Source organism: Equus asinus, chromosome 16 (assembly GCF_041296235.1).
Source record: "Equus asinus isolate D_3611 breed Donkey chromosome 16, EquAss-T2T_v2, whole genome shotgun sequence".
Taxonomy (NCBI): domain Eukaryota; kingdom Metazoa; phylum Chordata; class Mammalia; order Perissodactyla; family Equidae; genus Equus; species Equus asinus.
Genome location: NC_091805.1, coordinates 49,069,077 through 49,140,737, shown reverse-complemented (window position 1 = coordinate 49,140,737; position 71,661 = coordinate 49,069,077). Strand labels below are relative to the sequence as shown.

At 47.3% G+C, this 71,661-nt stretch overlaps 1 protein-coding gene across 2 annotated transcripts; it reads right to left on the bottom strand.

Moving 5' to 3' along the window:
* Positions 1 to 32,802: 32,802 nt before the first annotated feature.
* Positions 32,803 to 52,323, bottom strand: TENT5C (terminal nucleotidyltransferase 5C). 2 transcript variants are annotated; one of them, XM_014848273.3, is made up of 2 exons: positions 50,419 to 52,323; positions 32,803 to 34,162 (listed from the first exon to the last, which is right to left on the bottom strand). In XM_014848273.3, exon 2 carries the CDS (start codon positions 34,134 to 34,136, stop codon positions 32,961 to 32,963), a length of 1,176 nt encoding a protein of 391 aa, XP_014703759.1. In that variant the 5' UTR covers positions 34,137 to 34,162; positions 50,419 to 52,323; the 3' UTR covers positions 32,803 to 32,960. The 2 variants fall into 2 exon arrangements, with proteins under 2 accessions (XP_014703759.1, XP_070343235.1); XM_070487134.1 differs by lacking the exon at positions 50,419 to 52,323 and adding an exon at positions 46,106 to 47,386.
* Positions 52,324 to 71,661: the final 19,338 nt, after the last annotated feature.

Genomic DNA, 71,661 nt, shown 5'->3' with positions numbered 1-71,661 from the left:
CACGGAGTGACAAATACAATCCGACAACTCCTGTGCTTGGAGCCGAATCAACAGCACAGACACACGCAAGACTACACAAGTTCTTGGAAGCATATTAGCGAATAAAAATAAAATTAGTGTTTGAATCAAATATCAGTTTAACTTATTCACATAGTTGTTATTTCATATATTTTCCTTAAAAAGCTGAATTGAGTCTTTTGGTCCCAAGGGGCAAGGAATTACTAGGTAAGATTTTTCAATCTTTTTAAAGAAAAAAGGCAGTAAATCATTTTATATTTTAAATAAAGATTACATTACAAATGTCACGTTTTAAGCATTTCCCTTAAAAATAATATTCTATCTACCAGTCTGTGATCTAGAGTTTTTAGAATGATGTGAGAGACTCAGCTCAGGGGTAAAACTTAAAAAAAACAAATGAAACTTTTGCATGGTTTTGTCCACATCTGTGTCAATTCACCAAATCGCACAAAACATCAGTTACACCCCGTCCTTCTCCCAGGACCAGGGCTGGGCCACTGGGATCATGGAACAGGATCAACAAACAGCCAGGTCCATCTGCCTGTGGGAAAATCAGACGCTCCTGCTGTCTAAAAGAATCATATCCCCCCAAAGGGTCAATTCAGCGGTGCACATATACTCTACAAATGACCTTTAAAAGCCTGTCACTTGAGGTTTCTCTCGCTGTGTTCCTTTTTTCTGACCTGCCCCTGCCTCGCCCCTGTGCTCCCTTGGATTATTCTCAGTCATACTTAGGTCTCAGCTTAAATGTCACTTCTTCCAGGAAGTCTTCCCTGGCCTCCAACTGAGTTGTGTCTCTGTTTACACTCTTAGCTATCACCTATCACACCGGGAGCCCCGGGTTACTGAGCTATATATTCTGGGAGGGCAGGGACTTGTCTGTCTGTCTCGCCAAGGCTAGCATAGTGCCTTCCCATGGCAGATGTTCCAAAAACATTCTATGAGTGAATGAATGAAGTAATGAGTGAGCAAGCCAACAGTTCTTGAGGACCAGGCACTCTCCTTGCTTTTCAGGCATGCGGTTCTCAATGGCCAGATACATGGGGGCTCTTCTCAAACTCATGCCTTCCCACGCAGACACATTTCTCTCCTGTACAGAGCAAAAGCAGATGAAAATGTGCTCAAACGGGCAGTCCAGCATCTTTCTAGAACAGGGATGGACAAACTATAGCCCATGAAATAAAGTTTTACTGACCAGGCTCATCCATTCGCATGCTGTCTGTGGCTCCCTCCACACCACATCAGCAGGGATGAGCTGTGGCACAGCCTTGGTCTGGCCTGCAGAGCCTTCATTCGTCACCATCTGGCCCTCTGCAGAAAGTGTGCGGAGACTCACTTTAGAACCTCGGAGCAGATGAGGATCAGATGAGGACTCAGGGACAAACCAAAGTAGAGAAAGGGGCAGCACAGGGTGGGGGTGACACAAGACCACCGGGAGGAAGGCGCTGCGGGCAGTGGGTTGGGAAGGTCAGAAGAGGTGGTCTGAGCCCGGTCGGAGCCTCTGAAACCCCCATGAGTGCTGGGAATCGTGTGGGCTTTGGTGTAAGACGGACCCGGGCTGTGTCTGCCGTCATGGTTTACTGCTGCATGGGCTTAGGCCGGTTACGTCACTGCCCTGAGCTTCAGCTTCTTTGTCTTTCAAAGAGAGACTGCCTAGAGGACAAGGTTGTGAGAATTCGATGAAATAAGACGGGTAAAGGGGCTCTCAGAGCTCCTGCAGTGCAGAGCTTCCAAGCTGAGTTCTCCCGGATCCAGGTTCCAATCATGTCTCTGCCTCTTACTAACTCTGGGGCCCTGGGAAACATTCGGCCCCCTGTAAGTCTGTTTCCTCATCCCTTACATGAGGAAGGCAATGGTTCCCAGCAAGGCACTGCTGTAAGGATTAAATGACACAAGCAGATAAGCGCCCAACACAGAACTTGGCACCCAGGAGGTTCTCTTGCTGTTACTGCTAAATTGTTGAGCACAGGCCCCAGTGTGTGGTGGGTGCTCCATAACTGTGATTTCCTCTCATCCTTCCTCCTGCATGTGGTCAGGACTGGGAATGCACATGTTCGCCCTGCTAACAACTTGCTGTGTGACTTTGGGCAGCTCAAGGGGCCTCTCTCGATTGCTAAAACTTGGCTCATAAAACGAAGGGGTTGGTCTAGATGGAGGGTTTCCACACTCTACCAGTGATAAAAATCTCTCGGGAACCTCATAAAACATCCAGGCTCCTCAGCCCCTCCCTTAGAGATCCTGGCTCTGGAGGCCTGCAGTGGGGCCCAGGTTGGATTCTGTCATTTAAACAAGTGCCTCAGGTGATTCTTGACATCAGGTGGGTTGGGAAACATTGGCTCGATGAGCTCTAAGCTCCTTTAGACTGTGAAAGTCCTGCATGCTCCAGTCTCACGACCCATGTAAGTGTGTGTGTGAGTGTGTGTGTGTGTGTGTGTGTGAAAGGGAGAGAGAGAGAGAAGGCGTGTCTTGGGGCTGATGAAACTGTCAACTGGGCATTACATTTCAAAAGGTCTGTAGGTCGTCAGCTTTCGAGAATTAGTCACCGCATGATCATTTTGATGCCCAGGCAGCCAGCATGCAGATGTGACCTGCTCGTCTTTGCCTCCTGACTCAGGTTTGCTTTGCCCTGGGGACCTTGCCCTACTGACAAGAGCACTGGACCAGGACCTGCAGCTAGAGTGTCCCCATCAGCTGTCCTTGAAGGCCGCGCTTCTCGAGTTCTAGAAAACTCACCGTTCTCCCAACTCCTCTCAGCACAGGCTCCAGAAGGCCATGTGCGAGGGAGGTGAGCACCAGCAGCCTGATATTGGAGCCTCCAGAGGCAGGGGCCAAGCACCAGAGGCAAGGGGCAGAGCTGGTGCAGGTGGCAAAGAATGCGTGGCTTTAGAATCAGAAGCCCGCTCCGGAGGCCCAGTGTGAATCCCACATCTGCCAATTACAATTGCTCACTTGGGGCAAGTCGCTTTACATGTCCCAGTCTCAGTTTCCTCATCTATAATTACCTCCTGCCCAGGGTGGTTGTGAGGGTTCAATGAGATCACGGGTGAGCCTGTTTTGTACATGATGAAACTGCCCCGTGTCACATGCCATTGCCATCTACACACAGCAGTATTTTCCGGTTCTCTTGAAAGCTACACCTGCATATCACCAAGTTTCTAGTGACTAGACCTAGTTTTTCTTAGGCCCCTAGACTGTGAAGATGCAAAATAGTTGCACACCTGGCGAGTCATCTAAGTTGTTCTCCCTTCCCTCAGGGCCCCAGTGAATGGCCCTGGGGTCTGTTGAGACAAGAAAGACCCAGAGGCTGGGGGTAAAGAATGCCCTCAAGACTTAGGAGGTGAGAGCCAGAGCCCTCCTGGGCTCAGGGAGATGGGGACGGAGTCTCCGGGGCATTGACTGTGTATGCTGGTGTGTATTTGTGTTTGTCTTTCTAATTGCAAATATACGTTTGGTATATGTATGTATGGCATGTGTATACACTGCGTCTGTTCACGTGGTCATGTAGAGTATTTATTTTCCAGAAGTAGACTTACTATTGGTCTAACAGTAGCATTAGACTTACTATTCATTGAATTGAAGCTCAAGCACCAAAATTGCAAGGCCATGGTTTCCACTCTGACTGTCCGCCCAGCTCCTGGCCATCAGGTCACAAGTGGGCGCTCTGGGCCCCATGGGTGTGTGGGCCTCTCTGTGGATGCTCCACCCTTTCGCCCCGGCCCCCAGCCTCCTTCTCCTCCCGCTCCTTCCCCAAGTCCTCCCACACGCACTGTCCAGTGAATCCTTAGAATTAACGGGTCAAAGATCGCCAGAGCTGAAAGAGATCTTAGAAACACAGAGTCCTCCTTCCATATTACGGATGAGGAAACTCTGAATTCCAGAGAGGTCAAGTGACCAGTCCAAGGTCCCATAGCCAGTTGTTGATATTCATTTCCCACTTGTTCATGGACGAGCACGTGCCTGGCACTGTGCCGGGTGCTGAGAGGATAACGAGTGAACCTAACGTAGGTCAGAGGAGGCTTCTTTAGGAAGGGACATTTCAGTCCTCGCTTACCTGAAGGGTGGATGAGGAGGACAGAGCTGGGCGATGTGAGTCTGGGAAGAGTGAGCCACATGGGAGAAGCTCCATACAGATGGGCCCTGAGGTTTGAAGGAGCTTCACACGTTCAAGGATGTGAGAGGCGGGCGGTGAGGATGGGGAGAGAAGTGGAAGCCGACTCAGGTGGAGATTTTGAATCTTATTCTACGTGCAGAGGGGACATTTGAGCCAGGAGTGAAATATCTTTAAAAGATAAATTCTGAAGAACAGGCTGGTGGGAGCGGAAGCCGAGAGTGAAGTTCTGAGCTGCTTCTCACCGTGCTCTTACTGGCACCGCTCGTTTAGATCTCATGATGACCTTCTGAGGTGGCTACTATTACCCGTGTTCCTCTGGGGCTGCAGTACCAGTGAGCAAACAAGGCTCAGAGAGGTTGGGGCTTGCCTAGAGGCCACTCAGCTGTGCACTGAGCCCATGCTCTCACCTGCCCTCGAGACTGGCATTTCTTTAAAGAAATCGCCTGCAGTTGGTGGTCATCACCTCCCGCTTACTCCTCGGCCCCCTGTAATAGGGCTTTGTCCCCCTTTGCTTCCTGCACCTGCCTCTGCAGTCACAGTGATGTGTTATGTCCATTCTCCACTCCTTGCCAAGCTTTGACGCTGCCAGCCACCCCCTTGGCTCCTGGGACATCATGCTCTCCTCGTTCCCCACCTGCCTCTCTGGCTGCTCCTTCTCAGCCTTTCTTGGCGTTTCCTCCTTTGCTAGCTCTCTGTGGGCAGATGCTCCTCAAGGAATCTGTCCTAGGCCATCTCTTGCTGGTTTGGCTGCTTTGAACACATGGAGGAGGCTCCAGTTACTGCCTCCTCACTCTGATTCCCAATTGTTCCTCCCCAGCCCTCATCCTGGTCTTGAGCTCTGAAACTATACTGGCAACTATCAGCATCATCTTCTCAAAATCAGCATGACCAAAGTCCCCAAACCTTCTAACCAGGAGTCTTCTGTTTGTTAACGACATCACTATCTACTCAATTTCTCACTATAGAAATTCATTTTCCCCCTCTGACACCATTACTCCAACATCCAGGTAGTCATAATTCCTCCAATAATAACTTTCAAGTCCTGTTCCAGTCTTTCTTTCCCATCCCTATGGCCACTACCCTAATTTGTATCCTCATCAACCTCCTTGGCAAGGAGTACAGGGCCCCACAGGAGTGAAAGGAGGTGAAGGGGCCTATGCTCATTAAGGGGCCCTCAGAACTGCAAGCTTCAGCCTAGCTCACAGGCATCGGGCCTCTTTCTGGAGCTAGGATGTGATCCCAGCACAGGGGTGAATAAGAGAAAGCCAGGCCTTCCTGAGCTGCACGAGCTACAGTGTGTCTCTCACCCAACATGGCACTTTCCTCCCCAAAGGGAGACCTCACTGCCTACTCATCCCCCACTACATATACACACAGCTTACTGTTGCCTTGTGTGGCGAACAGATTCTGAGACGGTTCCCAGTGACCCCTGCCTCCTGGTATTCATGCCTTTATTTAATCCTCTCTCTTGAGCGTGGGTAGGACCTGTGACTTCTTTCTATCTGACAGAACACTACAAAGGTGATGGGATGTCATTTCCATGATTAGATTACATAAACTTGTAACTTCAGTCTTGCTAGAAGACTCTTCCTATTGCTTTCTTGGTTTGCGTGCTTCCATGAAGCAAGTGGCGATTGTGGAGGGCTCCATGTTCAGGGAGCTGAGGGTGGTCTCTGGTTGACAGACAGTGAGGAGCTGAGGCCCTCAGTCTAACAACCTGCAAGGAACTGAATTCTACCAGCAACCACCACGGACGTGAGCTTGGAAGTGGGTTCTTCCCCAGTTGAACCTTAGGCGAGACTCCAGTCCTGGCAACTCCTTGACCGCGGCCTTGTGAGAGACTCTGAGGCAGAGGACCCAGCTAAGCTGCACTCTGATTCCTGACTCTCAGAAATTCTGAGATAATAATCTGTGTTGTTTTAAGATGCTAAGTTTGTGCTAATTTATTACATGGCCAAAGGAAAGGAATGCATTTACTGTCTCTTTTCCTGTTTGAACAAATGCAGGTGAGCTCTTTCTGCTGTGAACAGGGGTGTGCAACAGGCGTACTAAACCAGCTGGACCAACCCATCTTACTAACCTCTCTTCCCATCTTCCCCCATATGAATTTTTCTATCATTCCCTGAACCTATATTTTCCCTGCCTAGATTATCTGCCCCCTTCCTTGACCTGCGAACTCCCTTTTATCCATCCTAGACTAGTTGAAATGACAGTTCCTCCAGGAAACCCTCTGAGATTGACCCCTGCTGTGGGATTCCATGGCTCACTATATACCCCTCCACCCCGCACCAACTGCGATGTCTGGTGGCTGCCTGCGCTCAGGTCTTGCCCACTAATCAGTGCCCCACATCTCATCTTATTTATCGTTTTATACTCAGGGTCTGTTACATCATAGGGATGCAATAAATGTGTGCTGAATTCAGGAATGGCTCAGCCTAGCCCAGCTCTTCCACCAGGAACATCACAGCCAACAAGTAGGGAGCTCTGTAACCATCTGGAGTAGAAGACAAGGCCTTGCTGTCACCATCATGGCCCACTTTGAGTGTTATCATATGATATTTATGTAAGTGGGAGAGCTACCCTCACAGGAGAGCACAACTGGGTGAATGCAAGGCCCTTTCATTGTGCTCAGAGCCTGGATGGTTTTGGATATGCAAGCTAACCTACAGTAGAACAAAGGCTGGGGGCAGGGATCAGCGGAGAGACCAGTGAGAGGGTAGGAGCTGGGGACCACAGAGGTGACACAGACCATGAGAAACCCCCAGTGCGGGGAAGGCCAAGGACAGAATGTCTAGTGTTCACACTGAAGTTCTTGGCATTGCTGTTAGAGTTGCTGGATTTAGAAAAAAATATTGGGGACATACAATGAAAAAAATTATTGTTTATCAGAAATTCACATTTAACTGGATGTCCTGGATATTAGCTGGATATATATCTGCTGTGATGTAAATTCCTCCTCCTATAAATTTGCAGTCGAGTCTACAATTAATACTGTGCCTGGTATGATTTAAGTGTTTTATGGAATTATGTAAGAGGCTAGATTTGAGCTCTGAGACCATCGAGGCACAGAAGGGGACCAGCACAGAGGTGGAGAGTAACTCACAAACTGAACAAATTTAGAGGAATCAGGAGTTTACATTCAAAGGTGACCACAGAGGGTAAACTTGTGAAACCTTAGGAAGGACTTGGAACTTTCCAAAGGTAGACAGTGAGAACCTGGAGCAAACTTATCTAGCAATCTTTATGCCTCAAAGGAGGGAGCGGCCAGATGACACCTGGATTATATTTAGAACACCTTCAGAGCTCAGAACAGAGTCAGAGGAGCTGTATTCTCTTCCCATCCACCCCTCACCTCTGCTAGGAGAATTTTGGATGCAGGATCCACAACAAAGCAGCACAGTTCTTAACCTGGGGGTCAGGAGGGTGCAGAGGTGTGGTGGGGGGAGAGGTACATTGATCCACTAAATCTCAGACTGTCTTCTTCAACACACACAGTGTGTTTTCACAAGGCTGGGTTTTCACCAGGTTCCTCAGAACCCCTGATGTGAAGAGTGTGTGTAGAGGAGGGTACTCACTCTCCCCTCCCAGCAGTAAGATGGGTCCTGGTGGAGAAGCTCGACCCCGAGAGCCCTGGCTGTGCTGCCCAGTAGGGTACAGCTGGACCTGGCTGGCTGCCCATTTGAGCATGGATTGTCAGCCCACCATGCAGCTGCCTCTGCGCCCCAGCACAGCTGGCTTTGAGGCCTCAGAGTTCCTCTGGGACTGAATCCCATTGGGAACCATCCTGTTTGGCGTCCTTACTAACACCTCCGTTGCTTATGGTTAGTATGTCCAGTCATGGCACTGGGCTTCCAGAGACGTACCAAGTACACCCACTGAGAGGCTTATCACCCCCAGCCCTGGGGCCTTGAGTGCACTGAGGAGAGACAAGCTGCAGCCCAAACTCTGCAACATGGAGGGTGAGGACCCACCCAGAGGGCCTAGCCTTGAGGTCAAGCCTCATCTCCAGGCGCCCCCTCACTCCACCTATTCCACACTAATCCACTCTACCCACAGTGGCCATCTCACTCTTCTCTAAGCGCACCAGCAGAATCTGTACCTTGTGCCTTTGTACATTATGAAAGTTTTAAGACAAGACCACAAATTCTTTAATACTTCTCCCTTCAAGAGATAGGGCCTGATTCCCCTCGCTTTGAATGTAGGTTAGACTTTGGGGCTCCCTTCTAACAAAGAGAAGAAAATGCAGAAATGACAACCTGCGACTTTAGAGACTAGGTCATAAAAGGTACTGCAGCTTCCTGCTTGTTCCCTCTCTCTATTACCACTCACTCTGTGCAAAGCCAGCTGATATGTCACAAAGACACTCCAGAAGCCTATGGAGAGGCCCACGTGGTGAGGAACTGAGCCCTCCAGCCCACAGCCACGGAGGAGTGAAGGCTTCTGCCAACTGCCCAGTGAGCGTGCGTGGAAGCAGTCTCCAACCTCGATCAAACTGCAGATGACTGCAGACCCCCCGCATCTCGACAGCAATCTCAGAAGAGACCCTGGGCCAGATCTGCCCAGCTAAGCTGCTTCTGAATTCCTGGCCCCCAGAAAGTGTGAGATAATACATGTTTTAAGCTCTAAGTTTAGGGGTCCTGTGTCATGCAGCCGTAGATAACTAATATACACATGCTCTTTCCTGGACTTCAATACTCCCTCTTCTCTACCTCATCGCTCAAAACACCATGCAAATGCCATCCCTCCGCACGGCCCTCTGCAGTGCTCAAGGCCTGATTAACAGCTCTTTCTCCTGAGCTTCTTAGGCAGTTTGTATAAACTTCTGTTTCAGCCCTTAGTGTATTGAATTATAACTTTGCTTACTGTCTCTCTTTCTTTCTCTCGTGGAATCAGAGCTCCTTAAGGGATTATATATTAATCATCCTTATATCACTAATGCCTAGCACAATGGTGACATTTGGTCAATACATGTTTAATTACTTAATTTAATCAATTAATGCAGAGAGGCTATGTAGTGTGATACCCACCTCCTCTTTTTTTTTCAATTTATGAAAAAATTTATCTAACTGAGAAATAGAGTTGATTTGTGATACTACCTGGTAACTGATGGTGTTGTTAACATCTTTATATGACTTTCGTATTTTCACATTTCACTCATTAGCTTAGTGAACAGGGGTTGGTGGATTGTCTCTTTATTCTGGGGGCTGGAAGGAGATATAATTGTGACAGGGGTTTATTTAGACCTGAGCTGTCCAATATATTAGTCACTAACCACATATGGCAATTTAAACTTAAATTAAATTAAAATTTAATTCCTCAGTCACACTAGCCACATTTTAAGTGCTCAAGAGCCACACATGGCTAGTGGCTACTATACTGGGTGGTGCAGATATAGAAATTTCCATTGTTGCTGAAAGTGCTGTTGGGCAGAGCTGATTTAGAAGACTCTCAAGATATGTTATCTACAGTGGAAGCGAGGAGGGTCTAAGCTGAAGCAAGGACAGAGATGGAGGGAAGGGATCTCTCTGAGACACCAAATGGGATGCAGAGTGATGAGAGGGGGATGCCTTTAAGATGCCTTCTAGGTTTCTCCCTGGGGCAAATGGATGGATGGTAGAACCATTCACTAACATAGTATGTATAGGAGAAGGAGTCAAATTTGGGAAAAGGAGATAAAATCAGATTTAGACCCAGTGGGTGACAGGTAAGTCTGAGACAGGCCAGTGATGTCAGGAATGTTGCTGGATCTCTAAATGTGATCTGTGGGACTCTGTAGAGACGGAGCTCCAAGGAAGGGCAGTAGCCATGGGTAGGGGCTAGAACCACACAGTGGGGTGAGGGCACCCAAGGAGTGTAGGCAGCATGAGATGGTCAGTGGAAGATCAGGGCCTCGAGAGCACTGGCCTTTAGGGCAAGGTTTTCAAACTAAGTGGGTCAAGAAATAACAGGGGGCCAGCCTGGTGCACAACACCTAAGTTCGTACATTTCACTTTGGTGACCTGGGGTTTGCTGGCTGGGATCCCGGGTGCAGACCTACACACTGCTTGTCAAGCCATGCTGTGACAGGCATCCCACATAGAAAGTAGAGGAAGATGGGCACAGATGTTAGCTCAGGGCCAGTCTTCCTCGGTAAAAAAAAAAAGAGGAAGATTGGCAACAGATGTTAGCTCAGGGCTAATCTTCCTCAAAAATAAAAAAAAGAAAGAACAGAACAGAACAGAATAGGTCTCCACCAGCATTCAAAAATAGTTTTGAAAATATTAATGTGCTGTGCATATAATTTGGGTAAAGATTTTTTTCCTGAAACTTTTGTTATGAATATATTCACATGCATATATGTACACCAGGTTGCAAAGTAAAACATATTCTGGGTTGTGGTCCAATTAGTTTGAATGTCACCAATTTATAAAGTAAGCACCACAGACTATAACATGGGACACGGGTAAGAGAGAAGAGAGAAATAACCCAGTGTCAGATGTCAGTGACTCGTCAGGTAACATTGAGAGCATGGATGGCCTTATCTAGGCAATTTCTGTGGACTGGTGGCAGCAGGAGCCAGACTGCATAAGTAAATGGGAGGTGAGGAAGTGGAGATGAGAAAAATGACAGTGGAGATTGAGGCGTATTTGTTTTGCTTGTTTTGCATTGAAGACTTGAAAGTTCAACATGTGCCCAGAAGAGATTATAAAGGAAAGTCATGCTCTAGAACCGCACCATCCAATAAGAGAACCACTGGCCACATGTGGCTATTTAAATTAAAATTAATTAAATTAAAACTGTAGCTCCTTAATCACAGTAGCTCCATGTCAAGTGCTAAGGGGCTACCACAGTGCACAGAGCTAATACAAAACATTTCCATCGCTGCAAAAAGGTCTGTTGGACAGTGCTGTTCCAGAAAAATGTTTGACTTCTTCATGTCTTCACTGGCTTCAATAAAACATCCTAGGTTAGACCAGTGCACAGCGCCCCCCAACCTCCTCCTACCTGCAACATCCTCCAAACCCAGCAGAAAAATTGCTGGGGATCATATTCCAATCTATACATGACGAAATCACATTTGGTCTCAGTGAGTGAGAGCTGACCCTGGGAGAAGCCAGTGGGGACATCAGGGAGGCTGCTGGAACTCAGGATGTGGTCTAGGGGCAGTCTGGGTATTTTATGTGTTCTGGATGTTTTCCCACCAAATCCGACAGACATCTCTGACAACTAGAAGCAGCTCCCGATTGCCCAGGACTGAAGACACAGAGAAAAGGAGCTGTGGGCTGGGGGATACTGACGGAAGATGTTGGAAGTGTGGAACGGGATGGTTAGAGCATTCATGCTAGGGTAGACGGAAAACAATGGGTAAATGGACCCATTACGACAAAATTCCGGTTCTACAAAATTCAAGTGACTGGTAGAGAACAAATAAATTATGGTTATGATTTCTACAAGTAATTTTCATGGTTTCTGTATAACAAAAAGGAATATGGTAGAAGACTGCGGTGTTATTATCCATCAGAGCTGTCCACTTAGGCTCTGTTGCCCCTGTTACGTCCTGATGACTTGCTGAAGGGAGAACGTCACTTCTGGAATTTTAAAAATAAAATTTCCTATTTTATGGAAAACGTCTTTTTGAAATCACCTTGCTCCCGGAGATACATTTATTTCTCTGTTCAATGAAAAGGTCATTATTCCTCATAGAAACTTGTTTACTTCTCTTATCTTCCATCCCCACTGTGATTTGTGACCCCTGTGTTATATATTTATCTTATCTCTTCTCCAACAAGATAGGAATTTGGAGCAGGCTCTGGAACAATTTCTGAACCAAAGTTACTGATGAGGCAACCAAGGCTCAGAAAAATTAAATGACTCACCCAAGGACACAGAAATGACATAGTCAAAATCCACCACAAACGAAACCTTTCCATTCAACAGCATAGTTGAACATCTTACAAACATCTTGTTGAATGAAAGAAGCAACTTCTGAGAGAATGAAATTATGAATTCGTTTCTAACACATTCAAAACCAGGCAAAACTAAACTACAGCCTTTAGAGGTACATACACAGATGATAAAACAACAAGGAAAAGGAAAAACAGACAGTAACACAAAGGTCAGGCCAGCAGCACCCTGGGAAGGAGGGAGAGTGGTGGAATGCCCAGCTCTGGAGGGATGTGCGAGGGACCAACAAGGTTTCATTGGGTAAACCGGGTGGTAGTTACACAATAAGGAAAAGTGAGGTACAAATCTTCCCATCTCATTGATTCAAAAGTTATTTTGTAAGAAGCTCATTCATTTGGATTCACCAGTCCAGAATCAGTGGGAATTTATAGATGGAGCATGTAATTTTTCTGAGTATTGAAACTTTAAGCTGTGGGATGGGAGGTGCTTCTACCCACAGGCGTGGGGGACCATGGGCTCTTAACGGGCGCTGCTTCTCCTGGGGCCTCTGGCATTGTGGTGCTTCAGTTTATCTTTCTCTTATTTTACAGGGATTCCAAAGTGTGGTCCTTGGGGCTCTGTGAAGGTAAGTCAAGGGCTTCCTGAGGGAGCAATAAGCAACTTACAGGACTCCAGGCCCCCCACACTGGCTACAGCACAGCTGCTCTGCTTCCAGCTGCTTTACATATTAGGCATCCAAAAGAAATTTCATTTTAAAGAATGGCTTTTGATACTAAAAGAAAAATGTAGAAAATCTATGGGGTATCAATTCTCCCTTAAGTAATGGACATAGTATTTAGAAATACTAAAATTACTTTTCTTTAAAAAAAAATTTTCTCTTCCAGACTATTCACTACGACAACTTCCTTCAGGCCTCCCTCTGGACCCTGGGCCCTGAGGTCCCGAGTTCTGCTCCTCAACGCCCCACCTCAGCCTTTCTAACTACGCCCTCCCCTACTTCTGCGCTGAGAAAAAGGCTGCTTCTTTGGGGCACATGGGCCAATTCCAGTGATGCTGGCTCACCCAAAGTTCTTCTTTAGGGGAGGTGTGGCTTCTAGGAGGTGGAGTCCTCCAGTCTGTACTGGGCAGGGTGCACAGCCGGGCCACAGGAGAAAGGAGTCAGGGACCATTACAGCCACTACAGTCTGGATTCCACGGGGCTAAGCCATGTGCTACCAGGTCTGATGTACCTATCCTAGACTTATCTGCTGCTGGGCCTCTAGGGGCCTCCGGCCAGGACCTATGGCCTCCTCTCCGATCTGCTGGCTTCTAGAGCTGCTGACATAGGAGTCCTTCACCATGCAGGCTGCCTGATCCCTGCTAGAGTGAACTGGGCACAGTGAGAACCAGTCATATGACTGCCTGGAGCCAAGCATCAGCCAGAATGGAAGGGGCTATGCTCAGAAGGGCTGCCCAGTAGGGTGGGAGCATGGGTTAGAAGTTTGCTGGACACAAGTACCAGCCCAGCCACTTGCCATTCAGAGAACAAGCTCCCTTCAGAGAAACTTGTCCATTGTGGCTCTGAGACTAAATTCAAAGTCATGGACAGGATGTGTTAGGTAACCAAAGGCAACTGTTCCTGTCGGCCTCACGCCAGAACTTCATTATTAAAAACAGCTAAGACAATTTACTGAGTTATGACTACATTCCAGACATTCTGCTAAGCACTTTATGTACATATCTGGGTCAATCCTACCTAAATTTTAAATATTTTTTCCCATTTTTTTGATGAGGAAACCAATACATGGAGAGGTTTGGTAGCCATCAGGATGACCCAGTCAGGATAGGTGAACCCAGGTCTGAATGGCCCCATTCAATCCACTGAACTCATGCTGCTTCATGAGCAAGGGAAGCCCACCAAGGCCACCATCTGTGCACCTCAATATCCCCCACTGCCTTGCCACGCTTCCCCCACAATCATGTTGTTTCTAGCTCCCCACTCTTCCCTATCCTCATCAATCTCACCCAACCTTCATTTTCTAGGGTGCACCTCCAGGGCGTGTTTCTCTGTCAGCTCCCATTTGAGAGCAAATGCTGCCACTGCAGGGTCCTCAATGAGTCTCCAAGGAGCCCAGCTTTGGGGGATCCCAGGTCAGTTCTCAAACCTCTAGGACCTCCCATATGTGTGTCTACATTCATGGCTACAGTCAATATTTGATGATCCTAGTGATAGCTCTGAGTTACCAAGAACAGGTAAAACTATGCTCAGTGACCTGTACACCTTGGACAAATACTTAATTCCCCTGTGTGTGTTTCCATAGCTCTGAAATGGCAATAACCCTGTACATACCTCACAGGGTTGTTGTGATGATTAAGTTAATTAATACATGTAAAGCACTTAAAACTGAGCCAAACTCATTGTGTTATTATTATTTGTATTGTCATTTTATTACTCTTTCTAAGGCAGGAGGGTATGCAATGAATTTCAGCAATAATTCTATCAAGAAAGCAAAATTTTTGAAGTGCTGGTATTCAAGGGCTAGTCTGTGACTAGGCGACAGACAAGCTGGCCAGCGACTCCCATTGCCTGAGCTACAGGATAACCCAGGCGACAGCACCAGAAGGCGGCTGTAGATAAGAGATAAAGGGCCAAGGAGTCATTCCATTAGCTTGATCTTTCTTAAATTGCCAAAGTAGATTCCCTAGTTAGCAATACCCCTCCTTCCAGGGTCTTAAAGAGATTGAATAACAGTGAGATGAAGCATTGAGATTATAATCTCTTTCTCCAATAAGGTCATTGCTCCTCACCTCCACCTCTTTGCTACACTTTCTAAAGACAGAGACTGGCCTTATGGCTTTCAGGTGAAATCATGTGCAGCCTCTGCTGCTGATTCACTGGCCCCCATCACTGCTGGTCCTATTCTCAGGAAGGGAGTCGGCAGATGACATGGGCCACCTGGGTGACTCCATCAAAGCTGAACCTATCTGCAGACTGAAGAGCTGTGCTTGGTAGATTTTGTTTTTAGCATGATCACAACTGCTATAGATTCTACTTATTCTGAACACAGCAGGAATAAAGATTTGTTTTTATTGATAATTGGTTCGATTCAAAAGCAATCTTTAGACTTCTACTTCCTGCCAAGATGAAATAAAATGTACCAGTCCTACCCTCTTGCCTGAAAAAGTTAAAACCAGACAAAATATATGAAAGACATTGGACTTCAGCAAATCTTACAAGCAGACAGAATAGAGTTATGCATAGAGGAACAAAGCTAAGAATGACATCAGAGTTTTCTTTGGAAACAATGCAAGCCAGAACAGTAGGTCAACATCCTTAAAGTACTGAAAGGAAAAAAAAGAAGAAACTGTCAACTTGGAATTCTATACCCAGTGAAAATACCTCTCAAAAATGAAGGCAAAATAAATAAAGACCTTTCATACATACAAATGCTGAAAGAATTCATAACCAGTAGATCTTCACTCTAAGAAACATTAAAAGGAACTTCTTCAGGCAGAAGAAAAACGATACCAGATGGAAATCTGGATGTACACAAAGGCATACAGAGTAATTGGAAATGATAATTACATGGTAATGATAATATAATCATATTGATCATAATGATCATAATCATAAATGATAATAAAGATTTTTTTCCTATTATTTAAATCTCTTTTAAATAAATCTTTGGGGACCCTCCCAAAAGGAGGTTAAGAGAACAAACACTAGGACAGTTAAACAAGGCAGACTAAATATGAGCATGCATCTCTTTCACTTCAATCTTAACAAAAATGACAGAAAAAGAATAAAAAGGCAAACACTCATAATCACAATGAGAATGGAAGAAGACATGACAGCTGATCCACACAGTTTTGAAAGTTAGGTGACTAGTAACTGACTTACCCGACTTGAGAAAGTTGAAGTCAGAGCTAGAGAAGGGAGACATGAACAAGAAGCAAGGCAACGCGAGCCTCAAATCCTCAGAAAGACCTGGGACTTGGAAGCACCAGATACCTTTGAAAGTTAGAATGTGGGATGTACAGAAAGCCAGAGGATCTGTAAAAAGTCTTCATAAAGAACTGTTGTACCCCGTAACTCCTCCCCAAGCCTGTGCTGTCTGGTAACAGCTCCTGCCTCACCCCGTGGAAGACAGGGGGTTACTCTCCTCAGAAGGTGAATTGGAAAGGCTCTGGATTTGGGGATATCAACAACAGCTAAGGGGGTGATTGAGACACTATTCTGAAAGTTGAGATTAAGTGAAAGTCCACATACTTACCATGAGTCTGGCTTATACCTCCAGACACAGGTATGGCTAAAAGATTCCTTTTGGGAAATTGACCAGCCCAAGAGCAAATACTTACAAATATCCACAATGGGTGTCTCTCAACAAAGCGTAGCTGAGTATCTGCCTAATCTCTACAGAGAAGGCTGGAAGATTATAAGTAAGCCTTGTGCACTGACAATATTTAAGTGACTCATTCCAAAATAAGAATAGACAGCCGAGAGTCATCTACTTTCTGAAGAGAGCCTCTACAGTGGAAGATTAGATAAAACACATAAACAGAGAAAAGGAACTTGGGGAAAAGAGTACAAGGAACATGAGAAAATGTCAGCAAAACTTATACATAATATTCTTAGAGTTATAGAAGATATGGTATCTGTGAAGTAGGAATAACAAGCTAAAAAAAGAGCTTTTAAAAGTTAAAAGCTTGATAGCAAAAATTAAAAATTCAACAGAAAGTTTAGAAAGTATGTTTAAGATATCACTCAGAAAATTAAAGAAAAAGAGATAGAGATGAGGAGGAAGGGCAGGGGGCGGGGGAGAGATTTTGAGATTGATGGATTTTGATTGAAAACCACAGAGAAATAACATTAGAGCATTAGCCCAGAAGTCCAACATCTGAATAATCAAAATCCAGAACAAGAAAAGGAGGAAAACATTTTTTTTTCTTAAAGCTTGGCACCTGAGCTAGCATCTGTTGCCAATCTTTGTTTATTTTTCTTCTTCTTATTCTTCTCCCCAAAGCCCCCCAGTAGATAGTTGTATATTCTAGCTGTGAGTGCCTCTGGTTGTGCTATGTGGGACGCCGCCTCAGCATGGCCTGATGAGCGGTGCCATGTCTGCACCCAGGATCCCAACTGGCGAAACGCCGGGCCACCGAAGTGGAGTGTGTGAAATTAACCACTGGGCCATGGGGCTGGCCCAGGAAAACATTTTTAAAGAAAGAATAAAGGAAAAATTTCCCATAACTGAAGAACGTGACTTTCAGATTATAACAACCCATGGAGTGCCTGGCACAGTGAATGTAAATGTACACAGTTGTGCGTGCACACACATGCTCAAAAAAACACACACACAGAGCAAGGCACTTTATCATGGAATTTCAGAACCCTAGAAGTAAAGAGAAGACTCTAAAGGGGCAGGGAGTGGGGACAGGTCACATACAAAGGATAAGGAGCTAGTGTGGCATCAGACTTCTCAACAGCAATACTGGAAGCTAAAGAACAATGAAAAATGCCTCAACATTTCAAAAGAAGCTGACTTCCAGCCTAGAAGTTTATGCCCAACTAAATTCAACCAAATGTGAGGGTAGAATAAAGCTACCTTAGGCATGATGCAGGTTGACTGGATTGTCACTCTATCTGCTTAGTTGACTCCAATTTGTGGAGTTGTGATGCTTGATGATGTGTCTCTGGAAGCTAATCTTCTAGGGGACAGTGGACAAGGGAAATACCAGCCCCCTGGGAGACAGACCCACGTGCAGGAGCATGAACAGTAATCAACCAAGTACTGCTCTCCCAGGGGGAGTTGGGAAGCACAGGGGGACATTGGTTGTCGTAATTACTAGGGGATGCTATTGCCATCTATTCCCCAAGGGTCAAGATGCTAAATGTCCTGCAGTTCATGGGACAGCCCCTCAAGAAAGAATTACCATCCCCGTAAGCTCAAAAGCACATCCTTGAGAAATGATGAGACACTTTCTTTGGCTTTCACGCTGAGGTTGCTTATGCTTGAAGTGGGGCTGAGAGGGTGTAGACCGCTCTAGGGGGTGAGTTGGGTGAGGTAGAGAAGATAGCTGAATTGGGGAGAATGGAGATGAGCGAGAATATTCCAGGAGATAAAATACGTGACTGATTAAAATAAACAAGCATGCCACAAACCCATGAGTCTAGAGACAAATTCTATAAAATTATTTTTGATGATTCTCCCATTGTAAAGAGCTCTGTAATCGTTCTGTGGCCAAGTTCAGGTCTACACCCTGTCATTATGTGTTGTCTGGAGCCTTCCTTTGGGTCTCCTTGTTTCCAGTCCCACCTCTGCCTCTCCATGAACCACACAGCGACCACCGTTACCCTTCTCAAATTCTGATCTGATGGTATCACTCATCTGCTCAAAAGCTTTCAATGGCTTCCCATTGCCTCCCCATTCCCTGGAGGGTACATAGCTAAATCGCTCCTTTGTGGGCTTTTCCCAGTCATTCCCTTCCAGTGAGACTCTAATATGGTACTCCTCCATTTCAGTACTCATCCACAGTGTGACACATGTGTGTTTTATACAGCATTTCCTGGGAGTCCATGAGTTCCTCACAGGCAGGGACTGCTTCTCATCTGTCTTTGACTCTCCAGTGCCTAGCACAGTGCCTGGCATATGGAAAGCACTCCTCATGCACTTACTGGATAGAGTTGACCCATTTCTCCCTCATGAGAAGGCTGAGCTCAGAGAAAGGCCCCAGGTGTACTCCTGTTACCAACATGATCAAGGGCCCTACATCATGTCAGGCTTCCTCTGGGCACCTGAGTCCTTCACAGCTTTTCTGAGTCATGAAAGTCACTGTGGCATTTGGCTCAGCTAGGAGCTGTGGCCTAAGGCCCTTAGCAGATGGGCTGGTACAAAGGCTGCACTTTACCGATGAAGAAGCTGAGGTCCAGTAAGAGCCAGTGCCTTGCCTGAAGCTACATGGCCACACATGCCAGAATAGGACATGGTCTCCTGGCCTCCAGGCCAGTGTCCCACCAGCTCTTGCCTGTGTGCAATGGGACCTGTGGGAAACTGGCAACTGTTTTACAGATAAAGTGAGTGCTTCACCACCCTATCTTCCCTTCTGACCACTGAGGAAGCTTTCGTGGAGGCCGTGGGCATGCGGGGAATGGGAGACAGACTTGGAAGATGATTTGAGGCCAATGGTGAAGGACCCTGAGACTTGTTCTACAGGCAATGAGGAGCTACTGAAGGATTACGAGAGCAGGCTGACTTGACTGAAGCAGGGCTTCATTCTAAAGAGAAGAGAGGTAGGAACTGCAGGCCACAAGGGACTTGTAAGGAAACAATTCTCCTGCCACCTCAAGTGCTCTGTCCTGGATTTATGAAAGCCACAGCTAGTAGAGTCCAGGAAAGAGGCATGGTGTATCTCACCTGAATGGTGAGGCTTTGCCGAAGCTCTCTCAGCAGATGTAAAAATCAGAAGGGAAGATCCTGGATAAAGAACAGCAGGGAAACTGCCCTTGGATTCTGTGATCTGAAACCAGGAGGGATCAAGAGGTTAAGGAGGTGGCCTTGCAGTAGTGGTGACAGTAATTGTGGGTCCCACCAGTGGAGACTGAGACAGGGAACAAGTCCCTGGGAGCTGGAGCACAGAGCTGGCCAGCCAGGGGTGGCGTGGACTAGAGCCTGAAGGACTGGGGTACCTAGAGGAGTGCCAGGAGCCAATACACTGTACGTCATCCTGTTTATAATTCTGTCCTTTCTATATTTATTTTCCTTTTGTTCGCCTTTAAAATTTAGTCAAATACCTTTTTAAAACATCCAGCTGTCTCAGCTGGCTCCGGCGAAGCAAGGGTGCTCGGTGGTGGTGCCCTGCGGGGGGCAGTCTGCAGAGGGAGGGCGGCTTCCCGGGACAGCGGAAGCAGTGGGACGACCAGCGTGAAGGCTGCAGAGGGCGGGGTCACCCACCCTTCCCACTGGCAGTCTCCTTCCAGAGTCAAACTGTCAAGACTGGGGATTTTATTACGGGAAGTGAAAATCTCTTACCACCACACTCTGAGCGGACTTAATTCTTGGACTCGGTTTTGTTCTACAAACCATAAATCCCCTTGATTTTATTACCATTCAGGACACAGTTCCTCCCCAGGCACGACGATTTTTCAAAATCTGAAGATGCAATGTTTTAACGAGAGTCAATTAAAACCATAAAAACAAAACTGTCTTTCTGCACCCTGATCTAATAGTCTAAGAAAATGACAGAGAGATTGGTCTCTCTTATTGAATCCATGTGAGCAACTGTTTAAAAATCCCAGCTAGTTCTAAGTGTAGACAGCTAGCCTATTAGTCTGATGTTTAGGTCGCCTTTTTTTCTTGTTGAGAACCGTGACATGTGATCCCATCTTCAAGTATTTTCTGTTCCCTGGGGTGTCATCTTCTGACACTGGACCTCTGTTTTCTACCTCCTAAGAGCCCTCTGGCTGTCCTTGCTCCTATGACACATCTCTTCCTTAACCCTTAACGGATGTGGCGTTAACCCTCCAAGCACATGAGAATTACCTAGGGAGGATTCCCTGGCCCCATGCCAGGCTTAGTGAATCAGAATCTTGGGTTCAGATCCTAGGATGCTTGGATTTTTAACAAGCACTCCAGGCAATTTTAACCAGACAACCTGAGGACCAAACAGAGGATCACTACTTTACTGAAGAATCGCCCGGGTTAAACACACACACACACACACACACAGAGGCTATCATTTATTAACCATCTACTTAGTGCTGGGTCTTTATTAACTTTATCTCCTTTAATCCCTATACTAACCATAGCAGGTAAGCACCCCTGTTTTTATAGCCAAGGAAACAGAGAGGTTAAACAACTTACCAAAGGTCACAGAGTTGGGAAGCAGTGCAAAGTCTGTCCTACTCCTAAGCCCTCACCCAGGTCTCATTCTCACTGCCTGTTCTCTCTTGAATGAAAAAGACAGACACCAGGAGGAACCTGTGGGTGTGCTTCATAGCATCTTGGCTTCTCTCTCTCCTTCCCCAGACAGTGGGGCTATCCCCTCCATGTTCTTCTTAGCGAAGCCTAATGTCTTTCAGGTAGTTCCTTCATGTGTTGAACCTTCTTGACTTATTCTTGGCAGGGTTGAGCCTCTCTCATAATTCCCTTGATCACCTTGTCCCTTGAACATCTGAATGGCCTGCAGTCACACTGATTTCGGTAGAGCCCTCCCTAGCCCCTTCTTGACTCATTAGGGAGAACATCAGTAGATTTCACATTTGGAACGGCCATCCTTCTTGAGCATTTGGTATGTCTCACCATTGTTTCCCCGGACCTCTCACAACCTGTGTGCGTGTTGCAGAAGCAGAGGCCGAGCTGCCGGGGCAGGGAGGTCTGAGCCAGGTGGGATGACCCTGCTGGACATGCCCAGCCTGGCAGTACATTTAGCTACCGTACTTTCAAAGAGCCGGAGGCCCCCTGAGATAAGTGGTAAAGATGTCTAGCGTCTAAGAGTCAGCCCCCAGGATGCCAGAACAAAGGGCTTGCTTTAGCCTTAGGGGAGCACCTTGGGATCCTGGGAGTTGTGGGCAGGAAGGACATATTTGACTAAACACAGAGGGGGGGTGACTTGAAAGTCCCAAGCAAAGTGTTCCAAGTTCTTTGAGAGGAGTTGTAAGGAGCAGAACCAGTCTGCCTAGTAGGAGTTGTAATATCTGGGGGCTCCATGAAGAACCAAGAGAAGGAGTCCACCCTCTCTGGGAACATGGAGGAAACTGTGATCCTGATGGGGAGAGGGGCTTCCCCACATAGGCGAGCGGTATGGTGGAAGATCGGCCAGAGGATCACCTGGGGCCAGATGGCAGTGATGCCCATGTGGCTAGAACTTCCAGGCCCAACACGAGTTGTAGTGTTAGCAACTCATGCTAGCAGGTGCAGTGGGTAACCACAACCAGACCCTGAGGAGGCCGAGTGGAGGGAGCAAGGAGGCAGGAAATACACAGGGTAACGGGACCGGCAGTCTGCAGTTCCACCTTGTTGAGGGACATGGCTGGAGGTGGGAGACCAAAAAGAGGAAGAGTGTTTTGCTGTGAAGTGGCCTGTCTTCTAGAACAAGGGCTGGCAAAGTATAGCCAGGAGGCCAAATCTGTCTTGCTGCCTGTTTATGTACGCTTGGCAAGTAAGAATGGATTTTACACTTTAAATGGTTGGCAAAATAAAAATAATAATATTTCACAATACATAAAAACTATATAAAATTCAAATTCCAGCATCCATAAATAAAGTTTCACTGCAACACAGTCATGCTCATTTATTTACATATTATCTCTGGCTATTTCCTTGATAACAATAGCTGAGTTGAGCTGTTGTGACAGAGACCGTATGGCCCACAAAGCATAAATTATTGACTATTTGGTCCTTTGCTGAAAAAGATTGCTGACTCTTGAGCTAGAAAAACCCTTATAATGTCCCCAATAAGCTATTTATTGATTGGTGTCCAGGATGGCTCAATCGGAAACTCGCCCAAGCTGATCCCGAGTGGCTGTGCCGTGTCTCTCTCCCTGCCTTTTCCTGCAGGTCCTGGCTGCTGACCCTGCTAGAAGTCACAGGATACTCTTGGGGTTGGGGAGGCACTTGTCTGGCAGAGAAAACACTATCGTGCTAGGGAATGCAAGCCCGTGAAATCCCAGGCAGGCAAAGCCCCCGTTCCTTCCAGTCCCATTTTTGCCATTTCCCCTGGCTGCTTGGTCCTGGGCTGGGGGGAGCAGGCCCTGGTGGGGGACCATGGGGGCTGACTCTGGGGCTCGGGCAGTGGAGGAACATCTGAAACAGCAGCTTTGGACAGAGGAAACGCCCCTTCCATGCAAAGTCCCCTTTGTTTATCATCACCATTATTAGAAATGTGCACATCCCAGCAAAACCAGCAGGTCACACATTTACAAAAGAGCCTGCCACACTGGGGCAGGAGGGTTCTGGGCTTTTGCAATGTGTAGGTTCTAATTCCTAGTTCAGGGAAGTTGTTCAGTGAAAGAACAAAGTGACTTCATTGTACAGTGAGTTCACTGTGCTCCTCCAGAACAGTATCTTTCATTCTCTGCTTACCCCCAGCACAGGGGTGGAGGAAGTATATCTGAAGTTCTGGGGAACTGTGGGAGTTGGCAACACCTCAGGAGTGAGGCTAATTGGTTGTCTAGAGAGAATTATGATGATATTGCAACCTCCTGGCAATGGGGCAGTCTGCCAGGACACAGCATTGGCTGGCGCCCCAGGCTCCCCACCCAGCAGTTGGGCATGGTCCATGCCATCTTGCCTCCAGGTATGAAACTGTTCAGCCGAAGCTGATCGACCACTCGACAGCTATGTGGGCTATGGCATGTTGCTTAACCTCTCTGAACCTTGATTCCCCATATGTTAAATGGGAGGTGGGGTTGGGGGAGAGACTACCACCACTTCCCTGGCAGAGCTGTCACGAGCATTAGCAATAGCACAGGGAACACCTTTAACTGGACTTGTAGGTTTCAGTAAATTGTAGCTAGTGTTACTGCCCTGATGTCCGATAGAGCAGAAAAATTTGGGGCATGCACATGTTAGTGCTTTAAACACCACTTAGTTTCTCTTAGCTCCCCAAGCAGATTGTAAGCTCCTGGAGGGCAGAGGACAGCAAAGAATAGATACCATTTATGAGCACCTGGTATTGGGCTTGGGGCTTCATATCAAATACCTTATTTTGCTAATTCTCATCAATCCCAAAGTCAGCATCAGCATCCATCATCCGCATAGTGCCGATGAGGAAAGCTGGGCCCAGAGCAGTTTATGAGAGCATGCGGCAGTAGGGGGCATGCTGGGTTTGGACCCCCGACTCCCAAGCGCCTGCTCTTCTCACTGTCTCAGGGCTCTTCTGCCTCTCTGGACACTCCTTGCTGCAGATCCCTTGCACTGTGCTGGGTACCAAACTGGTGCTCAGGCAAGAGGCTGGAAGCATAACCCACGGGCCTCAGAGCCTAGACCTGCAGCCACGAGCCTCTGGTTTGACATTTCCTGAAATGGGGCTGTGCCTGATTCAGCAGCAGCCAAAATTCAAAAGGCAAAGGCAAGAAAGAATCATTTTCCTTTCAGTAGTGTCTAAAGTGGGATGGAAAATAATCCTGCTGAAAAGCTACCTCGGCCAGTGCTGGAGCAAGAGGGGCTCTTCTTCCCATCCCAGGCTGATTACGTGAAGGCCAAGGAAACTGATCCCTCACCTTGGGAGAAGGGACAAAAGGCACAAGGACAGTCAGGTACATGGAGTCGACCTAAGAGAAGCCAAGAGGCATGGAGGGACGTTTTGCAGGGGAAACTGAAACAGCAGGGGATGGCAGAGGCTGCCAGGAGGCCCTTCCTAGTTGCCCCAACGCGGCTTCTCCCAGCCTCTGGCTTCCATGAGCCAATGTAAAGATTCTTTTTTTTTAAAAAAAGTCTTTGCTTAGCTCTAGTGTGTTTTTAAGGATAAAATGACCCAGCTTCCACTATATTTAGTGCATGAAAATCTACAGGTGTTGGAGTCCAGGAACTGCTTTGGGTTTTGCTATCAGTTGTCTGAGTCCCCTCCCCTCTCGGTTTCATCGTTCACAGCTGTGGGGAGCCGGTTTCCTGACTTCGGCAGCCCTCCCTCACCCCCTTGTCCTCTTCTCCAGCTCGCAAGTAGTTTAAATAGACCCTCTATTATGTAACTTCTTGTTTAAGGAAAAAAGGGATGCTATTGCAATTTCAATTTTAATTTAAAATTTTATGCCAACTACAATTCAGTATAGGGACCTATTTTAATTTAGTTAGCTGGCTTAGTCTGTGTTTCTAACTAATCAGTTTCATCAGTCCCTTTGGCCTCCATTTAATACTGTGTTTACTAACCACAGACTCAGGAGGTGAGCTCACTCCTTCTTAAAGGCTCCTGTCAGAAGGTGGGATATTTGTCCCCCTGTGCCTCTTCCACATGCCACCCTGTAAAACAGGTTGGAGGCAAAATAGCACATCATGGAAGGGCTAAAAGCTTGAGCCCCAAAGACAGACACCTCAGGGTCTGCTCCTGGCTCTGCCAGTTGTGTGACACTTTGGTTTCCTCTGTAAACTTAATCGTCCTATCTCCAACTTGTTGGGAGATTAAACGCTAAAGCTTACCACAGGACCTGGCGCTTGGTGACATTCCCCAAACATGTTAGCGAGCCTGTAGTAGGTCCCCCTGTTCCCCTGGCCCCCGGCGCTCACCTGATGCACAAAGGGAGGGTTGTCTGAGAAAAGCTGCTGGCCTGCCCAAGGAATTCCTTTCCTGTATAAGTGGAAGCGGATCTATTACCAGGCAACTCAACACCTCTTCGCCCTTGAGAGGGGCTGGCATAGCAATTAACATTTGCACGGTGATTTATGGTTTACAGAGTGCCTTCAGGGTTATAGGAGTGGAAAGAATGGGGCCTTGGAGTCAGGTCGCTGTGCACAGGCTCTGCCTCTCACAAAATATGTAACCTGGGGCGACTTCTGAGTGCTCGGAGCTTCTGGCCTCTTGTCCCAGGTTTCTGAGATCCACAAGCTGACATACATGTACCATGCACTCAGTAACCTCTAAAGCCTAAGGCAGGTGTGAGCAATTGTCAGTCCATGTTCTCATGGCTTCAGCTTCCAATAGATCCCTGAGCAAAGTCTCATGCACTACCCATATTAAATGGATGGAAAGCACTGAGGAGAGTCTTGCCAAGGTCACTGTCCAGCTGCCTGTCTCTACTTCTCTCTCTCTCTCTCACACACACACACAACCAGGTTCGGATCCCTTCCTCCCAGGTAAGCATCTGAAAGAAGGCAGGTGACTCTTACTTCTCATGCCCTCCCCTAGGACCTCTTTTAAGAAACTTCCCACAGTAAAAGGCAGTCTGAGTGGTGACTTGCTTTGATGAAAAAGCCCTATCGTTGAGAAACGTATGGCACAGCTGTGGCCAGAACAGGTAGGCCGGAGTACTGGGAGCTAGGTAAGGGGTTACCTACCTAGGTGTGAAACTGAGCCTCCCGCCGTGGCCCAGCTTCTCTGGCTTCTTGGCAGCACTCACAGAAATCTGCTCAAGAGAGGGATGCCAGTCAAGTGGCAGGGAGACATGTGGTTCATCTGCCAGGCCAGCACATTCTTCTAGACAGCATTCACCCCTGGAAGAGAGACACAGCCCTGTGGTACAGGAGAAAGCATGGGGCCAGGAGCCAAGAGGCCAGCACTGTGGGCCCAGCCCTGCTGTAGCACTCGGGGCAGGAAGTTACTCGACCTCACCAGTGCCCCCTCAGCTTTTGGGTAAGGGTGGGGATTGGACCAGACACTCACCACGGTGTCATCCAGCTTCTTATTATGTCCCAGACTGGGCTGTACCTTGACTTGCCTCTAGACTCTTACCTGCCATAAGATGCACAGGGAGCTGAGCGCCTCTGGAGGAGATGAAGTCCCACTCCAGAGTAAGGTGTTAGAGGTGTGTCCTGCCAAGCTTTGGCCTTGGCTTCCTCCAGAGATGGTCCGACAAACCCTCTCAGGTCCTGTTAATGCTCTTAATATCTTCCAGCAGATATTAACCAAATTACAACCAAGTATGTTACTATCCCACCTAAGTCACTTCTTGAACAGTGAAGGAAAAAAAATTCCCCATTAGTTGAAAGTACACTTCTGGAATCCCAGAGACACTGGGTGGCAATGAGAGCACCATTCCAATGCTGAGGAATTAACACACGGAGATGACATGAGTTCTACTAAAACACTGGAAGGGTAAGTCTATTGGGGGTACTGCGTGGGTGGGGAGTTAGGACAAATACAACATAGTGTAAAGATTGTAGTCATAAGTATTGACCTTGTTCAGGAGGTCCAGAGCTTGTGATCAATAGTGTTACAGTGTCCAGGACATGACTACTCATTCCAGGGAACTGAGCGCCACCACTTCCCACACACGTTGTTGTTCCACATGTAAATATTGGTCTGCACAATGCCTAGATTAAAATGTTTTCTGGCACTAGAATGAGGGATTACAACACATCCAGGTTAATATCCAGGATTCAGGCTCCCAGTTGCTCGTGGCCCAAGTCCAAGTCCTCCAGGGACGAAAACACCAAGTTCAACAGTTGAAGCGTCAAATCTATGCCAGTTGTGTGGGAGGCAGGCCAGGGAAAATGAAACACACAGGCATTCACAATCTAGGTAAAGAACTGATGCGACCCAGTTAAGTGCGCTGACAGAAACAGCAGGAAGGGGAAGGCAGCCTGGGAAGCCAGAGGTTAGCATCTCCGCTGAGTTTTTAAGAAGCTCACTGTGTGGTGGGGGTGTACAGAAGGAACCACAAGCTCCAGAACTGGAAAAAGACCTGCTTAGTAGAGTAGGGAAGAGGCTGGGGGTGGCTGTGACGGACTCCTCACGTTTTTAAGTCTGACATCGCCCTTGCACTGTACGGTCTTAAGCAGGTTTTAATGTATGGGAGGCGCACAGACATATCTGTTTTATAAAGAGCCCTTGGATGAGTCAAGAAAAATGGTGACAAGACCAGTGACAAGACTCATGAAACAACCTAGACAACAGCTGAAGGCAACACCAAGGAGGCAGAGTCAAGGAACGCTGAAGAAGGAACACGCAGTACAAATGAGGACGTAAAGGATCTTAAAGTTGGCTCACAGGCAAACATAACAAAATTGTAAAATTGCTCTTTGATCTCAATTCTTGTGATCACGAGAGAGCAGAGAGAACGTTACTCCAACATTCAACGAGCAGTTCTAGATCCAAAGTCTAGCTAATGCGAGCAGATGGCTAGCACGTAGGTAATCGACTATTAAGGCTGAAGAGGCTGCTGACATGGACATTGACAGTGCTGGGATGAAGGGAACTAAGAAGATGCAACAGAGATGGTGTGGGCTGGCAGCTAGGGCTTCAGAGGAGAAAGGGTCACTGAATAAACACTCCAAAGAAGTGATCTGGAAGGACTCCACACCTATGAGAATGCAGAATGCTCATCCTCAGACTGAAAGGTTTAAGAAGGAGCAGCAACATGCAAGTTGAAGACAAGAGGGCAAAGGATTTTCACAAAGACATAAGTTTTTTGATGATAGTTACAGAGAATACCATAGGAGTTCAATTTAGCATGGAAGAGAGGCCTTGGAAGGGCTAGGGCTGGGGTGCAGAGGGGTTGTGAAAGGACCAGAGGAATCAGGAAGGGAGTTGGTCACCTGGCAAGGTCTACAGTATCTCTTCATATCCTCCAAACCCTATCAACCACTCAAATATCACTTGTTCACTTCCATACTTCTTTTAAAATGCAAAGAAACCATGGTAGCAGTTGTATATAGTATAGTCAAAGTTACTTTGGTTCTTATTGAAATGGGTTTGGGGCCAACGTCAAGCTCAAAGAGAACCTAGCCTTTAACACTGAATCAATCAAAGTGCCAGTGAAGGCAGACTTCGAGACCATACCTCCTAACATCGGCACCAGCCGAGGGGCTGTGGTCAGTAGCAAAGCTCAGTTTAAATTGTGCCCTTTGGAGAAGAGTCCAAATATGAAGGGAATTATGGCCCCCAAGGTGACCACACATCCCTTCCCCCACAGAAAGCACCATCTTTCAGAGAAGAATCCAAGGCTGACAATGTTGGTAACTGCCCACTGCCATGCAATGTTTCCTGAAACCTGAAACCAGTTCACCAGGGAGGCGATGCAAAGAGATGAGCACAACTGACAAGGTTTTTTTAAATAGATCTTTATTTCTCAAACTCAAAGCTTTATTTCATCAAGTTCTAACACATGTTGCGTTGACAAGTAATTTCACCTGCATCATGTAAGAAGGTCAGGGACCATTATACCAAAGAGGAAACCTCATACATCCTAGGCACCGCAGAGAAATTAGTCTTTCAAAGGCTATGCAAATATAGAACAAAAAAGCTTCCAATTTAGTCTAATTAGTAACCTTACTTTTCATCTATATTAATTTGGAAATTGATAAAAAATTTTCCTAATGCAGCTATTTTTTTTAATCCATTAGAAAAAAGAGAGACCAGATGGCTTGAGTTTTAAAACACCCACAGGTCCGTATTGTTTAACGACTTCCTCTTTAGTGGATGGGCTTCTCACCTTCCTATGCAAACACACATGACAATTTGCACCACCTCTCATTAGCCCAGGCAAACCTCCAAGCATTTTCTTTTGTTTACACTTAAACTATTTTTTTGTTTTTGAAGTGATAGGTAAACAAGTTTAGAACTTGAACTCACAGAAAAGCACTTTTTCCCTGGTCCTCACTTTGGAAGTCTCCACGAATAATCCTGTAAAATTGCCAGGCTTTTTTAAACACATCCCCCATACACACCTCCCTTGGTCCTCTGAATGTAATCGGATGCACTGGCATACGTTCCAAAGTCAGCTGTGACATTCTGCTCTCTGCCAGATTAAGGATACAATCTAACCTTGGCAACTGGAAGTTTCTTGACCCTACAGAATCCACCCAAAGGCTTCTCCCCAGTGTGAGCCCCAGTCAGATACCCAAGAAGTAATGGCCCCAGTGAGTGTCAGGGTCTCTTCTCACAACTGGAGAACCATCATTTATTTTCTGGAAGAGGACGTCTGAGCTCAGAATCTAGCTGTATCCTAAAACATGGTGTCAGTACCAGAAAGTGAACTAGAAAGGAGGTATTCCTACAGTTAGGAAGTTGCTTTTGAGAGGCACCATTTCCCAAAGTTAACAATGCAGCACTAGTTAAAATCCTAACCTACCATGAAGGTAAGGGGCCAGTGCTAGTTGGGAGGCTGGAGGACAAGCAGATTTGGAGCTTCAGCAGTTTGATTCTTAATGCGTCACCACAAAACTCAGGTTCCCACACAGCTTACAGTGACTCAAATCCCCAGGGAAAAATCAAACCAGGAAAAAGAACTTAAATGCCAAACCACATCTGTTACCATATGTCAGGACCCCAGCATCTTTCCTACCTGACTCTCCCCATCTGCCAGGTTGTCCCAGGGGTGGGCCACACCACATTCCATGTGCAGCCAGCAGGAACCCCGACTTGGAGGTGTTAGTGATATAGAGTTTAGTTTCAGAGTTGAAGTTATTGAGTGAGGAATAGTGTCTTACTGCCAAGGTAAGAATTAAGGGTGAGACCGAAGCTCGAGGCCAGGAATTTCATGTGTACCCTTCTGCCAACACAAGGTGAAAAGGTAGTTTTAACCTCACTGCTGCTCAATGCAATTCCAAGCAGCAGGCTGGGGTCACAGGCTGCATACCTGCAGAAAGCATCAGCAAACTGTTCAGAGTCCTAAAGCAAATGAGACAGCTTAAAGTGATATTAGAACTTGCACTTGAACTTTAGTGCCCTTGGCCACTGCCAAGTTTCATGTTATTCAACACACAAAAAAGAGGCAGCACTGGACTCAGTACAAGTTCAGAGTACCTGGTGCTTGTGGGAACAGAACGAAGGGCAGGTTTCAGCTAGAATTTCCAGACACCTGAAATTCAAGGTTACCTGGTCCATCTTGAGGCAAGCAAAAGGCCTGCAGAGTAGGTGAAGTCACCACTAGACCAGGGTGGTATTTTAAAAGCACAGCTTTGGTGTGTGGCTTTTTACCCTGATGGTTCTACCATACGTCTACCCTCAGACTCTAAAATAGGTGGGCTGACTAAGAACGTCAGATGAAGAGACTCTACCAAGATGGCCATCTTGCAATGGTGGTAAAGAACTGGGGGGTGGGGAATTTCTAGCAACTTCTGTGCTTCCCTTCATCCTCAAAGGATGATTAGTACCAGACAGGAAAAAAAATAAGCAAAACGAACTCTAAGGACAAACTGGAAATTTAATTACTTGACATGGTTCTGATCCTATCTTCACCTGGAGCCTCGTTACCCTGGTCCCCAAGCCTCCTAGTAGAAGCAATACTGACTTCTGTAGTAAGTGCTTATGTTGGCGGCTTCATCACATTTCAAAGCTTCGGTTAAACAGATCTGTCATTTTTATGCAAGCAACCACGATGGCAGCCTTTTAAGGTCATGGATGACCACGTTGAGATTCACTTTTCATTGCCCCCCTTTTAACACTGAAGCACCATGGGGTCCCCCTCAATGTAGAACCAGCCTTGACTCAAACCCAGTGAATTCAAACACAACTCTGGCCCACAGGGAAACAGGAGCTGGTTACACTAAGAAGTGGCTTTGATTCGCCTAATGCAGCATAACATGGATACCAGCTAAGCCGTGGGTTTCAGTCATGCCACATCTCCTTTTAGGAGGACCAAGACATCACATTCCAGAAAACACCTGAAAATATAATCTTTAGAAAAAGGTAAACCACTCATTTTCTACTAAACATTTCTGCATTAAGGTAAACTTCATTGCTTAAAGCAAGGAGAAAGCAATCACTCAGGGCTTGGGATTTTTACGGCCACAGGAGAAAGAAGAATCAGGGGCCTGGATTTGATTGAATCGTGTTCGAAACCAAGCTGGCTGGCAACTCTGAGCTTTTTTGCCCTTGATCCTCTAAAGTGATGCTTTCTAAGAGATCCCACAAAAAGTTGCCAAACACAAAATCCCTTATCTAAACCTACGGGGCAAGCAACAGTAGCCTAGAACTCTCCCACTTAGTAAGCTTGCTTTAGACTAGAGATTAACACTGTTTTCCTTCTAAAGTGCAGAATATAAACCAGTTGGTCAAATCCACCAGAATAAGGAAGAGTATTCTTCAACCACTCCGTTCTTCCTCAAATACACCAGAATCAATCACCGCAAGGTGCCTCGGTAGTTTCTATGCACACAAGACCGGACTGCATGCTAAACCTCTACCCCACGCACAGCACAGGGACAGCAGGCTCGATTCTAAAACAATCTTAGGCCAAAGAACTCTGCCCGTAAGAGCAGATCATCCCACAGGTCACTCGGTTCTATTGAAGTTCCTGAATTCATTTGCTGTCAAAAAACTTAGAGAAGGAAATCACTATTTTTGAAAAAACAAAAACAAAAAAAATATCACCAAAGTACACCAGAAAAACAGCTTGTCTTACTTGGAATGTGACCAAAATGGGTTTCCAATTAAAACACAGGAAGACCCTCATGTCAGTTACCAAAACAACTCTAGACTCAGCACAATCCTTAGTCTTAGGAAGAGCAAAATGAAAGTGATGAGTTAATGAAGGAAAAAAAAGTGTCATTCAATAAGATTTCCTTAAAGAAAAAGAAAATTGAACATTCATGTTTCCTATTTACAATCACCCTCCCACCACCACCACAATTCTACTTTAATATTATGTTCCACATTTTATTTTGTTTTCAAGTTACATTTCAAGAAAAGGTTATTTTTTTTTTCTCAGCAAATCTCACAATTCCTCGTGATAGCACAGCATCTACACCACGAACCACTTCCAACCAGATCTCAATCCTCCAGCTACTGGCTTTGGTTTATTGATGAAAGAAATCCTCAGCTCTGCTGACAGGGAATAAACATAAGCAATTTAGTCCTTGAACAAAAATTAAGTCACAAGAGCTCCCTCATGTTTACCATTTTCTGCCTGACTAAAATTGATACAAGAAAATAGACTATTAGCACAACTTTCATGTAACTGCTGAGAATCCCAAGTGAGGGCCAACACAGACTACTCTAGGCTCAAGTGAGAAGACAGGTAGCTCAATACTTCTCATACACTGCCCAAGCGTGTCCCCAGTCTCGATTATTTCACAGAGCTCAAATCCAACTGTGCTGATGTGTGGGACATGAGAAGTTAGTGTCTATCTTGGAAAGATATGGATAGGTCATACTTCCTATAGCATTTTCCAAAGTAGCACTGGAATAATGGGTCCCTTTAGGCTTGGCTCATGATACACTGTGGACCCATTCCAATGGGTACACAAAGAAAAAAAAAGCAGAATCAGAGCTGAGTTCCCCTTTAAAAGCCAAACACCTACATCTAAAAGGAGGCTCCCCTACCTGAGAGCCCTTGCCCTATTGGGGTTCCCACTGCGGAAACCCTCAGGTCTCAAGGTTAGTTACAGGGCAGCCAGGTAGGGTATGGCTGGCTATAGGTTACTGGAGGATGGGCAACATAGTAGTTGTTGAAGTTGCCATCACTGACATAAGGAGCTGGCTGGTAGTAACAAGTGACATTGGTGGCGTTGGGGATGATGTTTTGTTCTGCCAGCACGCGCAAGGCCAGGAGGGAGATGAGGTTCAGGGTCTGCCTCCGCTCGTGCCCCATGAGGCACACGGTGCTCTCGTTCACTACCCTGCGAAGGATCATGAGGTAGTCGTACTTGCTCCTCTCTTCTTCGGCAAAGTGGTTTTGAAGGTAGGTCTCCAACTTCCTTTGCTGTTCAAGGATGTCCGGGAAGTCAATGAAAAACCTAGAGCACATGTAACGCTCCAGGGTTTTGATTTCTTCCTGGTCTGTGGGCCTGAAGTCCCGCACGAGAAGGTTGCTGTACTTGAGCAGTCCCCCGCCCCTGATCTCCTCGGGGTTCTTGGTGGCGATCAGTCTGTTCTGCAGATGGTCGAAGGCTTCCTCGAAGTCCCCGTACATGCTCTCCCCGATCACGGTGGGGTGGAGGTGCTCGGAGATGGGGTTACTGGAGCAGTCATAGAAAAAGAGCAAAGAATCCAGGATGATTTGAAAAGAGTCCACGCTGAACTCAAACTGACGCCGGATGGAGTCGACGAATTTCAGCTCCACGTTCCTGCCGTTCTTGTTGGAGAGGGAGATTAGGCTCCAGCGGTCCGTGTCTGTGCAGACCTTCACCAGCTTCTGGACATAAGCCTCCTTCAGAGTGACAGGACTGATTTTGAGCTTGTTTACACCCTCTGGCAGGAAGTTCAGAAGGGAGCACAGAACCACATCTCTGACCAGCTGAAATTCTGCCTCTGTGGGAAGAGCCACGTGAAAGATTAGGTCCAGGTCTTTGCAACCCAAGCCGTTGTCTTTGACCAAGACGTGGCCAGCTGCAGAGCCATTCAGCCGGACGTCCTGCACTTTGATGCCTGCCTCCTCCAGCTGGCTGCGGACAGTCTGGACGATGTCCTTCAGAGTTATCTCCAAGGTTGGAAAGTTGCCTCGTCCATGGATGGGGACAACCTCAGTCAGGACCTCGTGCAGCCGGCTCACCTGATCCCAGTTGAGCACGCTGAAGGACACACAGTCCCTGGGACTGCCACTCTCCTCTGCCATCTTGGGGGATGTTCTTGCCAGGGGAGCTGCAAGTGAGGGATGAGAAACAGAGTTAGAATTCACTTCTACATGGCAAAGCAGCTCGAAGGACTCAGAGAAGACGGTGATTTATCTGTGAACACTTTCCTGTAAAATAGTAATAAATGGCACCTACTGCTAGGTGTTGCTGTGAGGATGAAATGATTTAAATACATAGAGAGCAGTGCCAGCACGGAGTAAGGACAAAATACACATAAACTTACCCTAGACCAGATTTGATAACTGCATAATTCTGTTTTAAGTGGGTTTTGTTTGTTTGTTTTGTCTGCATGAGGATGGGGGTGGAGTGGGCTGGTTTGTGTGAAGGGAACAGACAACCTTATTAAACCAAGTATCCTAAACACAGCATTACTTAATAGAGGGCCTATAGGTTTTGCTAGTTTTCCTTGTTTTCTATAGGAAAGACCTCTCCTGCTTTTGGCTCCCTCACTACATCCTGAGCTGGTCGATACCTAGGCTACAATGCCCACACACAGAACATGTGATCCACAAAAAAAGACTCCCTTCACTCCACGAATAGATGAATTCTCAACTCTGGGCTACAAGCACACCAAGAAGAGGGAGTGGGGTCAGTCCTGCTGGAATCAAGTACACCGATGCCCTGTTAGCAAGACTCTCATGTCTCTCCCTTACAGGAGCAGCCTGCCCCATAACACACACTTCTGTTCTCCAGGGTAGGACCAAGGAGTTGTTTGGATGACAAAATTCCTGGGTAACAAAGGGTTAGGCCAGCTATGTGGTGGAACCGCACCACCCAGCAAGGAGGGGCTACATGGGATGTGGGAAACTTCCTCAGGGCAGTGTGATCCTTCCACGGGATTGTGCAAAATAGTGAAAAGGTTTTGAAAACCTTGCAGCTACCTAAGATGAAAAAAGTTAGCTGTCAGTACCAGGAGAAAAACATCCCTTCTCACACTTCCCCTGCTAGAACCACAAAGTTACCAGAGCAATTTTCAACTAAGCTATACTTTTCAGAAAATGAAACACAACAGATGCCTGAAAATGCTAACATATAAAAACAAATACTGATATATTAGAAAGTCAAGGTGCCTGCAGCTCCACATGGGTCAGATGTTCGCTAGATGGACACAAGAGTTGGAACAAAAGGTCAAGGTGCTGTCCTCAGACCTCGCCGTGAGCAGACAGTCTTCTCACAAGCTTTGCCTCTCTGACTCGCTACACACACGCAAACTCCATCTCCATGACGTCTACAGTTTCACTGTTTGGAAGCTGCTGCTTTTGAATGCACATCCAGCATGCACTGTCCTGGGCTTCCAACTTAAATTTTAGTCTCACACTGGTGCCAGGGATCCTCGCCTTATCCACAGCACTCAGATCAATGGGATGGTTATCACTCAGTGTTGGGGCACCATTGGATACACCAAAAGGAGCTTTCCAGGAGCTGGCCATTAAGAAGGGGGGTGAGAGCACAACATATCAATACAAAGCAGTGTGTGGTAGAAAGAAAATGTAATACTAAGGCAGAAGAAAGGAGTGTCCCTTGACTGGGGTGAACAGGAAGGCCACAGAGGAGTGAACTTATGGGGAGGGGACGCAAGCCAGTGGAAAGGCAACGTGAGCTCTCAGCTGGGGCTGAGAGGCAGAGGCAGCATGCGGCTGAGATCTGGCGAGCCGTCCACTCTGGCCATCAAGCAGCTCTCCCCAAGCCAGATCACAGGCTCCCTTCAGTACAGGGTTAAGGGACTGAATTTGCTTGCCTGGCAAGGGGAAGGTTGACCACGTGATCAAAGCAGGCACTAGGAAGCCCAATCTGGGGGCGACGAGCTCTCCTCTGCTTACTACAGAAGAATACTTGGAAGGGGAAAATGAAAGTTTCCCTTCAAACCTGTTTGGACAGCATTAAAGAGCCCTAGGCTTTCTAGATCATCTTCCCAAAGCACCCCTAAGTTAAGGATACCAAGCAAAATTTGTGGCGAAATGCTTAACATTTATTGTGGCTGGCATTTGACTTCAAGTCAGAGTGGGGACAGTAGAGTTCTTTGTCATGTGCTCTATGAACACTTGGTTCTTTGTGGCCCCTTTATGATTGGCATACAGCACACCTGTGCCTATTATACAATCATACACGATTAAGTTCAAACGATCACAGAAAGGTATGGCTCTAGCTTCGTTTGGAGACACCGCAATGCTATGATGTGGTGACACAGGTTTCTGCCACGTAAGCTGATCCACCTATAGAAATACAACCTGCTTTACCTTGCGTGAACCTGTTATTGTGCTTCCAAGGCTCACACTTAGGATATAGATATGAGAAGTCACACCAATGGAGGAGCCTCAATTTAATCAGTACTTGGAATAGAAGGAACAATTAATTTTAAGAAAATCTCCAGGAAGAACGTCAGTAATGTTGCAGAGGAGAACAACTGTAGGAATGACTTTTGACTCATGCCTTTTTTAAAAGTTGTTAAGCAAAGAAGTCATCTAGAGTTACTGTCAGGACTACTCCCCCTCTAGAACAGTGGTTCTTAAGGTCAGAGGAGGGGCTGCTAAGACCACTGAGAATCTGACGAAAGCTCTCTCCTTCTCTGGGGAGGGAGTAGGGGCAGGGAGAATGTATGCAAGAGAATTTTCATATATTTTTAAAATCTCTGACCTGGTAGCAGAGTCAAAGTTAGAAGCTGTTACAGACTAAAAATTTGTAAGGTTCATATAGGAGGAGAAGCAGGGATAGCTAGAAAAGTTACGAAGACAGGAATGACGTATACCAGCCTCGTAAGGGATATTATGAAACCACAGTCACTGAAGCAGTTTGGTGTTAGTGCAAAAAGACAGAGAAATGGGTGGAACAGAACGTTTAAAATCTAAAAATCAAACAAGTAAAGGTGGCTCCTTATCTTGTACCAAACTAAGATCTAGATGGATGAATCAAAGACAAGTATAAAAAGAAGAAACCTTACAAGTACTAGGAAAAAACATGGAATTTATATACACTTACAAGAGTAGGTAGTCCTTTCTAAATCACATCAAACCTAAAAGTCAGAAAAAACGGATACATTTTCCCATATAAAAATGGAGGTATCTACATGGCAAAAACAGCATAAAGAAGTCAGAAGACAAAACTAGGAAAGTATTTGTCACATTAGGCAAAGTATTTATTTCCTTAATGAATAACGAATGCCTACAAATCATAAATACTAGAACCCCAATAGAAGAAGAGGCAAAGGACATGAGCCAGTGGCTCAGATGCATAACATAGTCAACCTTGCCTTAATGCATGGGCAAATTAAAATCCCCATGTATCATTTTTATCTATTAGATTGGCAAAGACCAAGAAGCAGACACCTTTGGTACACAGCCTGTAGGCTCTCTCTGGAGAGCAACATGGGACTCGCAATTGTAAGTGGACATACTTTTTGGCATAGTGATTCTACTTCTAGGAAGTCTACTTTGGACTTTATCCTATGGGTAGATTACAAGGATATTCACTGGAGAATTATTTATAAAACTATAAGTAGTCATCAGCCGAAGAAGGTTAAATGATTTGACGCATGTGTATAACAGTACACAAATGCATGCAGTCGTCCAAAAGAATGGTGGCAACTCTATCTGTATGAATGTGCAACACTTGTCAGATTTATTAATAGGAAAGCAAGCGAAAAACTACATGCGTAAAAGCACAAGTCTCTGCTTATCCAATCATAAAAATCTCTGGAAGATCACACAAGAAGTTCAGCCCACACCAAATACCAGCTCTAGGTAAGGGGACAGGGGATGAAGAGAACTTATTTTATCCTTTTTGAATTTAGAACCTATATATGTATTAGTTGAAAAAAGTTAAAATCTTATGAGCCATGTTGTAAAATCTTTCCCCTATGAGCCTTCTATCCATTTACGACCTTATTTACTGCCTTCTGCTCCTTTCCTATTCCTCCCCATCATCCCCGCCCCCACGTGCCAAAATCAAATACACTTAGAAGCTCCTCCTTAAACGCTGATCTCCAGAGAGGTGGGCAGGGGAGAAGGGACTGGTTTTCCTCTAGAATGGCTTTTAGGCAAGTCTCTGCTTATGCACTATTTAAAAGAAGATGTCCATTGCTTATCCAAAACTTTCAAAATAATAGCTAAGCCATCTCATCTAGCCCCATTCTATGTTTGTTATCCAAAAATGTCTTTTGTAGTTTTAGAAGAATTGCCCCTTCTCATTTCAGACGTATTATAGCCACCTTCATGAGACTGTTATATTGATTACTGGCTACAGATGCCAGAACCTTCATAAATGCATAAACACATTTTCAGGAATCTAAGATGTCTGAGGTTGGCATCTTCCATGTCAACTTTTTCTGACACATATATGAATAATGAAGATAACTTCTGGAAAAAAGTTTCCATAAGAGCACAGTGTGAGACATAACAAACGCCAAATCCATGATGTAGTATCTTTTAAAAATAATCAGCTATTGATACTTACTACTTATTTTTTGTTTGTTTGTTTTGGTGAGGAAGATTGGCCCTGAGCTAACATCTGTTGCCAATCTTCCTCTTTTTTTCTTCCTCCCCAAAGCCCCAGTACATAGTTGTATATCCTAGTTGTAAGTCCTTCCAGTTCTTCTATGGAGGACACCACCACAGCATGGCTTGGTGAGCCGTGTGTAGGTCCACGCCCAGGATCTGAACCAGCAAACCCTGGGCCGCCTAAGTGGAGTGTGTGAACTCAACCGGTACACCACCAGGCTGGCCCCTGGTGTAGTTTTTAATTCTCCCAGTTCCCCATGATTTAGATGTAGAGTAGCTCAAGCTACTGAAGGCTCAAATTTAGGCTGGGCTCATATTTGGTGCTTAGCTCATTAGATGAGCCCAAAACAAGTTATTAATACCCATTAGAAAGGAATTCTTTGTTTCTCTCACCCATCCAAACAATTCTGAATATCAAAAGTACATTTTCGAGTTACTTAGACAAACATTAGTATTACTAGAATAAATCCAAGCCACAAGCCCTTAGTGCTTAGATAATACACCAGAGCTTAGTGAACAATTTTAGTTTTAATTAACCACTTGAAACCAACGTTGATATAATCCCCATATAAAAGAATCACGTGAAACACACATTCCCAACTCACGAAAGGCCCTGGTCAAAGGCAAATTCTAGTTAGCAAATTAATGAAATGATGACTAGAAAAAAGTTAATTTGAACTCTGGTAAATTCAAACGAAAGCGCTCGATTTTCCTTCTACCGTCTGAGAGTCAGAGTCATTGCATTTTCCCAGTGGAAACTGGGAAAGGGGGGAACTGATTTGAAAATTCAGGCATCTTCTTACAAGTGAGGATGACCAACTGCCTACTCCGTTCAAGCTACTTAATCCTCTAAGAAACCTGACTCGTGACGAACGGCGATCTCAGGGAGCTGAGTCCCTCCTGTCACCCCGCTGCAGCAGAGGGCAGAATACACACACTGAGAGCACACAGGTGTGCAGAGATGGCAGCAGAGGGTGAGAGGACAAGACAAACAAGGCCCGAAGATTAAGCCAAGCTCCCTGAGGACAAGTGGGGTCTAACTTACCTTTGTTTCCCACTGCCTGGGACAGAGCCACACAAGGCTGGTAGATCTGAAAACCCATCAAAAAGAAAATAAAAGAGAGCTATTTCTAGTCCTGCTTCATAGCTTATCTCGATCCCAGAAAGAAGAAGGACAGAGGCTAGGTAAGCGTTGGGGGGCCTCAAGGTGGGCAAGCAGCCGGCAGACGGACAAGGTGGAGAGAAGAGCGCTCAGAGCACTCCCGGGCCTCCTGGTCAAAACAACACTGATTCCTCCCTGTGCCTGGTGTTCGACGCAGACACTGTCCAGAGAGTCCCTGATATATGCAGAGATGCACATCCACGAAGTTAAGTCTAGGTCTGTCATATTTAACACGAAAGCTCAAGACGCTGTGGTCCACAAGGTGTCACAGAAGTGCTGAGGTGTGAACTGAGGCCCTCTCAGCTACTACAGCCCTCCATCCAGTCCAGAGACAAGGAAACTACCCTCTTCCTCTGACCCTGCTAGGGGTTTAAGGATACAAAAGAAAGTGAAACACATCTCAGCGCTCCTTTGATAATAAAATTCCCTTTCACTGTTACCGAATGTCACCTCAAAATCCTGGATCTTCCTAGTAACACGCTCCAGCCCAGGGAAAGAGACCCAGCCATAGGCAAGGGACCAAGCCTGGTGACAGGCTCTAAGGGAAGTGTGTACACAGAACAAAGACACTTGCCGTCCCCAGCTCCTGGCCAAGAGGGGACCCATGCACCCATGGCTGGCATCTTCCCCACAAACTCTTCTCCCCCATGTGCAACAGAAGACACTTTATGCAAAAAGAAACCATTTCATTGCATATAAAAGCCTAGAGAATTCAGGCAGAAGTGAAAGTGGATGGCAGTACTTGTCAAGTATCCCCTCCAGCTCCTCCCTTAGCTGGCCGAGGGAATGGGAACCAGGACTCTGGGCCTATTTTCTTTTTTCCTGTAAAATGAAGGTGTAGGGGTGTGTGTGAAAGCAAATGAAAGAGTACTGAGTACGAGCCACTTCACATCAATTCCCAGTCAATCCTCACAAGAACTCTGAGGAAGCTACAACTGTTCCTTTCCCAGAAATTAGGGAAGAAGGATCGGAAAACATTAAGTGAACTGACCCCAGATCCTCAGCTCCCCAGCTAGGGTTCTAACTCTTGGAGCTGGCAACAACTTCCACCAAGCTCAAGTTGTACCACTGATGGGGTGAGGGCAGCAAGACCACACTACAAAGCCACGTGTGTGCTAGAATGACCAGTTCTTGCTGCTACTAAAGTGATGTTTTCTAAAACAGAGATAGTATTGGTTCTACCCAAACAGGAAGAAAGCAACCTTCTGTTAAATAAATAACTGTGACACCTTATCTCCCCATCGCTCCTTATCCCCACCGTACATGCTGAAGACAGCAGAGGTCAAGTCAGTCACTCTTTACTACCTGGTTTAGTGCAGAGTCCATCTGAGCAAAGGACATGAGTCAGGGTTCATCCTCAAGGACACCAAGGTGGCTTGCAGGTGCCTCTCAGTGAAACAGCAGAGAAGGTAAACTCACTGTCCATGATGGGAAATCCCACTGCTCAACGGAGATGCTCATCAGCTGTTTCACAACATAAACATCTTACTAATCCTACCCACATCCCTTTCCCACAGGGCTAATGTCACTACTTCCTCAGAACCTCCAGCATTCCCTGACAGACACACAGCCCTCCAGGGGCTCTTGTGTACCGAAAGCCAGAGACAGAGGTCACCAAATGTGCCTCGATGTGTAGCCAGGTGCCCTAAGGAGCCACCAAGCTCCATTTGATAGACAGAGAGGCAGTGCTGTAAGGGCTTTATCTGGGCCAATCCACTTGATTCCTACAACAAACCTGTAAGGGAGAGTTCACCCCTCGACAGATGAGGAAACTGGGGAACAAAGAGGATGCACAAATTGTGAACTGTCCAAGGATGCACCACTGGGAAGTGGCAGAAATGGGATTCAGGAGGCTTCCTAGGAGGTGGATAGCTTTGGTGTAGGAGTTGGGGTGGGGGGAGGGCTTTGAAGATAAGCTGGTGGCTCAGGTGGGTGCAGGAAGCAGATAGCAATAAGAGGAAGGAAAGCAGAGAAAGGTATGGAGGTTTTTTACAGAAATTGGCAGGATGTGCTAAGGCCCCCTGAGTTGGGTAAGGCCAGAGGGCAAGTGCTAAACCAGGCGGAAGCATTTAGAACTAAAGTATCTATCAACTGCCAGTACAGAAACTTTCTCCCTCAAAGCCATCATGGGTTTTGGGGGTGTATGCAGCCTGGCTGGAGCCACCAGAATTGAGTATAACTAAATATAGAAATGTTAATGTTTGTTTTAAAGGAACAACGGCTGAGAGATAAGGCCTACGACCCTCACTTCTGAGGGAGTTCCAGGATGCTGGCTAGGTTGCTAAGCAGGGGTGACTTTAGAGAAAGCAAGGCCAGAAGCGAGAGAGAAGCCAGAGGCTAGAGAAGCTTGATAGTCAGGTTGCTGGACAAGCGCTAAGAGGAAAAAATAATGGCACAGGAAGGAGATGTTAGGAATGGACTGATGCTGATCTGGATCTGCAACTAAGGCACACTGCTCTGCTCGCAGAATACAGGAACAACTGCTCGGATTCACTCTGGTGGCTGGGAGATCAGCAGCGCAGATGTGCTGACGTAGCAGCAGAACAGGACACTCCCTGCAGACAAGAGGGTAACTTTATCAGATCCAAAAAACAGATAACCCAACTGGAGCGGAAGAAGGGAAGCAAATTTGCAAGAAGTGACCAGCACCTCGAGGGCTGTCACAGGAAGGAGAGCTGAAACAGAACTGAAAACAGAAACAGCCTGGAACAGCCTGACAAATGCGTGCATGCCGAACCTGAGCCTGGACACCTGCCAGTGAGACTTTTCCCACCTGTGTAGTTTGACCCTTGGGAGTCCTTCATCCTTGAGAAAAGAGCCAGGCGCTTTGAGTGACTTGATACACACAGCAGCAGATAAGTGGGCAGAAAGGAGAGAAACCAGGGTCAAAGTGGATTTGGCCTTCTAAAGAGACATCCTGCCTCCCTCCTTGAATTCCTAGGGGGCTGAGGCCAGGAGTTATCAAGGACCAGGGGGCAGCCTGAGGAAGACTTTCGTCTGCTAGCCGCCAGCCCCCTCACCAGGGCCCCGGGACCCACAACAAGGGAGGAGACCACATTCTAGAGACTCTTCCACTGCCCCCAAACATAGTTAAAAAGTTACAGATAACCAAGGCACACACCTGTGTTTAATGTACATGGAGAAAGAGTTTAGATTAGCAGATGGCCCAAAGCAATAGAACCAGATAAAATAGTGCCTTATTTTTTAAAAGAACAATATATTTGGTGTTAACTTTTTCCAAGAAGCTATTTTTACAGTTGCCCACTCAAACACCCACAGACACATTCTACCTCAGTTCAAAGAAATAACTGCCCATACCACAAAGCTGTGAAACCACAGGTGGTCTTTTCTCACTCCCAGCTCGATCACATTCAGTCAAGGTCTCAATCTATTTTCTCAGAGTTATCAGCATCCTCCTAGCCATTTAACACCGATGTTTACTAGAGCCAAGAAATTTGGTTAAATTCCCACAGCAACTGGGATGCTGCCTGGTCCCGGACCGAAGCAGAAGCGGGCTGCAGAACCTACAGCTGCCTCCCTCTGAACCAGGCTTTTCCAGTCTGAGGGGCCCTCACAAGTCCTCACTTCCCACCAATGGCAAAATACAGTCTTAATGGTTATCAGTGATTGGGCTCTATCCACAGGCACCCGCCCTAAGAAGAGTCCAAGCAGAAAGCTCTTTCCCAGACTTTCAAAACAGGGAGCTTAAGCAACTGTGGCTGCAGAGATAACGCTGGGAGAACCAACGCTGCGGCTGCAAAACAGCCTGAAACAGAATCAAAACACTGGTTCAGATATTCTAACAGCGACGCCACAGAAGTTCAAGTGCTTAAAGGAATACCTTGAAATCGCTGCAAATGTAAATATTAACAAGGTCAGAACACAGACATCTTTAGAAGGAAGCTAAGCACAGAAGCCTTAATTTTTCCAAGGTACCAGCATCATTAAGAGCCATCGACACAACTTGAACTGGAAATAATTCTTGTTGCAACTTGGTACTGCGCTCCCCCTCCCACCAGATGCCTCTTTCTAAACCAGAGATGTTACTGGTCTGAACTCATTAAAGAGATCCCCAGAGCCGGCCCTAGTGTTCTAGAGATTAACTAGACTGAGGAAAACAGGACAATTCCTAGAAGGAGAGTGTTTACTGTAAGGATGCCCAAGTTGACATACAATCCACAGGGTTTAAGGCCTCACAGCCTCCAGGTTTTACGAGGGTTGCATCCACAGGCTGCTTTACCATCTGGCTCTCCAGCTTAGAGTTCTCAATAGTTGTCAGTTGTCCAAAATGAGGACCTCAGTCTGCTCAAAGTCCTGCCTAGTCACTAGCAGCATCCCTGGAGCTTATCAGGAAAGGGATAAGCAACTCTTAGTCGCTCACATGCAGCACTTATCATACTTAAACACATACGCACACCCCCCCACACACATGTCTGAGCGCGAGCCAGCCTAATTACGCACATAGTTCTAGCCAGGCTTTCGTTTTGCACAGATCCTGCCCTGCGGAGTTAACATCTGAGTAACAGGTCCCGGACCCCCAGGTACTGAGCATGGCAGCAGCCCAAATGAAACATCACCAGGCTCAAAGCTCCCTCCGCCAAGATTATAAATGCTGCTAAGAACAGAAATTTGAGCAGGTGGGCAGAGTGGGGGGTGGAGGGCTGGGATTAAAGTGAAGGAGCTTGACGACGATGGGTAGCACCTATTTCTGCACCAACTGCACCTGAGGTGGCCAAACCACCTTCTCTTTGCTGTTCCTACACGTGTGGAGCTGTACGAGCCATTAACATAGCTCACTAGGACGATTATCATTAAATTAGCACTGACCAAGCCATGTGTTGTTGTCATTAGGCATCTCACAGACACCTTTTACTTGAAAGTTATTTCCTCTTGCATTTTCAACTTTTAATTGTTGATAAACCGTGAGTCCTAGTCCCCTGCCAGTTTGCAGATTTTATCTGCAGCTCTTTAAAATTCTATTACTTTATGATTATTTGCTAAGAAACTATAGAAAAACAAGAGGAAGAGTGCTGGACTAGGCATCAAACATCCGGTGTTTTAGTGTCAGACCTGACTCACAGGGTGAATGATTATCATCGGCCATGATGACTGAATTTCCTTTCATTCTTTCAAAGATCTGAGTGCCTACTGTGCTCCAAGCACTGTTCTAGGAGCTTATGACTGATCGGAGACCAAGAGGCAAAGATCCCTGGCCTTGGAGAGCTTAAAGCCCAGCTCACACTCCTCTTCCATAACTGTGTTAACTCTTGCCTCCACTCATGCAGAATCAGAATTACTGTTCAATACTGGCTCCTCAAGCCTCGTGTGGCCCTTGAGCCCCTGAGATGGGCCAAGTCCACAATGAGATGTGCTGTGAGCACAGGATACACACTGGATTCCAAAGAGCCAGTATGAGGAAAACAAGTAAACTACTAATATTTTTACACTGATTATAAATTGAAATAATACTTGGTAGATGGCTTAAATAACATTACTAAAATTATTTTCACATGTTTATTTTTACTTTTTAATATGACTACTAGAAACTTGATTGTGGCTCTTGTTATATTTCTATTGGACGGTGCTGATCTATTGACCTTACTGCAATGAAGAAACTGAAGCCTGAAGAGATAAAGGTGCTGCCGGGACCAGAACCCAGGTGTCCTCATAACGAAGGAGCCTCGAGGCAGAGAAGAGGTAAGAATAAGGACCACAGGGGGCCTGAGCACCAGAGACAGCAGCTGTGCTGGTGCCCAGCCCAACAACCCTAGGCCGGCACCTGGACACAGAGCAGGTGCTCAGTGTCCACTTCTCTCCTTCTGGATCAGTGCTCTTCCTGCCGCAGCTACCACACAGCGCCAGCCAGCGGCAGTGGTCCTAATGCCCACCTCGTCAACCTCAAAAGCACACATCGGGATAGACGGTGTGTTTGGGGGTCAGGCGAGGTGGAGGACTGCCCTTCTCCCAGCCTCATGAGGGCTAAGGTGAGAGAAGCTGATGGCAAGGCGAGCTGGTGGGAGCCGTTCAAGATTCATGGATATTTTCTTCTCGAAATGTGTTTACAGGGAGCTAATATGGAGACAGATATGGGACTTCCTGTGCTCATCCCCCTGAAAATAAGATTTGAAAAAAACTAGACAATAAGGTAAGGCAGAATGGCAAAGGAGTATTGAAGAGGAGAGGTATGAGATAAGCGGTCCTCCAACGGGGTGAGACCAGAGCCTCTGAGAAGGGTCCCAAGCTGGATTAAAACAGAGTTTGGTGAGGAAGGACTAGCATTAATTTGCTCAAATACCTGAGTCAAGAATAACCAGAAGGTCAGAAAGGTACAGGTCCCGAGAAGGAGCGCAGCTTATGGAGGGAAGGGCTATCCCTGTGAGTTCGAAGGGTGGTGTCCGAGGTGCAGGGGCCACGGAACTGGCCAGGGGCAGGGCGAGGAGCTCCGCCACTGCTCTCCGCGAGCAGCTGTCGGTGGGGCCCAAAACCAGGTCAGTGATGGCAATGGGAAACAAAGAAGGAAAAAGAGAAAGAATCAGCAGAACAGCGACCGAGTGACAGTGGAGAGAGAAAGGCTGAGTGAGCGGCATGAGGCTGGCGTTGGGGTGGATGGGCAGGATGGGGAGTGGGTGAAGGGAGCAGGTCTGGAGTTCAGCCTGAGGAGTTTCAGCTGCTGGCCAATTGCAGTCACTGCCCCTCAGCTCCAATCCAACACCCCTGAGGCCTCCATTAAAAAAAGGGACCCTCGGGCCGGCCTGGTGGCAAAGTGGTTAAGTTCGGGCGCTCTGCTTCAGCGGCCTGGGCTTCACTGGTTCAGATCCCAGGTGTGGACCTATGAACCGCTTATCAAGCCATGCTTTGGCAGTGTCCCACATACAAAATAGAGGAAGATGGGCCCGGATGTTAGCTCAGGGCTAATCTTCCTCAAAAAAAAAAAAGGCCCAGAAACTGCCCTGCATTATAGGCTCCAATTGTTAGATCCAAAAGCTCCAGCACCTTAGCCCACAAGGATGACGCCTACTTAAAGCATGCCTCCCTCTTTCAGTGGAATGGCAGTCGAATGCCAGTAGAGCACTGTATCTGGTTAACAAGAGCACCTTCTGTGTGCCAGGCCCTGCTCCAGGTGCAGGGAGTCAGCACTGAGCACAGATCCCTGCCTTCCTGGGGCTCACACGCCAGTAGCTAAGACAAACAAGCAAAAACTGGGGGCCTCGAGTACACTGTGTAGCTGACCCAGCTCCTCTTGCATCCAGAGCACTTCCACAGGCCTTTCCACATACCATTCCCTTGGCCTCCCCAGCACCTGGCACAGACTACTGCCTAGGAAGCACTTAACTACTTACTGACTCAATCACTGTTATCCATGGAATAAACACTTTACGCAGTTTAGTGACCAAGACTCCAAGAGGCTCTGGGACTAAAAAACATCCTACATTGCTTAGCATCAGCAACTATTTCTTCATACTATTAGTTTTTTCCTGTTGTTCCAAGAAATTCTGCAAACAGTTCTAGAACAGGCTACAGGGGCCAGCTGTACAAAATCTATTAATTTTAAACAATTCATAAAGCTTCCTTGTACAGTTGAATTATACAAAGATGCTTCCTCTAAACCATTTAAGTTCCAAATATAAGCTTCCTTATAAAGCATGTAGGGGAAAGATAAAACAGTTTGAGACCAAACGTCCTGGAAGCACCACAAGAGATCAGCCAAGTGGTTTTAAACACACAAATATTTCTTTAAATACAGAGGTGTCTGCTCCATCATAATACTGCTTATGCCAATTTAACGTGCTACAGTCAAAACACCAAGATGACAGAAAGCATTTTGCTATATTGCCTTGTTTACCTCAGCAACAACACAAAAAAGCAAGGGGCCTTATCTAATGAGTAATATTTTATCCCAAGTTAACACTTCAGACTCTGCATTGCTTCCCCTTAATCCTTAAACACACACACAAAATGACAGATAAAGCCCAGAGTCTGGTGTGAGACCAAGAAACCCAAACGCAACAACACAAATTTAACTTAACTCAAGAAATTAGCCTTGGCCTTCAGCAAGTTCTCTTGGTAACACAAAAAAAGTTTACCACATCCACTCAGACCTCTTAGCTTGTCAATCTTTAGTAAATGTCCCCATACATACAACATATCCAAGATGAAAGATGAAGACAAGATACTATGTACTTGAGCAGTTAAAAAAAAATAATGTCATTTTTAAATTTTGTATCAAATGTGTCCAGTTAGGGGCCCTGGGAGAACAAGGGCACTACAGTCCACTCTAAGTTATCTTCACTGCCAGGCGGTTCCTCGGACTTTCAGAAGTACGAGGACTTCTCTGTTCTCTGATGGGTAGTGCGAGATATGCACCATCTGCCCCGGCCTTGAACAATGGGGGTGGTAGGCTGAGTTCCTACTACTGGTAGATGGGGGGGGGGGGGGGGCAGGGGGAAGCTTCTGCAACTCAGGATGGGATTTTGATGAGCTACCTGTCCTCACAGTGGAGCTGAGGAAGCTAAGGGAGAGCCACTGGCGCTCAATGAAATCACGTTCATTCTGACAAAGAGGCCAAGAGCCAAAGCCTTTCCTTCAGAGGGACCCCAACTCAATCTCTTGATACAAGGTAGGCACTGTGTAAGAAATTCAACATAAAGAATGTTGCCATTAACTCTATGTACACACAGCAACTTATGAAATTAGGGACCTTTCTCCTGGGTAACAATTTAGAGCCCTCCTGGCAGAGAAAAAAAAAATGTAACTTTGATGTTATGGGACTCTCCCCACTGCTACCTGAACCATTATATACAATATACCAAAATCTCCCCAAAAACTCTTTATTGAGAATAAATGTACTCCAAAGATATGCATATACCTTAAGACAAAGTTTCAGTTATCTCAAGTAAAAGCTTGACTCCCCAGATATAAGTTTTCCATCTACACAAACAAGAACGTCAAAGGACAGAAGCCCTGCTGGTCCAGCTCAGACTGCCTCCCTGAAAGGAAGAGAAAAGTCAGCATTCTCTGCTCCCCACCCCATCCCCTTCAATGGCAGGGTCTCCCTCTGAGACAACACCTCTGGGGATTTCAGACACAGCGCCATTCTTGGTAAGCAGTCCCAGCATCCTCGTGGCTGCCTGGCTTGCTTCCTTGCTGGCTGCCTAGCCAAGTTACTCACGTTGAAAGGTTAGGGTAGACAACAATGGCCACTCTCATCTGCCCTGGAGGGCTGCTGGGCCAAGCCAGGAGTCTACTTTAGGAGGATTTAATAATCTTAACTTTATTTCCTGGAGAGGTTCAGGTTCCTAACCCACCTACCAAATATCCTGAATACTGTCACGGCACAAATGATTACATAGTCTTTATAAACGCTTACTGTAATAAGCGCACTTGAAGCACTCCACTGTTTGTGTGTTAGAACTCCATAAACAAAGTTAAAAAGGCAGCAGGACCCTACTTAAGACCAGGATTTGGTCTCCCTGCAGAAGCCTTCCTCCGGACAAAAAGGAGCGGGGAAGGGGACTGAGCTGGTCCCTCCCGCGGGGTCCAGCCCTAACCGTCGGTTCTAGAGAGGATAGGACAATTCGCGTTCTCCCGAGGAGCTCGCCTGGCATCTCTCCGGAACTCCTCCCTGACTTCGAGGCAGCGCCGTTTTGTTTTCTCGCCGCCGGCGTTCTGTGTTTAGGCGTTCCGGCTCCCAACCTGGACCCGCCAGGTTCGTCACCCTCCTCCGACTCCCCTCCCACCTTCGCGATCTGGACAGCGACACCTCCCGGGGCAGTCGCGCCGCTGAGCCACCCGCTGCACCGCTAGCGGTCAACTGACAGTCATGGCTTTTAGCCTACACCGTAAGCAAGTTTCGCTCCTAAAAGGGGAGGAACCAGGTCACAGACACCGTATTCCTGAGAAGTTTCCGAGAGAAGCGCAGCGCACAAGTCATTCGCTTGGATCACTCTGCTGCTCACGGTGCCCACAGTCTAGTGTGAGTTCAAGACAAGCTGAGGATCTCCGCCCTCTCCTCAAAACCGCTGCCTTGGCCCCGACCCTGGGAAGCGCCCCTCCTCTTCCCGCCTGACACATGCCCCTGACCGCTGCGTCTCCAACTGCGCCTTCCGAAACCGCCGCATTCGAATCCGCGCTCCGCCGGCCGGCGAGAGAGCGCGCGCCCGCGGGAGCGCTGGGGCGAACCCGGAGACCGCCAGCGAGGAGGGGGCGGCGGGGGCCCAGGGAAGCAACTGAAGGCCCGCATCCCACACTCCTCGGCCGCCCCGCCCGCGCCCGGCCAGCGCGCAGCCCGCGGGAGTCGCGCAGCAGGAACGCGCCGAAGTTTGCCAAGCCCCGGCCGAAGCCTCCGGAAAGTTGCAGCTCCCTCTCGGAGCGTCTCGCCTGGTCCTCGGGGGCGGGGTGTGCAGAGGGGCTATCGTCGCCGGAGCTGGAGGGGAAGAAAGCACCGGGTCCCGGCACCTGTCCGCCCCATCCCTCCGAACCCCACGCCCCCTCCAGGCTCGGCGAAGACTTGAGCTCCACTCGCCGGGGACAGACCCTCGAGGGCAGAGCGCGCGGCTCTCTGGGGCCGCCGCATCCTCGCACCTTTAGAGGAGGGGGCTGTGGACTCACCTGGGCGGCGGAAGAGGAGACGACGGAGGCAGGTCTTTGGCGTGGGCAGCCCCCAGCAGGAGCGGCGCGGACACTACAGCCCCCAGGCAGCTGCACCGAGTGAGCCGTCGTGCCGCCGCCCCCTCCGTTCTTATACGGCCTGGCCACGCCTCCGCCCGCCGCCCCCGCCCCTGCCCCTAAGCCTGCCCTCCCCGGGGAGCGAGGGGCGGGGCGGGGCGGAGCCAGTGCCCAAGGGATCCTTCCGCCTGGGCGCTGACGGCGAGGTCAAGAAGAAAGGTGCCCTCTGATTGGCTCTTTGGGTGAATGGTTGCCGAGAGACGAGTAAATCTTCGGCGGCCGGCAGGGGCCGGGGTGCCAAAAGAGGCAGCACTGCGCAGGCGCGATAGAGAGGGGCTGCGTCGTCACCCCCTTAACTTCGGAGCTCCTGGGACTTCCTCTTTTTCTACTTTCCACTACGCTCTTTTCCTATCACATAACTTTTCCTCTCAAGCTTTCCCCGTGTCTATCTCACTCCCTCGCAGGCCTGTTTTGCTTTTCTTTCTCTGGGGATTTTCGCGTTGATTCTCTCCAGAAGTGGGGAGTGAAACCCCCAGGTCTACCTTCCGCGCGTATTTTGAAGTCGGAAAAAACTTATGGTTTCTGAGCCAGGGGAACTTTCCTGATTCCCCAAGGAATTTGGCTGGAGGTCACTGGGGAAAGTGCCTGCGCAGTTGGTTCTCTGGCCGCAGTTACCACCTGTGTGCAGTTAGTGGGTCTAAAGCCCTCGAGGAATCCATCACCAACCTGGCAACCGCGACAGCTTCCGCCCTCCTCGGAATGGCACAGCGCTTCGTGGTGTATGTTATATAACATGCAGGCGGGGCTTGGACACCATCCATTCATTCCATAGCAAGTGGTGTAGAGTCCAGGTTCTAAATTCAGATTAACCTGAGTTGAGCTCTCCATTCACCGCCTATCTGTAAAGCCTGGGGCAAGTAACGTAACCGTCTATAAATCTCCTCTTCCTTACCTGTATGATAGGACTAAAAATAGAACGGCTTCGTAGGGTTATATAAGTATTAAATAATAAAATGGAAAGCTGTTAGTGCAGTGCCTGATATTAGTGTGTGGTAAATGTTATTTAATCAAATACTAGCCGTTTTCATGTATCAAGAAACATTTATGAAGCTTGGGGTGGTGGGGAAAAAAGATTACTTCCCAGATGCACTTCTTCCCTACCCTGCCCCTCCCTCCCTGCCTGAAATAAGCGCCATTCTCAGTGTCTGCCAGGATATAAAGAGTTCTCAAATATATGCCCGCCTTGGGGAGGGGGAGGTCTCCTGGAACATCAATGAGGTAGGATATCAGTATGAGTGCTTGTAGAGAAAGCCACAGTGACTCTCTTATTGGACATGAAATCAGGATATATGGTCTCGTTTGTGAGGTATAAATTCAGTGAGGTGCACAAAGCTTGTGTGTACAGAATGATGAATTTCTACATATGTGTACACCCACTTAACTGCCGCCTGGATCAAGATATAGAGCGTCTCCAGCTTCCTCATGCCCCTTCCCATTTAATGTCCCACAATGGTAACCACTATTCTGATCTCTATCACCATAGGGTAGTTTTACCAATGTTTGAACTTGATATGGATGAATTACACAGTACTTGCACTTTTGTATCTGGCTTCTTTCACTCAACAGTGTGTCTATGAAATTCATCCACATTGTTGCATGTAACAATGGTTCATTTTTTTCCATTGCTGTGTATTATTTCATTATGTAAATATTCCATAATTTATCTACTCATTCTACTGGTGCTATTGGGTTGCATCAAGTTTTTGCCTATCATGGATAAAGCTGCTACAATCTGTTTTTCCCCAGCTTTATTGAAATATACTTGACAAATAAAAATTGTATATATGTAAAGCATACCACATGCTGTTTTGATATACATATACATTGTGAAGTGATCACCACAACCTAGCTAATTAACATATCTATCACATCACATAGTAACGTTTTGTGTATGTGTGTGTATGTATGTGTGGTGAGATGCCTAAGATGAACTCTCAACAAATTTCAAGTGTATTATACAGTATTAACTGTAGTCACCATGCCTGTACATTAGATCCCCAGAATTTATTCATCTCACATAACTGAAGCTTCGTATCCCCTGACCTACAAACATTCTTATGCGTGTCTTTTGGTGGACATAGCATTTATTATGTTGGGTATATACTCAGGACTGAAATTGCAGGGTCATAGAGTATAGACGTATTAAGCTTTAAATATATTGTCAAACAGTTTTCCAAAGTGGTATAACGATTTATACTCCAACCAGTGAAAGGAGATTTCCTGTTGCTCCACATCCTTGCTAGTATTGGTATGTCAGTCTTTTTAATTTAAAAAAAAGGTGATGTGTATTTCATTGTGATATAAATTTACATTTCTCTAGTGGTCACTGATGTTGAGCAACTTTTTTTGGCTTATTGGCCATTTTGCTACCCTTTTAGTGAAGTGTCTGTTCAAATCTTTTGCCTGTTTGTAGGGAGTTGTCTGTCTTAATGATCTATGAGTTCTTTGCATATTCTAGATGAGTCCTTTGTCCAATATATGTATTACAGATACCTTCTCCTAGTCTGTGGCTTTCTTTTCCGTCTCTTAATGATATCTTTTGATGAACAGAAATCTTTAATTTTAAAAAAAAGTGTAATTTATTAATCTTATCTTTTATGACTTTATTATTATTTTAAATATTGTATTATGACTATTAATCTTATCTTTTTTATATCCTGTTTAAGAAATCTTTGCCCAGCCTAAGGCCGTAGAGGTTATCTCCTGTGTTTTCTTCTAGGAACTTCATTGTTTTAACCTTCACATTTAGGTCTATGATTCATCTCTAATTAACTTTTTGTGCAGTTTGGGGTCAAGCTTTATGTTTTCCCATATGGATATCCAATTAGCTCAGCACCATTGGCAAGTAGTTTTGTTGAATGAATGAATATTCTTTGAATGAAAAATTCACTTGAGTACAAAGTGACTGGTTACTTCAAATCCAGATTGTCCAGAAAAATCCAAGACACATGATCAGAATAAAACTAATGCAAGTTATTATATTACATTGGCCTTTGGACCATTTCTACTTTTTCAGTACCCCATGGACACCATTAGCACACACAGCCTCAGGGGAGAGCACAGGTCAGAAACTCTTACCTAGAATTTAAGCTAGCATGGTTTGGTTCCACCTTTGCTTAGGTAAAATTTTGTTTAGCTCCCTGACCTGTGGTAGGGAAGGAGGGGAGAGCCAAGAGCCAGAAAAGAAATTCATTATTTGCATATGTGTATATACTTTTCCTTGGGCCCCCTTTTATTCCTGGGGCATTACTTGACTTTTCTAGAATTTTCTTTGTTTTTTTGTTTGTTTTATTTCTTAAAATACACAGTGTTCTTTCTACCTCATAAAACTGTAACACCCTGGAGCTGGAAGGAGTCTCAAGGAGTTGCCAGGTACTGCCCATTGGACATGGAACCAGATATTGAAACTGTCCTTCCAAGATTATTGGAGCCTCCTTCTGGCCAAGTTACAGCCTCTGCTGGAGCATATCCAATCAAAATGGTTTAAAGACCTTTGCATTCTGAGTAATTCACTCATCTGTACCTAGGAAAGCTGAGGACAGGAAAGCAGAGGGAGGAAATGGTCTTTAAAATGCAGGCCTCACTTGCGGCCCTGACTCTTATAAAGTTTTATGTCTCAATAGAATTTTATTTTAAATACTTAGAGAAGCCAAGAAATTCTATCACTAATCCTTATTTTAAGACAAGAAAACCTTTTGTATAGTGCCCAGTTATCCTCATTTGTCACCTTAAGTCTTGAGTTTTTGTATTACTTTATCTCGAGGTGGATCACCATGATAAATGCTTATTAAAATGGCCTCATCTAAATATCTTATCGTTCTTAAAATGATTTTTTTTTAAAGATTTTATTTTTTCCTTTTTCTCCCCAAAGCCCCCCGGTACATAGTTGTGTATTCTTCGTTGTGGGTTCCTCTAGTTGTGGCATGTGGGACGCTGCCTCAGCGTGGTCTGACGAGCAGTGCCATGTCCGCGCCCAGGATTCGAACCGACGAAACACTGGGCCGCCTGCAGCGGAGCGCGCGAACTTAACCACTCGGCCACGGGGCCAGCCCCTGTTCTTAAAATGATTTTTAAGCAAAATTTTTATTGATGTATATTGACATAGAAGTGCACAGATCATAAGAGCACAGCTCAGTGACTTTTCACAACCTGAACAAACCTGTGTCACTAGTACACAAGTCAAGACACAAAGGAGCCCCACAGGACCTGTGGCTCTATTTTAAAACCACCACGGTGACATTGTCACATCCCAGTGAGCCTCTGGTGGGGGCAAGGCATGGTTTGGCTTTCCACTTCCCTCCTAGAACTCTCACCAGTAAATCCCAGTCTCTTCTCTGGCTTCTTCAGGCCAATATTTTTCTTGGGTGTGAGAGAAAGAGAAGTAGGTTTAAAGTAAGAGGGCATAAGCTTTATTTGGAGCAAAGCGCAGGAGGAACGGACCTAGGATGGGTCCAATTTGATGGAGCAGGGAGGAGGGAAAGGCTGCATCTTTGGGCACAGCCATGACAGCAGGCTCAAGCATAGCATAGCAGTGGAGGTCCTGGGGCACCCCGGGCAGCATGAAGGGAGTAAGATAGGGGCCTAGAAAAGGGGAGGGGATGATGATGGTGCTGCCAGAGAATGAGAAAGATGAACAGTGCTGACTTAAGCTCTGAGCTTGTGTCTCTAGACACCCTGCCTGCCCACTTCCCTAATAGTGTCACTGGAGAAAGGACGTAGGGCTTAGTCAGATGGCTTTTATCCCTATCAGATGGCTTAACCTCTCTGAGTCTAGGCTTCCTAATCAAAATGTGGATGATAACTAGCCTCCTGCTTCTTGGAAGTGTGTGCCGATCAGAGGAGGTAGGGAACGCCTGCCTGCGAAAGCAGTTGTCCTCTTCACAAGAGTTATCTCTTAGCCAACCTCAGGCCCTTTTCTCACTTTAAGGAGAGCAGAGGAGGATAAATTCTCGACACCTTGCTGTGGCTACCTTCACTTCTTGGGCCCCAGATTTCTTATCTAAGGATTAATGTTTTCAAATCTCCCTTCAGGGAAAAGGGATTCTGTGAGAGTGTAAATTGTTAACTGATCATTCCATATCTCATGACCAACCACTGGGTCTACTCTGAACCTGCCTTATGTTTAAGCCTTGGGAGTCTCTCTCACCAGCTTCCATAATGCCTGAAACTCCCAGTACTGGAGTCCCGGCCTGTCGGGGAAGAGCCTCCGGTCATTCCCGAACAGCTTGTCGGAGGAGGAGGACAGCCACCCGCTAGGAATGGCTAACTTACCTACCAGATGTGCTTCTCACTGTTCAAACACTGGTCTTCCAGTCCTCATCAGTCTAGATTTTTAGCTGCAAGCCATCAAAAATGGCTCTGGATGATTTAAACAAAACGGAATTCATTGAAAAGATATTGGGGAGTCTACAGAATCAACAGGACGGCTGGAGAACTTGGTCAGTTGGCTCTGCTCCCAGGAACCAAATTTAAAAGTTGTACTGCAAAACTGGCCCAGGGAAGATGCCATGAAGTTACCACAGACATAGGCAGTGCATGTTGCTGCTGCTGCCTCTGGAAACTGGATGTAATTACCATCACCACCCATTGATAATTGGAATCTTTGTGTCCCTGCTTCTTCCCATCACAAGTTTCTGATTCAAGATCTGGGTGGGAGCATCTGACTGGCAGAGCCCGGATCATGTGCGCAAGCCCTGGTTGCAAAGAAGGCTCAGAAATAGATTATCTGATATTTTCAGCTTTAACTCTGGGAAGTGGGCTCTACCTCTTAAGGTAGGGGATTCTCAAAACAGAGGAAGGGGATTCAGATGCTGAATGGCCAGAATGTGTACCTCTGCCTTCCAGTGCTTACATCCATCTCTTGTGAGCATTGCTCCAATGAATCAGCACCCCTTGATCTATCTAGTTCTGGGACACAGATGTAGACAAATTTCTGAAGCCTACAAGTTGAAGGACCAGGAAATGGATTCTTGAGAAGCTTTGAGAATAGAGGCCATCCAGCTGGCCCACCTTGCCAATACTCTCTGCTCTTGGCCAGGTTACACTTTTCCTCTTAAAAATTCTTAGAAGAGGCACTGAGTGGATATTTGGTGGAATAAAGAAAAAAAAAAAGAAAGAAGTCTTAGATAACATCACCCCCCCCCCCCCCCACACACACACACACACACACGCACAGTCTCAGGTTTCATTCCTAGCTCTGTATTAGGGCATTATATTAGCCACTGCCCTGGGACTCAGTTTCCCCATCTGTTTAAAAAAAACAAAAGGACCGGATGTGGCTTACCTCCAGCACCAACGGCTCCAAAAGCAGCATGAAGGAGGTAAAGGGTGTGTGGCTGTGCTGCCCAGCACATCATGGGGTTGGCTGCGTATAATGACAGTGTCCCAGAGCTGGCGCTTGTGTAACAGGCAGATTTACCGAGAGGGGACGACTGTTTGCTCAGCAGCCGAGAAGTCTATAATTAGACTGTCACAGCATCAGCAAAAGTACAGGATCAATGTAATCAGAGAAGAAATGGAAAAGAACACGGCATCAGTCAAAGCCTCCAATGGGTCCCCCGTGGTTTCCGGAGCACTAATCACGCAGACGGGTTCAATGTCCCGCTGTGGGTTTCCTCCTGGCGATGACCAGGTTGGTTTGGGCCTACCCTGACTGCCCTCTCAGCCACCTAGCTCTCCTACTCCTCCCGCCTTCTCCCTTCCTCTGCTCACTGATTCTGAGGGATGAGAGTCCAAAGCAGCAAGACTTGCACCCAAAACACAGTGGCCGAGGTCCCTCCACTCCTCAGGATGGGGGGATTGGTTGGGAGGAGGCTCATGGAGGTCAGCCAGCTTCTCTAAAATACAGATGTCTGGGCCCCATCTTAGCGCTATTGGGTAGATACCTTGGAATCTGCCTTTAGCACATCCTCAGATGATTCCATGCCTGCCGAAGCTTGAAGACCTCAGGCTGAGGCATCTCCAGTCCCCTGGTGGACTTACTCTCTTGCTTCTACGCACCTGGCATGTTATAGCACAGTCAGGATGGCGGCAAGATTAGGGGTGGCCAAGGTTAAAGGACCTTTACCAAAGCCAAGGAATGATAATGGGCTTATTTTATTTTTAATCACATTAAGAATTCCAAGCTGTAGACTTGCTTATCCCATTAATCCTCATGACATCTGATCTAGGGGTAACGACCAGTGTCTTTAGTTTCTTTGTGCCAGAGTGGATCAGGGCCCAGATCTACCCTCATAAGGGTGTGGATCCGAGAGCTTCTAGTTTCCCCTGAGCCAAGACCTCCTAGATAGAAACAACTGGATTTCACAAATTGTGAACCTTTACTTTGTTTCTTATACAATTTTTTTAACAGAAATAATACATGTTTCATTGTATAAAAATCAGAAAATGCAGAGAAGCAGAAGGAAGGAATAAGTTATTACGAATGCCACAGCAATAATTCGTTAAGACTTTGGTATTCAGCCTTCCACACTAGAGTGTGTGTAGATATACACTCACACACACATTCTGCTCCTGCTCCAGTCAGGGTCCCAGAGGAAACACATGGCACACTCCAACAGGGTTATTGAGAAGAGCTTGATGAAGGGATCATTCACCTAGTTGTGGGCAAAGATAAGGGAGACCTTAACAAGGGATGAGGCAGCCCTAAAGGACTGGCACCAAGCAGGGACCATTTCCACTCCTACGCCTCACAGAATGAGAAGAGAGAAGTTACCAGAATCTGGGGAGACTGGCTGCAGCTAAGAGAGGGCTGCCTGACAGGAGCTGTAGTCTCTGGTTGAATACTATCTACTCCCAGCAGGGAGGGAGCTGGAGGAAAGACACCTGACTGCTCGCTCCTCGTGCGCTCATCTCCTGCCTGTGCATCCTGTGGCCCAAGTAAACCCCAAGGCATGTTGGTGCAGGCCCTCAAAATCAGCCTCCCCAAGACACACAGCGGGGAGTTAGAAGGATGGAGAGAGGGTCTGGATGGACAGTTGGAGATGGTCCAATGCACTTTCCCATGTGCATTTATGAGTACAACGATTGGTTTTAAGTTTCTAGAATTCCAGATCTAGAAAATGCAGTGTTTTGTTTTAAGTTAATTTACTCCTTGACCACAGCAAAGGAGTGAACTGTTATTTTGTGGTTTTGCCCTCAACACAGTGAGTTAGCCCTGGCTGCTAGCTCTGACTTCTCTATTTGCTCATCTGAGGCAGAGTCAGCTATTCAGTTATTCAGTCAATGAGGCCTCCTCCATGATGTTGGACACCATGCTGGGTACCAGGGAGGAAGCAGAGAGGGCTGACCTCCAGGAGCTTACAGCCTCACAGGGGCTTCGGGGCAAAACACCAACAGCCCTAAACCAGGCAGAGGGCAACCCCTATGAGGAAGGCACACAGGTGTACACGAATAATAGTGCTTTATTAATGAAAGTTAATATTTTAGGCTAATAGTAGTTATTTATTAATAATAAGTAATGTTTACCATATACAGGCATTATTCTAAATGCTTTATAGGTATTTATATTATTTAATCTCCCCAAAGCCCCATGAGGTAAGTCGTGTTATCCCTATTTTGTAGCTGAAGAAACTGAGCTATGGAAAGGTTAAATGGTGAAGTCAGAATCTGAACTCAGACAGTCTGACTCAAAAGCCCATTTTCTCAAAGTCTATGCTCTACTTCAGTGAGTCCAGGATCAAAACTATTTTGGTAATAATACTAAGTCATCATTTGCCTTTTGATTTCGCTTTCTCTCACAGGTGCACAATGGAGTTCCCAGAGGCTGCTTGACGTGTGATGGCATCACTCTGAGGCCCACTGAATGTGTGCTGTGTGTTCTGGGGTTTTTAAACGTTCTCAGTTTAGATTTCTAATACAGTCAATACGCATAGAAATAACTCACATAAACAAAAGCTCTTAGGTGTCCCCAAAAGGGTCATGAGGGGTCCTATAAATAGGTCTTGAGGCCAAAAAGTCTAAGAACCATTGCACTGCTCTTTTCCTGTAAGGGTTCAAAGCAGGGATTGCAGGATAAAATTTATGATCACTAGTTTCCTTGCCTAAATCATTGGCTAGTGTAAGACAGATTCTGTACCAGAAAGTTACAGAGCCTGGGGGAACCCAGAGAGGTCGTCTGGCCCCTTGTGATGGCTTTGGGGAGAATGGCTCCAGGTGGACTGTGGGTTTCCCTGCCCCTGGCTTCCTCGTGGGCCTGCTGATGGCCAGGGTGGCCCTGCAGGTCTTGTCCAGGACCCCTAGGCCAAGTCCATATCAGGTCAGGGGTTGAAATTTCCCAAGGGAATTGAGAGGATCCAGTTCAAAGACCACACTAGTAACATTTGTCATCTCATTTGTGAGGGAGAGTAGAAGTTTAGGGCTTTGTGATTTTCGGTAGAAGATTATAATTTTAATTATCTGTCAAGATTTATAAAACACGATTGCAATGTGCCCTAGTTTGTTCAGTCTATGAAATGGGGAGTAAGTAATAGTAATTGCTTTTTAATTAATGAGTATTGAGAATTGTAGCAAATGAATTTTAGTCAATCATGGGGAAAGACTGGAATATAACACTAGGGATAGTAGAAAATAGTTGATATTCCTTAGTTAAAAGTGAAGAGAGGGGGCCGGCCTGGTAGTGTAGTGATTAAGTTCATGTGCTCCTCTTCAGTGGCCCAGGGTTCAACAGTTTGGATCCTGGGCACAGACCTACACACTGCTCATCAAGCTAGGCTGTGGTAGCATCCCACATACAAAATAGAGGAAGATTGGCATAGGTGTTAGTTCAGCGACAATCTTCCTCAAGCAAAAAGAGGAAGATTGGCAAAGATGTTAACTCAGGGCCAATCTTCCTTAGGAAACAAAAAAAACAAGTGAAAAGAAAATAGTAAAATGCATGTAGTGGGAATTCTAGGCTGGTGCTGCTTGGGTAGAATTGATGTCGACACCCCCAATGTCCCAATGATGGGCATCCACTCATCAATGTGATTCCATCCTCTTGCCTTGTGAACATTCAGGGATGAGAAGATATCTTGTGCCCATGTTCAGTGGTCAGAGAAAGGCAAGCAGTGAATGCTCATTTCTATGTTGACAGGATGGTGTATAGATGTGAGTCCTAGAATGGTTGCTATCGTTTTGCTGCCATGAGAGAAGCCAAAGTGTGACGAAGTCTACACACCAGCAAGGGGAGAGCCAAAGACTCTTGCCAGAAGACCACACTGCCACTGAACTCTTCTCTTCCAGGAACACATGACTCCCTGTGTTTTAGTCAATTTAACTGTATTTTCTGATACTTAGCAACCAAGAGCATCTGATACAATTAAATAACTTTTTTTCCAACTCAAATACTGTCAGAGAAAAGGACTGTCATGTTGAACAAACAAGAAGTGTCAAATCTAACAATTCAAAGACATCCCTGATTTTACATCACCCTCACTCAAGCTGTTCTTCCAAATGCTGTCTTCGTTGTCCCAAAGTCCCCCTGCTCCACCTTACACAGAGGCATTTCCTGTACTAGTTTTGATTTTCTTTCCAAATAAAATCTTCCTTTCTTGTTTGTTTCTGCAGTGACCAAGCATCAAAAACTTTAGCCACAACAATCAAAGTTTCTCAAGTGTCAGGGAAAATGGAGGCAGGAGGGCAGCACCACGTGCACCATGATGATCGTTTAAGCCAACTCCAGGCCCAGTTCTCTGCAGCAGAACGAATGCTGCAGGGTGAGGGGCAGGATTCACGTGGGATGGAAGGACAGGCTCCCAGATCAGACTTGCTGGTTCAAGTCCCAGCCTGTCCCTCTGGGAGGGTTCTCTGCCCTTGCTGCCTCAGCTTTCTTATCTCAAGATAATCAAATGGTGATTATAAGAGAACCTCTCTCTTCTGGATGTTGTGAGGATTAAATGAGCTAATTTATGTACCGTGCGTGTACGGCAAACAGGAAGTTTTCAAAAAAGGTCAGCTAGAGACAGTCCAAGAGACTTTTCTTCCCTGAGACTCAGTCTCCTCTCCTGACAAAGGAGGGGATGCTCCAAAGGGTCCCTAGTGTCGCTTCCAGCCTGATGTGCTGCTCTTGGCAGAGAGAGGAGCCAAGGCCCTCTCGTGTTCATAGGTTCACTTGTTGAGGAGCAAGGGGCCCTGACCAGAGGTCACTCATGCAGTGCAAAGCCACCCTGCTCTCAGAAATGTCGCAGGGGCTGTCTGTCAGGTGGCCTCCAGGGCCCTCAGGGAGACATCAATCTTTGTTTTGTTTTTGTTTTCAGTGTGGAAATTGCAGCAGAGAAACACTGGGCCGGTCCATGCTGATCATCACATACACTGTACAAGAAGAGCAGGGCCAGGCACACAAACAGCACGGGTTTGAGAGTCTAAGATACTGTGCCATTCTGCGGACCCTCGGGTTGCTCATCCATAAATAGGGATCACCTCCCTGTCTGGAGAGAGGCCGCGAGGATTACATAAAATAACCCACACGTGACGTCATAAAGTGCCTGTCACTTCACGGTGCCTTGTCAATATTTGTTTCCCCCTCTCTCTGGAGCCTGAGGCCACCTGCTATCACTGCAAAGAGCATCAGAGCTGGAAAGAGCGCCACCTGAGGCTCAACACAATAGGCTGTCTCCCTGGGCTCCGGACAATGAAGACTTTTTTGAATGTTGCTGGGGTCCTGAGGAGACGGGAGCCTCCCAGAGACCCCAGCCATGGGGGAGCTGACCTAGTTTAAGAACTGAAATGTCACGGCAGCTCTGAGACTCATTTTTCTCATTGTCCTCTCAGCACCATATTAATGACTTCTGATCATAATGAGACTTGGCTACTCTCTTTTCTAGAGGCTCCTCCCACCACAAATTCCTAACTCCTTTGTTACCTAAATTCAAACTCCAAGAGAGGGAGTCTGAGGGGGAGGTTGGCGTCAGCGACTCTATGTGGGCATGTCCTTTCTCTCTGGTGGCTTCTGGGTTGGCCTCCCTGGGCCAGATGTGCTCAGCTGAGGTTTATCTGAGGATCACAGGGCACAGGTGCTCGAGGAACAACAGAGGGGGGCCAAGAGCCTGAGGGATGGGGCCTTTGCTGCAGGTACAGCAGGTTTCTCTACAAGCAGCAGGGTGACACAGCCGTCACCAGGCTTGGGTTTCTTCCTCCCTCGTTTCTCATCGCCTTGTTTTGGGCAGATCCATCCCAGGCCCAAGATCCTGTCCCACTGAGCTGATGCCATCGCCAAAGCAAGAGGGATCATTGCGCTGTTGAGCCTGAGAGCTGTCATAGCCTGTCTCCCAAAGGGCTTGTTTTTGTATGAAAGAGCTAAAATAACCACAGGCCTGGTGCTTGCATACTGTACAGAAAAGGTTTCATAACCACATTGGCCCCAATCTGTACAACGTAGCTAAAGCAGAGGGCAAGCTGCCTGTTGTGACCTGGCCTCTGGGCACAGGTTTGCTACTACAGTGTTTAGAAACCTGTTTCTGAGCTGTCTTGTTCCTGATCACCCGGGTGAAGTGACACCTCTCCCTCGTTCTCGCTGGTAGAGAGCTGGGGCTGCATGGGTAACTGAAAGTCACAGCAGGAAGGGAATGATCCACCACAAATGCGTGCCAGAAGATGCTCTGGTCACTGTACTTCACCAGCACAGAGGACCTACAATGGGGACAAAGCCGCCCCTGTAAGGACGGGGAGGAGCTCAGCACAGGGTCGGATCACCTGGGGAAGAGATGTCTCTCAGCCTGGAAAGAGCTGAGGCTCCAGGGAGGAAGCCCTTCCCCGAGGTCTTGACCTGAAGTGCCAGGGGAGTGCTTCCCATCCATGGGCAATAAGTTTGTTCCTTCATTTAGGACGTTGTTCTTCAAACTTTGAGACCATTGGAATCACCTGGGGAACTTGCTAAAAAGGCACATTCCCATGTCCCAAACCAGAGGCTCCTGTTCTATAGCTCTGGGCTGGGATCCAGGGCTCTTTGATTTTGACCAGTACCCCTGATAGTTCTGACCCTGATGACCAAGGACCACACATAAAGAAACCCAGTCTAAGAGGAAGATTTTCATGTCAGGTAGGCCTGAATTTGTAGCCGTGCTCTGCCACTTGCTGGCTGTGTGGCCTTTGGCCAGCTCTTTAATTTCTCTGTTCCTCAGTTTCCCCTTCTGAGAAATGGGAACAATAATATAAACCTCATTGGAGCATTAGGAAAAATAAATGATATGAGCTACTGCTCTCCGTGTGTGGGAAGGGTGGTCATGGGTGGCAAAGTCTGATTGAAAACTCATTTGTAGAACTCTACTTGTCAAGGGGTACTTTTTGCAGGAATGAATGTTAATTCTAATGTCCTGAAGAAATGCCAGCTTAGGCTCTTCCACTCAGCATCTTCACTGATAAGCAAATCAACCCTAACAGCTCCCCAGCCCAGCTCACCCACACCCTCCTCCTTTCTCTTTCAACTGGACCAGCCCTCTACCTGGAAGCCCCCAGTGCTCCACAGGCCTCTTCCACAGTCCCCTCTCCTGGGCCACCAAACAGAACATCCATCAGTAGGGAGCATGTCCCCCACACTAACATCACAACTGCACAGACGCCTCGTGCAGCCACTGTGAGCGCTCTCAAGTCTTAGACTTCTGATTTTTCAAGCAGTATTCCAAGAACTGGTATCCAGCCGTTGGAGAAATAGGATATTCTGTGTGGTCAAATAGCTGGACTCACTGAGAGATGGTACAAACCAGTTGTTTAGCTGGTTTTATACACCTTCATGTTCGAGGACGGCTCCTTTATAGACAGCATCTGGCAGCTCCCCAGCTCCACTAAACATAATTTAATCTTTGAGGATGAGAAAGTTACTTTAAAATCTTTCAAAGCTCCATTGTCCTTATTATGAATAATGATTATTGTTGTATCTGAGAATCCCCAAACTGGCATTTCTAATGTTTAGAATTCAGGGTAAACCAGCTTCTACTTCAGTAAGCTTAAAGCCCTGGCAAACATCCAAGGATTATGTCTATCCCACACAAAACCAGCTGGGGACCTGGGTGCAGAGGGTTCAGAGACCTGGGCTCCACTCTTGGCTCTCTCAAACTTGCTGTATGACCTTGGGCAAGTTGCTTCTGAGCACTGGGGTTCCTATCCACACAGTAAGGTCTTTATCCCTCAGCACCAGGCCCTTCTAGACTACGGCCTATATGTTTGGGTGAGGGAAGTGGCCTTCACGTCTCCGTAGAATGACGTTTGGTCTTGCTTCTAGTTTAACAGGTCAGAGAGCAGTTAGAGCCCATCCTTGCTGCCAATGATCCAATACAAAATACATTTCTGTTTGTTTTGCACTGAACAAATTCCCGAGGGCAGCCATCCAAGCGGAGCGGAGCTGGTGGTAATGGAGAAAGCCCAAGATGAGGACGTAGTTTCCAGCACCAAAAACATTAGCTGAGTCTTCCTGACGCCAGGATAGTGAGAGGAAGAGTGGACAGCTCCCCCAGGCACCCACTCGTTTGACCTGACCTGTGGTTTTTGCCACTGCTCTGACAGAGTCCTTGCTTCTCTGGTGTTGTGTCAAGGACACACAGCCCTGAGGGGTGGCCGAGCAGCCATGGGTCCATGCCACCTGCCATGCCCCCGTCCTGTGGTGCATGTCCAGGACAGCAAGTCTAGCTTCTTAGTGATAGTTGTTTCGAAGGTGGCACTTGGCAATGTCAATCAGAGAGCGGGGGCTCGGCCCGGCTTGTCCCTTCATCTGGCCAGCGTTCCGTGGGCCCCTGGTCACTCTGGTGTGAGGAAAGGCTCTGAGGGGGGATTGCAGCACTTTTGAGCAAAGCTGACCGGACTCTTCTGTTGGGTTTGCCTCATGGCGACTTTCATCCTTGTGCCTGTTTCTTCCTGGTCTGGTTTGGCCTGGCCTGTTAACTGAGTCTGGCTTTAAGCTGTGGAGAGGGAGAGGCTGGAAAGGAGAGGCTGCTGGAGTCAACGGTAGTGATGTTCATAACAGTAGCTCACAATTACTGAGCGCTCTCTATGCGCAGGGAGCTGTACCAAGGGCTGTTTCCTGGAGGTAGGATCTTTTGTTTCATATGGAAAAACTGAGGGAGGAGATTAAATGACTTGTCAAAGCCACAGGGCTAGGAAACCAGAGAGAAAGGATTCGAATCCAGGCCATCTAGCTCCAGAGCTGGTCATTATTGAAGAACAACGCCTCTCTAGCATTTTTGAGGTCAAGAGACGTCCTCCACACAACTCCTTGTCAGCTCTGGGCACACTCCCTTTCTACCTCCTTTCTTGGAGCTTAATGCTGTGGCCTGGAGAGAAGCAGACTTCTCCTTCCAGAAGTTTCCACTATTTGTGCAGGGCAACCTGTTTTATTCCTTTTCTCCTGAGGGACTTGAGTATAACAGCCTCGGCTCAGAGCCGCACAGGCTGTCCTAGTCCCAGCTCTATAAACGCTTCTCAGGTGGCCATCTGGGGCGATTGTGTAAAAGATCCTTTCTCGAATCCACCTCACACCTTCTAAATCTGAATCTTAAGTAGCGAGAGGGCTTCTATGGGAACCCCTATCATAGGGAACAGAGCACCAGCTTGAGCTGGAAAGACTTGGGCTTAGGTGCCGTTCAGCCAGCCACAGAACCTCTCCGAATCTTCGTTTCCTCTGTAAAATATGGATAATCATAGCTGCCTCGCCGGTGCCTCAGCTTTGTTGTGAGGGTGAAATGTGATTGTGTATGTGACAACTTTTTCATGAATTTTAATAACTAGCTAGCCTTTACTGAACTTTGTCACTAAGGACTTCACGAGCCTTATCTCCACGTTTTCAGATGTGTGAAGGAAAGCTCAGAGAAGTTCAGGAACAGCCCAAGAGCCCACTGCTTGGAAGCCGAAGGGCCAGGCTTGCTCATGGCTCGGTCTGAGTCAGAGCTGTTGACTCCCTTTCCAAGCACTGGCGTCATACAAATGCAACGTAATGGTGATCCGGTACCCACTCCCGGGCAAGCCCCGCGTTCCAGAAACCAGGGCGGAGCAGAGATGCTCTGCAGAAGCATGAGAGCTGTTCCACTTAGAGGAGAGCCTGAGAAACGTCTCCTGCTGATAGAAACTGTCACTTCAGTCACTAGGTGTGGCTGTGCCGCTGCCCCCACTACAGACAGGAACTGTGCTGCGGGCAGGGGCTTCAGCTGCTGCCTCTTCACACGTGTTGTCAGAAGCATCACCAAGGAGCAGGGAGACACTGAGCGGAAACAGGGGCCCTGGCAGCAGCTCCTGTCTGTTCCCGGGCCGTGACCAGTCGGTGCGCCTCTTCAGCCAACCCTAGACTAGTTCCGAAGCTTCCCAGCCCATCACCCAGCTTCTAGGTTTCTCAGGCTTCACTCTGTCCTGCCAGTGGCTGCCAAAGGCCTCCTCCTGAATCATCCATGCTCCTTCCTCAGCAAGACCTTCCAGCCCCTGGCTTCAGATTATGGCCTTACAGTCTGACCCAAATCCCCTTCAGCCTGTCTCCCATCACTGCCCTCTTCAGGCTGCCATGCCTACCTCCTCCCTGCTCCTCCCAGGTACCTAATGATTTCTCTCTCCATTCACATCAACACATAGATTGCTCACTTAGCCACTCAAAAATATTTATTGAACACCTACACGTGCTGAGCATTGTCTTAGGCACTGTGGGGATCAAGAAGCCCAGCCCCTGCCATATGGAGCTTGTTGATTAGCTGAGGAGACAGAGTTTGTGTCTTTGAGGAAGTGAGAAGCCAGGCTGGTGGTGCAGGCTGGGCTGAGGGAGTGTGCCTGGAGAGAAGGTTGAAGGAGTGAGCAGGTGATGCAAGTGCTTGTGGGCCACACAGAGGGTTCCAAGTGACTCCTAGTACCAAAAGAAAACACGAGGGTGGTTTTCAGTAGAGAAGTGACGTGACCCAATTTCACAAATACTGCTGTTACTGTTGAACAATTCCCGGGTTCCTGTCTGATGCCCCCACCAGATGGAGGGCTCCAGTCTCTTTCCTCTCTGTGTCTGCAGAAGCTGGGCCACAGGAAGAAAGCATGACTGTGAGTGAGGTGCCGTGGTGTTGACGACTGACACTCCACAGTGGCCCTTGTCAAGTGTCAGTCCCACTGAGGAGCAGTGTGGTGAAGACATGTGGAAAACAGTGCAGGACAAACCACGTGCAAGGGCCAATCCCTATGGCAGAAACATAGGTACCCTGGAAGGGAAGTGGGATGGAAGGAAACTTGGAGGAGGAGCTGGAATGGTTGAGCCAGCGCTTGAGTAGGAGGTGGATGGAACTGGGCAGGGGCACTCTGGACAGTGGGTGGTGTGCGCATACATGAAGAGCTGCCTGCTTGGAGGTGTGGTGTGTGTCAAGCAGCAGTAAGAGAAACACGAGCTAGCCTTAAACGGGACAGATAATGGCTCTCTTGAATTGTGAGCTGGGGTACCAAGGCCGGATACACTTGGGGGTGCTGTTCGATGGCTGGAGAGCCCATGAGTGCCCACCACACTCACACTGCATTCTGAACAGAGCAGCCCCAGGCAGTTCCTTATCCACTGGTTGCCATGCTCTGGGTCATGTGACCATGCAACTCTGGCCATAAATAATCAGCTGATCTGAGGCTCAGCACTTGACTTAAAGAGGGCCATCCATGGGCTGGTTGTGAGGACACCAGAGACCTGTGAGGTGGCCTAGCACAGAACTCTGTCCAGCAAGGACTAGATGCCAGAAAGAAATAATTGCCCCAACTGCGTTCTCTCATGGAGTTTTGATAGCAGCCTCATAGAGATGGCTCCAGTCAGTAGAGCGCAGCAGAGCTGAGAGACCCCACAAGGGATGGCAGTAAGCAGAAGCCACACAGGGCTAGACATCATGAGCAAGCAGAAGCCAAAGAGGTGAGGGGGAGAGGAGAGAGACTGGGAGTGGCAGCCATGGAAACAGCAGCCAAAAACAGCCGAGATGCGAGAACGATGAAGGCATAGGAGTAAGGAAGAGAGGATGCAACATCTGAGGGGCCACAGACTGCTGAGCTGAATGGTGAGGAGCCAAGAGGCAGTTCACCACAAGTCCTCTGAGACAGCCTGAGTTTCGTTCCTGAACCACATATCCTGCCGGCGGTGCCTGAGGTTGCCTGATTGTGCCTCTGGTCCTTGCACCCGAAAAGCACCAAAAACAAGGACAGAGCTGCAGTGAGCTGCTATGAGCTGCCATGAGCTGGGTGGGGGCTGGGGTGCTGCTGGGATCCAGAGGCAGTTTCTCCAAGCCCTTCTGTGATAATTACCCGGAGCAACCACCCTGGACCAAGATTCACTCGGAAAGTCTTCAGTGCAGGGAGAGCCTTCAAGGACTGGGTGGTAAATTATAGGATTGGAGATCACAGAAAGCCACAGGAAAATTCCCGTCAGGGCCAGGAGCAGACATGAGTGGAGAGAGGCTGTGAATGGCTCTCTGGATGGGAGGGAAGAGAGAAGCAGCCAAAGCTCAGGGAGATGGTATGGAAAGAAAATGGAGAAATGATGGAACAAATGCCTGGAATCCCCAAGTGGGGTGGCTGGCAGGGGAAAGGTTGCTGTGTGGCCAGATGTTTGCTTTGCCTCCTGGATGGAAATCACTCCAAATGGAAAACTTGCCCAGACCAGTGAGGTCAGAATCTTTCAGTGGCCCCTCTTCCAAAAAGCAAGATGGCGGTGTCTGCCAGAACCTCTGTGCCCATTTGTGAGGACTGCTGGGACCGGAGGGCAAGAAACACAGCAGAGACCTCAGCCCCCTCCCTCTTTGGTCCCCTCTGAGAAAAATCTCTTCTGGGCAGGACAGAGTGTGGCATCAAACCGTTTGTTCCCCAGGTTTACAGACCTGGCTCTGGAAGGAAGACCCACGGGAAGGGAACTGCATCCAACGGAGGCCGGGAAATGTTTCCCTTGGTCTGTGGCGGGGGCTGATGTTGGCATGCTTCCTTCCCATCCACAACAGGATGGCACAAGTGAAAGCAAACAAAACAGAAGCCAATGCAAAGGGTTTTTTGGACTTTCTCAATGAGAACCACCCAGGAATCAAGGCCAGGAGGAAGGGAGGAGCTGCTGGAGTACGGTGGGCGTGAGGAGACCCTGTGGGAAAGCTAGTTAGCTCCAGGGGCCTGCTAAGTAGTACAATGTCTTATGGAAATAAAGGGCAGACAACGTTGAGGGTTTCCTTGTGTTTTGTGCTTGCATACATGCACGCCTGTGTGAAAGTGTTTTGTCTACTTCAATCCCCTCCTTGACTTCAGCTTCTGAGACTTGGCCCCTCTCCTCTCCAGTAGGTCATGGGACACCTCCTTGGAGACCCTGTTCTTCTTAATACTGTCTGTCTGTGTCAGTTTGGCTGTGGTAACAAGCAACCCCCAAACCTCAGTGGCTCACAACAACGAACGTTTCTTTCTCACTCACATCACATGTGGGTGGCTGTCAACAGTGGATCCTGTGGCTCTGCCCTGTGACTTCTCATTCGAGAGCCCAGGCTGTAGGAGCTGCCCCGTCTGGGTCAGCCCATTCCTATGACAGCGGGAAAAGCAAGCGTGATGGTGGAGACTCTGTCGATACATTTCAAAGCTTCTGCGGAGACCTGGAGGACGTCATCACAGCTATTCACATTCCATAGGCCGAATCATGTCACACTGTCAAGTCCAAAGTCAGTGGAGTGAGAATATATGTCACTCTCAAAGGGAAGGAGCACACGAATAGGTGCAAAAGATAGTACAATCCACCGCCCTTTCAACAGGTCTTCCCACAGCTCAGCAGTCTCCTCTGTGCACGCTCCTTTTGCTCTCCTCCTTAGGAAATAACAGCAATTGCAACATTAATGAATATTTATTATCCCTTTCTTTGTGCAGGTGTTATTCTAACTGTTTTATAGGCTTATTTGAGTTCATACTCACAGCAGCCCCATGAGCTAGAGACCACTGTTATCCCCACTTCACATATAAGAAAACTGAAGTTGAGTGACTTGCCCAAAGTCACATGGCTGCTAAGGGGCAGGGCTGGGATTCACTCCTGGGGCATGAAAGGCTGTACTCTCAACCTCAATGCTACACTGCTTCTTCAATGAGGCCAGGGTGGGGGTAGTGGCCTCATTTGGCAGATGTGCAAACTGAAGCTCAGGAAGGTGACTTGACTTGCCCAAAGATACGCATTGTAAACAAAGCTAAAATATAAATACGCTTGTGTCTAGGCCAAGGCCCTCCTCTGACCACCTCACTGCCCTCCTGGAGCCTCTGGCCTGCCCTGGTTTCTGGGGCCCCAAGACACTCTTCTTCTCAGCAGTTCCTCCCCTGCCCCAGGCCTGGGGGCATTGTCATCCTGCACTTCGGAGCCGCAGACCACTACCCACCCTGGAGCTGGGGAGCCTCCGACACCTCCCATTGCCTGGGCAATGAGCTTCCGACACCTGGAGCCGAGCAGAGTGAGGGCCCAGTGACTGTACCTGTCCCAGTTTGCCTGCCTTTCCCCAAGGGGCAGCCCAGGGTGGCAAAGAAGCCCAAGACTGAGGGTCAGATGGACCCACTCTTGAGTCTTGGCTCAACCACTGATGACTTCAGGCAGTTTCCTTGACTTCTCTGAACTTTACCTTCTTTGTCTGTGACATAAGAGCCCCAGAACTTAGAGTATAGTGTCGGCCTCTGAGGAACCGGCCTTGCTTTCTTTCTTTAGTTCTTCCACTCTGAGTCCTGCTGGATTTCTTTGGTTAAAGCACCTTTGTTCCTCTCCTCCACTTTCTACCTCCACCTTCTTGGGTTTGGGCTGCTTCCACTGCCCACTCATACAAGGTTGTGCAGAGGTACAAGATGAAGTCGGGAGGCACGTTCCCACCTGCACTTCAACAAAGAACCCAAACGCGCTGGCTTTCTGTGTGCTCCACCTGGACACACACACACATGTGTACACACAAACACACATAAACATATATACACCTATGCACATTTGCCCGTGTGTATATATATATGCAAATACCCACAAACACACATATACGCACATGCACATATACACAAATAAACACACATATGCACAAATACATGCGCACTCCACGCATGCACAGCCAGTGGATGGGGTGTGGCTTGTGGAGCACATAATGCTGTCTGTCCAGCCAGTTCCTCCCCTGCAGGGTAAGTGCTCTTCTGGTGTCAGGGCCTGGTTCGCAGCCAGAGAACGCCAGCAAGAAGAGGGCTCCTGGTGAT

Excerpts from the sequence above, each read along its gene's own strand:
- TENT5C (XM_070487134.1), bottom strand. The coding sequence starts at position 46,397 with ATGCCGCTCACTCAGCCTTTCTCTCTCCACTGTCACTCGGTCGCTGTT. Across the intron at positions 34,163-46,105 it reads TCTGGTTATTCTTGACTCAG|CTCCCCTGGCAAGAACATCC; the intron begins GTATTTGAGCAA and ends CCTCACTTGCAG.